Here is a 51062-nt window from a genome sequence, read left to right as displayed (position 1 = left end):
CAGCGTGGGCGTGGCTGACGAAGCCGCTGCCCCGCCCAGTGTGGGCGTGGCTGACGAAGCGTTCATGCGTCTTTTTGCGTTCGTCGTCTATTTGCATTCGTCTTTATGCGTTCGTCGTCTTTATGCGTTCGTCGTCTTTATGCGTTCGTCGTCTTTATGCGTTCGTCGTCTTTATGCGTTCGTTCGTCGTCCGTTCGTCGTCTTTTTGCGTTCGTCGTCTTTTCGCTGACGAAGCCGCTGTCCCGCCCAGCGTGGGCGTGGCTGACGAAGCCGCTCCCCGTCTTTTTGGTTCGTCTTCTTTTTGCGTTCGTCGTCTTTTTGCGTTCGTCGTCTTTTTGCGTTCGTCGTCTGTTTGCGTTCGTCGTCTTTTTGCGTTTGTCGTCTTTTTGCGTTCGTCGTCTTTTTGCGTTCGTCGTCTTTTTGCGTTCGTCGTCTTTTTGCGTTTGTCGTCTTTTTGCGTTCGTCGTCTTTTTGCGTTCGTCGTCTTTTTGCGTTCGTCGTCTTTTTGCGTTCATCGTCTTTTTGCGGTCATCGTCTTTTTGCGTTCGTTGTCTTTTTGCGTTCGTCGTCTTTTTGCGTTCGTCGTCTTTTTGCGTTCGTCGTCTTTTTTGCGTTCGTCGTCTTTATGCGTTCGTCGTCTTTTTGCGTTCGTCGTCTCTTTTTGCGTTCGTCGTCTTTTTGCGTTCGTCGTCTTTTTGCGTTCGTCGTCTTTTTGCGTTCGTCGTCTTTTTGCGTTTCGTCGTCTTTTTGCGTTTTGCGTTCGTCGTCTTTTTGCGTTCGTCGTCTTTTTGCGTTCGTCGTCTTTTTTGCGTCCGTCGTCTTTTTGCGTTCGTCGTCTTTTTGCGTCCGTCGTCTTTTTGCGTTCGTCGTCTTTTTGCGTTCGTCTTTTTGCGTTTGCGTTCGTCGTCTTTTTGCGTTCGTCGTCTTTTTGCGTTCGTCGTCTTTTTCGTTCTGTCGTCTTTTTGCGTTCGTGGTCTTTTTGCGTTCGTCGTCTTTTTGCGTTCGTCGTCTTTTTGCGTTCGTCGTCTTTTTGCGTTCGTCGTCTTTTTGCGTTCGTCGTCTTTTTGCGTTCGTCGTCTTTTTGCGTTTGTCGTTTTGCTTTTTGCTTTTTGCGTCGTCTTTTTGCGTTCGTCGTCTTTTTGCGTTCGTCGTCTTTTGCGTTCGTCGTCTTTTTGCGTCCGTCGTCTTTTTGCGTTCGTCGTCTTTTTGCGTTCGTCGTCTTTTTGCGTCCGTCGTCTTTTTGCGTTCGTCGTCTTTTTGCGTTCGTCGTCTTTTTGCGTTCGTCGTCTTTTTGCGTTCGTCGTCTTTTTGCGTTCTTCGTCTTTTTGCGTTCTTCGTCTTTTTGCGTTCGTCGTCTTTTTGCGCTCGTCGTCTTTGCGTTGCGTTCGTCGTCTTTTTGCGTTCGTCGTCTTTTTGCGTTCGTCGTCTTTTTGCGTTCGTCGTCTTTTTGCGTTCGTCGTCTTTATGCGTTCGTCGTCTTTATGCGTTCGTCGTCTTTATGCGTTCGTCGTCTTTTTGCGTTCGTCTTTTTGCGTTCTTTTTGCGTTCGTCGTCTTTTTGCGTTCGTCGTCTTTTTGCGTTCGTCGTCTTTTTGCGTTCGTCGTCTTTTTGCGTTCGTCGTCTTTTTGCGTTCGTCGTCTTTTTGCGTTCGTCGTCTTTTTGCGTTCGTCGTCTTTTTGCGTCCGTCGTCTTTTTGCGTTTGTCTTTTTTTTGCGTTCGTCGTCTTTTTGCGTTCGTCGTCTTTTTGCGTCCGTCGTCTTTTTGCGTTCGTCGTCTTTTTGCGTTCTTTGTCTGTTTGCGTTCTTTGTCTGTTTGCGTTCATCGTCTCTTTTGCGTTCGTCGTCTTTTTGCGTTCGTCGTCTTTTTGCGTTCGTCGTCTTTTTGCGTCCGTCGTCTTTTTGCGTTCGTCGTCTTTTTGCGTTCGTCGTCTTTTTGCGTTCGTCGTCTTTTTGCGTTCGTCGTCTTTTTGCGTTCTTCGTCTTTTTGCGTTCGTCGTCTTTTTGCGTTCGTCGTCTTTTTGCGTTCGTCGTCTTTTTGCGTTCGTCGTCTTTTTGCGTTCGTCGTCTTTTTGCGTTCGTCGTCTTTTTGCGTTCGTCGTCTTTTTGCGTTCGTCGTCTTTTTGCGTCCGTCGTCTTTTTGCGTTCGTCGTCTTTTTGCGTTCTTCGTCTTTTTGCGTTTGTCGTCTTTTTGCGTTCGTCGTCTTTTTGCGTTCGTCGTCTTTTGCGCGTCGTCGTCGTCTTTTTGCGTTCGTCGTCTTTTTGCGTTCGTCGTCGTTTTGCGTTCGTCGTTTTGCGTTCGTCGTCTTTTTGCGTTCGTCGTCTTTTTGCGTTCGTCGTCTTTTTGCGTTCGTTCGTCTTTTTGCGTTCGTCGTCTTTTTGCGTTCGTCGTCTTTTTGCGTTCGTCGTTTTTTTGCGTTCGTCGTCTTTTTGCGTTCGTCGTCTTTTTGCGTTCGTCGTCTTTTTGCGTTCGTCGTCTTTTTGCGTTCGTCGTCTTTTTGCGTTCGTCGTCTTTTTGCGTTCGTCGTCTTTTTGCGTTCGTCGTCTTTTTGCGTTCGTCGTCTTTTTGCGTTCGTCGTCTTTTTGCGTTCGTCGTCTTTTTGCGTTCGTCGTCTTTTTGCGTTCGTCGTCTTTTTGCGTCCGTCGTCTTTTTGCGTCCGTCGTCTTTTGCGTTCGTCGTCTTTTTTTCGTCATTCATCGTCTTTTTGCTGTTTGTCGTCTTTTTGCGTTCGTCGTCTTTTTGCATTTCGTCGTCTTTTTGCGTTCGTCGTCCTTTTTGCGTCCGTCGTCTTTTTGCGTCGCGTCGTCTTTTTGCGTTCGTTCGTCTTTTTGCGTTCGTCGTCTTTTTGCGTTCGTCGTCTTTTTGCGTTCGTCGTCTTTTTGCTTTCGTCTTTTTTTGTCTCTTTTGCGTTCGTCGCCTTTTTGCGTTCGTCGTCTCTTTGCGTTCGTCGTCTTTTTGCGTCCGTCGTCTTTTTGCGTTCGTCGTCTTTTTGCGTTCGTCGTCTTTTTGCTTTCGTCGTCTTTTTGCGTTCGTCGTCTTTTTGCGTTCGTCGTCTTTTTGCGTTCGTCGTCTTTTTGCGTTCGTCGTCTTTTTGCGTTCGTCGTCTTTTTGCGTTCGTCGTCTTTTTTGCGTTCGTCGTCTTTTTTGCGTTCGTCGTCTTTTTGCGTTCGTCGTCTTTTTGCGTTCGTCGTCTTTTTGCGTTCGTCGTCTTTTTGCGTTCGTCTTCTTTTTTCGTCGTCTTTTTGCGTTCGTCGTCTTTTTGCGTTCGTCGTCTTTTTGCGTTGTTTTCGTCGTCTTTTTGCGTTCGTCGTCTTTTTGCGTTCGTCGTCTTTTTGCGTTCGTCGTCTTTTTGCGTTCGTCGTCTTTTTGCGTTCGTCGTCTTTTTGCGTTCGTCGTCTTTTTGCGTTCGTCGTCTTTTTGCGTTCGTCGTCTTTTTGCGTTCTTCGTCTTTTTGCGTTCGTCGTCTTTTTGCGTTCGTCGTCTTTTTGCGTTCGTCGTCTTTTTTTGCGTTCGTCGTCTTTTTGCGTTCGTCGTCTTTTTGCGTTCGTCGTCTTTTTGCGTTCGTCGTCTTTTTGCGTTCGTTGTCTTTTTGCGTTCGTTCGTCGTCTTTTTGCGTTCGTCGTCTTTTTGCGTTCGTCGTCTTTTTGCGTTCGTCGTCTTTTTGCGTTCGTCGTCTTTTTGCGTTCGTCGTCTTTTTGCGTTCGTCGTCTTTTTGCGTTCGTCGTCTTTTTGCGTTCGTCGTCTTTTTGCGTTCGTCGTCTTTTTGCGTTCGTCGTCTTTTTGCGTTCGTCGTCTTTTTGCGTTCGTCGTCTTTTTGCGTTCGTCGTCTTTTTTCTTTTCGTCGTCTTTTTGCGTTTCGTCGTCTTTTTGCGTGGCTTTTTGAAGCCGTCGTTTTTTGCGTTCGTCGTCGTTTGAAGGAGCCGAGCCGCTTTGTCTTTTTCGTGCGTTTGCGTTTGCTTCGTCGTCTTTTTGCGCCCATCGTCTTTTTGCGTTCGTTGTCTTTTTGTGTCCATCGTCTTTTTGCGTTCGTCGTCTTTTTGCGTTCGTCGTCTTTTTGCGTTCGTCGTCTTTTTGCGTCCGTCGTCTTTTTGCGTTTGTCGTCTTTTTGCGTTCGTCGTCTTTTTGCGTTCGTCGTGTTTTGCGCTCGTCGTCTTTTTGCGTTCGTCGTCTTTTTGCGTTCGTCGTCTTTTTGCGTTCGTCGTCTTTTTGCGTTCGTCGTCTTTTTGCGTTCGTCGTCTTTTTGCGTTCGTCGTCTTTTTTGCGTCCGTTCGTCTTTTTGCGTCCGTCGTCTTTTTGCGTTCGTCGTCTTTTTGCGTTCGTCGTTTTTTTGCGTTCGTCGTCTTTTTGCGTTTTTCGTCTTTTTGCGTTCGTCGTCTTTTTCGTCTGTTTGCGTTCGTCGTCTTTTTGCGTTCGTCGTCTTTTTGCGTTCGTCGTCTTTTTGCGTTCGTCGTCTTTTTGCGTTTGTCGTCTTTTTGCGTTCGTCGTCTTTTTGCGTTCGTCGTCTTTTTGCGTTCGTCGTCTTTTTGCGTTCGTCGTCTTTTTGCGTTCGTCGTCTTTTTGCGTTCGTCGTCTTTTTGCGTTCGTCGTCTTTTTGCGTTCGTCGTCTTTTTTCGTTCGTCTTCGTTTTTGCGTTCGTCGTCTTTTTGCGTTCGTCGTCTTTTTGCGTTCGTCGTCTTTTTGCGTCCGTCGTCTTTTTGCGTCCGTCGTCTTTTTGCGTTCGTCACCTCGTCTTTTTGCGTTCGTCGTCTTTTTGCGTTCGTCGTCTTTTTGCGTTCGTCGTCTTTTTGCGTTCGTCGTCTTTTTGTGGTCTTCGTCTTTTTGCGTCTGTCGTCTTTTTTTGTTCGTCGTCGTTTTAGCGTTCGTCGTCTCTTAGCGCTCGTCGTCTTTTTTCGTCGTCTTTTTGCGTTCGTCGTCTTTTTGCGTTCATCGTCTTTTTGCGTTTGTCTTTTTGCTTTCGTCGTCTTTTTGCGTTCGTCGTCTTTTTGCGTTCGTCGTCTTTTTGCGTTCGTCGTCTTTTTGCGTTCGTCGTCTTTTTGCGTTCGTCGTCTTTTTGCGTTCGTCGTCTTTTTGCGTTCGTCGTCTTTTGCGTTCGTCGGCGTTGTCGTGGCTTTTTTGCCACTGCGTTGCGTCTTTTTGTCGCCGTCGCTCCGCGTTCGTCCAGCATGCTTTTGCGTCGCTTTTTTTGCTGCGTCGTCTTTTTGCGTTCGGCTGTCTTTTGTAGGTTCGTCTTTTTACGTGCGTTGTCCTTTTGCGTTCGTCTTCTTTTTTCGTTCGTCGTCTTTTTGCGTTCGTCGTCTTTTTGCGTTCGTCGTCTTTTTGCGTTCGTCGTCTTTTTGCGTTTGGTCGTCTTTTTGCGCTCGTCGTCTTTTTGCGCTCGTCGTCTTTTTGCGTTCGTCGTCTTTTTGAGCGTTCGTCGTTGCGTTTGTCGTCTTTTTGTGTTCCATGTCTTATTGTGTTCGATGTCTTTTTGTGTTCGCTGTCTTTTTGCGTTCGTCGTCGTTTTTTTGCGTTCGTCGTCTTTTTGCGTTCGTCGTCTTTTTTTGTCTTCCTGGTGCGTTCGTCCTGGTGCGTTCGTCCTTGTGCGTTCGTCCTTGTGCATTCGTCCTTGTGCGTTTGTCCTTGTGCGTTCGTCGTCTTTTTGCGTCCATCGTCTTTTTGCGTTCGTCGTTTTTTTGCGTTCGTCGTCTTTTTGCGTTCGTCGTCTTTTTGCGTTCGTCGTCTTTTTGCGTTTTTTGCGTTCGTCGTCTTTTTGCGTTCGTCGTCTTTTTGCGTTCGTCGTCTTTTTGCGTACGTCGTCTTTTTTTGCGTTCGTCGTCTTTTTGCGTTCGTCGTCTTTTTGCGTTCGTCGTCTTTTTGCGTTCAGTCGTCTTTTTGTTCTTTGTCTGTTTGCATTCGCCGTCTTTTTGCATTCGTCGTCTTTTTGCGTTCATCGTCGTTTTTTCTTTTTGCATCGTTCTTTTTTCGTCTAGTCGTCTTTTTGCGTTCGTCGTCTTTTTGCGTTCGCCGTCTTTTTGCGTTCGTCGGCTTTTTGCGTTTGTCGTCTTTTTGCGTTCGTCGTCTTTTTGCGTTCGTCGTCTTTTTGCGTTCGTCGTCTTTTTGCGTTCGTCGTCTTTTTGCGTTCGTCGTCTTTTTGCGTTCGTCGTCTTTTTGCGTTCGTCGTCTTTTTGCGTTCGTCGTCTTTTTGCGTTCGCGTTCGTCGTCTTTTTGCGTTCGTCGTCTTTTTGCGTTCGTCGTCTTTTTGCGTTCGTCGTCTTTTTGCGTTCGTCGTCTTTTTGCGTTCGTCGTCTTTTTGCGTTCGTCGTCTTTTTTCGTTCGTCGTCTTTTTGCGTTTTTCGTCGTCTTTTTGCGTTCGTCGTCTTTTTGCGTTCGTCGTCTTTCGTCGTCTTTTTGCGTTCGTCGTCTTTTCTTTTTGCGTTCGTCGTCTTTTTGCGTTCGTCGTCTTTTTGCGTTCGTCGTCTTTTTGCGTCCGTCGTCTTTTTGCGTCCGTCGTCTTTTTGCGTCCGTCGTCTTTTTGCGTTCGTCGTCTTTTTGCGTTTGTCGTCTTTTTGCGTGCGTCGTCTTTTTGCGTCGTCGTCGTCTTTTTTTTGCGTTCGTCGTCTTTTCGCGTTCGTCGTCTTTTTGCGTGGTTCGTCGATTTTTGCCGTTCCCCGTCTTTTTGCGTTTTTCGTCGTTTGCGTGGCTCGTCTTTTGCGTCCGTCGTCTTTTGTGTTCGTCGTCGTTTTTGCGTTCCGTCGTCTTTTGCGTTCGTCGTCTTTTGCGCGTCCGCTGTCGTTTTTTGCGTTCGTCGTTTCTTTGCGCGTCGTCGTCTTTTTGCGTTCGTCGTCTTTTTGCGTTCGTCGTCTTTTTGCGTTCGTCGTCTTTTTGCGTTCGTCGTCTTTTTGCGTTCGTCGTCTTTTTGCGTTCGTTTGTCGTCTTTTTGCGTTCGTCGTCTTTTTGCGTTCGTCTTTTTTTTCAGCGTCTTTTTGAGTTTGTCTTTTTTTTTCGTTTCGTCGTCTTTTTTTGCGTTCGTCGTCTTTTTGCGTTCGTCGTCTTTATGCGTTCGTCGTCTTTATGCGTTCGTCGTCTTTTTGCGTTCGTCGTCTTTTTGCGTTCGTCTCTTTTTGCTTTCGTCGTCTTTTTGCGTTCGTCGTCTTTTTGCGTTTCGTCGTCTTTTTGCGTTCGTCGTCTTTTTGCGTCCGTCGTCTTTTTTTCGTCGTCTTTTTGCGTTCGTCGTCTTTTTTTGCGTTCGTCGTCTTTTTGCGTTCGTCGTCTTTTTTTGCGTTTGTCGTCTTTTTGCGTTTCGTCGTCTTTTTGCGTTCGTCGTCTTTTTGCGTTCGTCGTCTTTTTGCGTTCGTCGTCTTTTTGCGTTCGTCGTCTTTTTGCGTTCGTTGTCTTTTTGCGTTCGTCGTCTTTTTGCGTCTTCGTCGTCGTCTTTTTGCGTTCGTCGTCTTTTTGCGTTCGTCGTCTTTTTGCGTTCGTCGTCTTTTTGCGTTCGTCGTCTTCTTTTTGCGTCCGTCGTCTTCTTTTTGCGTCCGTCGTCTTTTTGCGTCCGTCGTCTTTTTCGTCTTTTTTCTTTTTGCGTTTTTTTTTTTTGTGTTTTTGTGGTGTCGCTTTTGAAGCCGTCCCCTTTTGCGTTCGTCGTTTTTGATGAAGCCGCTGCCCTGCCCGTCGTGGGTCGCGTGGCTTGCGTCGCCGCTTTTTGCGTTCGTGTCATTTTTTTGCGTTCATCGTCTTGACGTTTACTCCCACTCCCCATTGTCTCCAGTATAATTGTCGTCTTTTTGCGTTCGTCGTCGTATTCTCTAGCGTTCGTCAGTCGTTTTTGCGTTGACAGTCGTCGTCTTTTGCGTTCGTCGTCTTTTTGCGCTGCGTTTTTTCGTTTGCGTGTCGTCGTCTTTTGCGTTGCGCTGCGTCGTCTTTTTGCGTCGTCGTCGTCTGCGCTCTTGAAGCGTTCGTCGTTTTTTTTTGCGTTCGTCGTCTTTTTGCGTTCGTCGTCTTTTTGCGTTCTTCGTCTTTTTGCGTTCGTCATCTTTTTGCGTTCGTCGTCTTTTTGCGTTCGTCGTCTTTTGCGTCCGTCGTCTTTTTGCGTTCGTCGTCTTTATGCGTTCGTCGTCTTTTTGCGTTTGTCGTCTTTTTGCGTTCGTCGTCTTTTTGCGTTCGTCGTCTTTTTGCGTTCGTCGTCTTTTTGCGTTCGTCGTCTTTTTGCGTTCGTCGTCTTTTTGCGTTCGTCTTCTTTTTGCGTTCGTCGTCTTTTTGCGTTCGTCGTCTTTTTGCGTTTGTCGTCTTTATGCGTTCGTCGTCTTTTTGCGTTCGTCGTCTTTTTGCGTTCGTCGTCTTTATGCTTTCGTCGTCTTTTTGCGTTCGTCGTCTTTTTGCGCTCGTCGTCTTTTTGCATTCGTCGTCTTTTTGCGTTCGTCGTCTTTTTGCGTTCGTCGTCTTTTTTTGCGTTCGTCGTCTTTTTGCGTTCGTCGTCTTTTTGCGTTCGTCGTCGTTTTTTTGCGTTCGTCGTCTTTTTGCGTTCGTCGTCTTTTTGCGTTCGTTTATTGCGTTCGTCGTCTTTTTGCGTTCGTCGTCTTTATGCGTTCGTCGTCTTTATGCGTTCGTCGTCTTTATGCGTTCGTCGTCTTTTTGCGTTCGTCGTCTTTTTGCTTTTTGCGTCGTCTTTTTGCGTCGTCGTCTTTTTGCGTTCGCCGTCTTTTTGCGTTCGTCTGTTTGCGTTCGTCGTCTTTTTGCGTTCGTCGTCTCGTCGTCTGCGTTCGTCGTCTTTTTGCGTTCGTCGTCTTTTTGCGTCCGTCGTCTTTTTGCGTCCGTCGTCTTTTTGCGTCCGTCGTCTTTTTTCGTCTTTTTGCGTTCGTCGTCTTTTTGCGTTTGTCTTCTTTTTGCGTTCGTCGTCTTTTTGCGTTCGTCGTCTTTTTGCGTTCGTCGTCTTTTTGCGTTCGTCGTCTTTTTGCGTTCGTCGTCTTTTTGCGTTCGTTCATCGTCTTTTTGCGTTCTTCGTTCGTCGTCTCTTTGCGTTCGTCGTCTTTTTGCGTCCGTCGTCTTTTTTGCGTCCGTCGTCTTTTTGCGTTCGCGTTCGTCGTCTTTTTGCGTTTTTCGTCTTTTTGCGTTCGTCGTCTTTTTGCGTTCGTCGTTTTTTTGCGTTCGTCGTCTTTTTTGCGTCCGTCGTCTTTTTGCGTTCGTCGTCTTTTTTCGTTCGTCGTCTTTTTGCGTTCGTCGTCTTTTTGCGTTCGTCGTCTTTTTGCGTCTGTTTGCGTTCGTCGTCGTCTGTTTTGCGTTCTTCGTCTTTTTGCGTTCGTCGTCTTTTTGCGTTTCGTCTTTTTGCGTTCGTCGTCTTTTTGCGTTTTTGCGTCGTCTTTTTTGCGTCCGTCGTCTTTTTGCGTCCGTCGTCTTTTTGCGTTCGTCGTCTTTTTGCGTTCGTCGTCTTTTTGCGGTTGTCTTTTTTTTGCGTGCGTCGTCTTTTTGCGTTCGTCGTCTTTTTGCGTTTGTCGTCTTTTTGCGCGTTCGTCGTCTTTTTGCGTTTCGTCGTCTTTTTGCGTTCGTCGTCTTTTTGCGTTCGTCGTCTTTTTGCGTTCGTCGTCTTTTTGCGTTCGTCGTCTTTTTGCGTTCGTCGTCTTTTTGCGTTCGTCGTCGTTTTGCGTTCGTTGTCTTTTTTGCGTTCGTCGTCTTTTTGCATTGGTCGTCTATTTTGCGTTCGCGGGCGTGGGCGTGGCTGACGAAGCCACTGCCCCGCCCATCGTGGGCGTCGCTGAAGGAGCCGCTGTCCCGCCCTGCGTGGGCGTGGGCTGACGAAGCCGCTGCCCCGCCCAGCGTGGGCATAGCTGGCGAAGCGTTCATCGCCTTTTTGCGTTCGTCGTCTCTTTGCGTTCGTCGTCTTTTTGCGTCCATCGTCTTTTTGCGTTTGTCTTTTTGCGTTTTTCGCTGACGAAACAGCTCCCCGCTTCGCCCCGCCCAGCGTGGGCATGGCTGACGAAGCCGCTGCCCCGCCCAGTGTAGGCGCCCATGCGTGGGCATAGCTGATGAAGCGTTCATCGTCTTTTTGCGTTCATCGTCTCTTTGCGTTCGTCATCTTTTTGCGTCCGTCGTCTTTTTGCGTCCGTCTTTTTGCGTTCATGTTCTTTTTGCGTTCGTCGTCTTTTTGCGTTTTTCGTCTTTTTGCGTTCTTCGTCTTTTTGCGTTCTTCGTCTTTTTGCGTTCGTCGTCTTTTTGCGTTCGTCGTCTTTTTGCGTTCGTCGTCTTTTTGCGTTCGTCGTCTTTTGCGTTCGTCGTCTTTTTGCGTTCGTCGTCTTTTTGCGTCCGTCGTCTTTTTGCGTTCGTCGTCTTTTTGCGTTCGTCGTCTTTTTGCGTCCGTCGTCTTTTTGCGTTCGTCGTCTTTTTGCGTTCTTCGTCTGTTTGCGTTCGTTCGTCTTTTTGCGTTCGTCGTCTTTTTGCGTTCGTCGTCTTTTTGCGTTCGTCGTCGTCGTCTTTTTGCGTCCGTCGTCTTTTTGCGTCCGTCGTCTTTTTGCGTTCGTCGTCTTTTTGCGTTCATCGTCTTTTTGCGTTCGTCGTCTTTTTGCGTTCGTCGTCTTTTTGCGTTCGTCGTCTTTTTGCGTTCGTCGTCTTTTTGCGCTCGTCGTCTTTTTGCGTTCTTCTTCTTTTTGCGTTCGTCGTCTTTTTGCGTTCGTTTTTTTTGCGTTCGTCGTCTTTTTGCGTTCGCCGTCTTTTTGCGCTCGTCGTCTTTTTGCGTTCGTCGTCTTTTTTGCGTTCGTCGTCTTTTTGCGTTCGTCGTCTTTTTGCGTTCGTCGTCTTTTTGCGTTCGTCGTCTTTTTGCGTTCGTCGTCTTTTTGCGTTGGTCGTCTTTTTGCGTTCGTCGTCTTTTTGACGAAGCCACTGCACCGCCCAGCGTGGGTGTCGCCGACGCAGCCGCTCCCCACCCAGCGTGGGCATCGCTGACGAAGCCGCTGCCCCGCCCATCGTGGACGTCGCTGACGGAGCTGCTCCCCGCCCAGCGTGGGCGTGGCTGACAAAGCGTTCATCGTCTTTTTTGCGTTCTTCGTCTTTTTGCGTTCGTCGTCTTTTTGCGTCCGTCGTCTTTTTGCGTCCGTCGTCTTTTTGCGTCCGTCGTCTTTTTGCGTTCGTCGTCTTTTTGCGTCGTCTTTTTGCGTTTGTCGTCTTCGTCTTTTGCGTTCGTCGTCTTTTTGCGTTCGTCGTCTTTTTGCGTTCGTCGTCTTTTTGCGTTCGTCGTCTTTTTTCGTTCGTCGTCTTTTTGCGTTCGTCGTCTTTATGCGTTTGTCGTCTTTTTGCGTCCGTCGTCTTTTTGCGTTCGTCGTCTTTTTGCGTTCGTCGTCTTTTTGCGTTCGTTGTCTTTTTGCGTTCGTCGTCTTTTTGCGTTCGTCGTCTTTTTGCGTTCGTCGTCTTTTTTGCGTTCGTCGTCTTTATGCGTTCGTCGTCTTTATGCGTTCGTCGTCTTTATGCGTTCGTCGTCTTTATGCGTTCGTCGTCTTTATGCGTTCGTCGTCTTTTTGCGTTCGTCGTCTTTTTGCGTCCGTCGTCTTTTTGCGTTCGTCGTCTTTTTGCGTTCTTCGTCTGTTTGCGTTCTTCGTCTGTTCTTCGTCTGTTTTTTGCGTCTGTCGTGTTTTTGCGTTCGTCGTTTTTTTTGCGTTTGTCGTCTTTTTGCATCCGTTGTCTCTTTGCGTCCGTTGTCTCTTTGCGTTTGTCTTTTTGCGTTCGTTTTTTTTGTGTTTGCGTGGGCGTCGCTGACGAAACCGCACCCCACCCAGCATGGGCATGGCTGACGGAGCCGCTCCCCGCCCAGCGTGGGCGTGGCTGATGGAGCCGCTGCCCTGCCCCGCGTGGGCGTGACTAACGAAGCCGCTGACGTTTTTTCGTTCAACTTTTTGCGCTCGTCGTCTTTTTGCGCTCGTCGTCTGTTTGCGCTCGGCGTCTTTTTGCGTTTGTCGTCTTTTTGCGTTCGTCGTCTTTTTGCGTTCGTCGTCTTTTTGCGTTCGTCGTCTTTTTGCGTTCGTCGTCGTTTTTCGTTGTCGTCTCTCTTGCGTCCGTCATCTTTTTGCGTCCGTCGTCTTTTTGTGTCTGTCGTCTTTTTGCGTTTGTCTTTTTGCGTTTGTCGCTGACGAAGCCGATCCCCGCCCAGCGTGGGCGTCGCTGACGAATCAGCTGCCCCGCTTCACCCCGCCCAGCGTGGGCGTGGCTGATGAAGCCGCTGCCCCGCCCAGCGTGGGCATGGCTGACGGAGCCACTCCCTGCCCAGCGTGGGCGTGGCTGATGAAGCCGCTGCCCTGCCCCGCGTGGGCGTGGCTAACGAAGCCGCTGACGTTTTTTTGTTCATCTTTTCTTTGCCCTCGTCGTCTTTTTGCGCTCGTCTTTTTTGCGCTCGTCGTCTTTTTGCGCTCGTCGTCTTTTTGCATTCGTCGTCTTTTTGCGTTCGTCGTCTTTTTGCGTTCGTCGTCTTTTTGCGTTCGTCGTCTTTTTGCGTTCGTCGTCTTTTTGCGTTCGTCGTCTTTTTGCGTTCGTCGTCTTTTGCGTTCGTCGTCTTTATGCGTTCGTCGTCTTTATGCGTCCGTCGTCTTTTTGCATTCATCGTCTTTTTGCGGCGTGTCTTTTTACGTGCGTCGTCTTTTTGCGTTCGTCATCTTTATGCGTTTGTCGTCTTTATACGTTCGTCGTCTTTATGCGTCCGTTGTCTTTATGCGTTCGTCGTCTTTATGCGTCCGTTGTCTTTTTGCGTTCATCGTCTTTTTGCGTTTCTCGTCTTTTCCGTTTGTCGTCTTTTTGTGGGCGTGGCTAACGAAGCCGCTGCCCCGCCCAGCGTGGGCGTCGCTGATGGGGCCGCTCCCCACCCAGCGTGGGCATCGCTGACGAAGCCGCTGCCCCGCCCAGCGTGGGTGTTGCTGACGGAGGCGCTCCCCGCCCAGCGTGGGCGTCGCTGGCGAAGCTGCTGCCCCGCCCAGTGTGGGCATCGCTGATGGGGCCGCTCCCCACCCAGCGTGGGCATCGCTGACGAAGCCGCTGCCCCGCCCAGCGTGGGTGTTGCTGACGAAGCATTAATCGTCTTTTTGCGTCCGTCATCTTTTTGCGTCCGTCGTGTTTTTGCGTTCGTCGTTTTTTTTGCGTTTGTCGTCTCTTTGCGTTTGTCGCCTTTTGCGTCCGTTGTCTCTTAGCGTCCGTCGTCTCTTTGCGCTTGTCTTTTTGCGTTTGTTTTTTTGTGTTTGCGTGGGTGTCGCTGGCGAAGCCGCTCCCCGCCCAGCGTGGGCGTGGCTGATGAAGCCGCTGCCCTGCCCCGCGTGGGCGTGGCTAACGAAGCCGCTGTAGATCAGTGCATGTTCCCTTAACCATAGTGACCTCCCCACTACTAACCACTCCCCATTGTCTCCAGTATAATTGTAGTGTCCCCACCTCTAGCTCGCCTCTCTAGCTCCAGTGATGACCACGGACAGCTACAGCTTAGTGTTAAGTCTCAGTTAATAAACAGTTACAGTAAAAAGACTTGTGTGTGCAGTAAGTCATTTTACATGGTGTCACAGCGGTAGACCTGCGTCTCCTGTTTATCGGTTTTTATTTTCTTATTTCTTTCTCCCAGGCCTTCCCTCCGTTCGTTTTTGTCATGTCCCACTCCTGTCGTCGACCTGACACGTTGGTTTTCGACACGGACATTGTCCATCGCTGGACCGTGTTTCAGCGCGATTTCGAACACTACATCGCTATTGCCCATCCTGATGCCACTCCTGCTGTGCAGGCTCACCTGCTCCTCAACCTCGCGGGACCTGCAGCAATGGACCAATATGCATCGTTCCATTTCGCCGCCGGAGAGGACCGTCACGACCCGGTATGTCTCATCGCTAAGTTCACTGCCCTCTGTGATATCCCCACCAACAACATTATAGAACGCTTTAAATTCTTCCAGAGGCAGCAGTTGCCAGGCGAGCATATCGACGCTTATATTGCCGCCTTGCATCACCTGGCTCGGCGCTGCCGCCTTGAGACAATCACCACAGAAGAATTAATTAGGGACGTCCTCGTTCATGGTCTCCGCAACGAAAGACTGCGTGAGCAGCTCCTAGTGAAACCCGATCTGACACTGCGGGATGCAATGTATGCTGCCCGCATGTCCTCAGCCGTTGGTTCCGTGTCCCGCCCGGCTCCCCAGGACATTAACTTTACCGGTCCAGCCGGTCGCCTGACTACACGACGAAACCCCGCGGTTTTCCCCATGAAGGTCGCCACCTCAACTGCCCCGCGCCGTTGCCCTAACTGTCATTTTACAGCGCATCCCTCGAACGTTTGCCCTGCACAGGGCAAGACCTGTCTTTCCTGTGGCAAACTCAACCATTTTTCTGCCGCCTGCCGTTCCCGTGGGAAGCCAGTCCCTGCTCCGAGAAGGAGTCTAAACAACCTCGCCGATCTAAACAACCTTGCACTCCCTGATAGCGCTCTGCTTTCCCAGTACGAGCTGGAGGAGCTCCCAGACTCTGATGCAGTCTCCTCCCATGAAGATCCGACTATTTTTTCACTTTTGGGTGAACCTGCTCTGATTACGGATCCCTCTGTGCATGTTACTGTGAACGGCCATTCCTTTTCTGCCAAGGTCGATACTGGCGCTTTCGCCAATGTTATGTCAATAAGCCTTTTCAAGCAGATCAGATCTGGTGAGAAAGTTCTTCCTGGTGACACCTCCCTCCATGCCTATGGGGGGGGCGTCCTGGTTCCCGTGGGAAAGGCAACTCTTATCTGTACAGTTCTAGAGGCCTCTCGGCCCCTCACTTTCCACCTGCTGGACTCTGACAACGTCACCCTGCTGGGCGCCCGTGCGTGTCAGGACCTGGGGCTAGTCTCATTCCACCACAGCATTCACCTGGTGCAGGCCCCCATGGACCCCCTGACCGAGTACCCCGACCGCTTTGATGACATTCTGGGCAAGCTGCCTTGCGACTATAAAATTGTCGTCGACCCAAGCGTCGACCCGGTGATTCGGCCGGCCCACCGCGTCTCCTTTGCAATGAAGGGCCGCGTGGAGTCCACTTTGCGGGATATGGTGACCATGGGCATCCTCAAGGAGGTGAGCGCTCCCACCAGGTGGGTCTCCACCATGGCCGTCGTGGTCGGCGACGCCGGTTCGCCGCGCTCCTACTTCGTCGACTACGAGGGGGCTATCTACCGTCGCTCCCGCCAGCACCTGCTGCTCGTGAACGAGCCCACTCCACCTCCCGCGGATCCTTCTCACCCCCCCATTTCTTCTCGAACTCCCGTTGCCCCACACGCCCCGACTACACCTCGCATGCCGCGCACCCTGCCCTCTCAACTGTCAGCCCCCCGGTCGCCGCAGCCCCGTTCCTCTGCCTCGCCTGTTAAGCCTGCCTCGCCCGTCAAACCTGCCTCGCCTGCCAAGCCTGGTTCTCCGCCCGGAGCCCCGCGTTCTCCCCTCCTTCCACCGCCCGCCTCTCCTGCCGATTCCCCGGCTGCTATCCCTTCTGTTCCCGACGAAGAGGAGGAGGGCGGTTTACGCACCCGCTCTGGCCGGCTGGTCAAGCCGCCTGTCCGCTACGGGGAGTTCGCATAGTTTATACTGTTGCCGGTGCGATTGGTGTTCGTAGCGTATGAGCCGTGGTCATTCTGTATAGTACCTGTCATGCTTTTGTTTCTAAGAGGAAGGATGTAGATCAGTGCATGTTCCCTTAACCATAGTGACCTCCCCACTACTAACCACTCCCCATTGTCTCCAGTATAATTGTAGTGTCCCCACCTCTAGCTCCCCTCTCTAGCTCCAGTGATGACCACGGACAGCTACAGCTTAGTGTTAAGCCTCAGTTAATAAACAGTTACAGTAAAAAGACTTGTGTGTGCAGTAAGTCATTTTACAGCCGCTGACGTTTTTTCGTTCATCTTTTCTTTGCGCTCGTCGTCTTTTTGCGCTCGGCGTCTTTTTGCATTTGTCATCTTTTTGCGTCCGTCGTCTTTTTGCGTTCGTCGTCTTTTTGTGTTCGTCTTCTTTTTGCGTTCGTTGTCTTTTTGCGTTCGTCGTCTTTTTGCGTCTTTTTGCTCGTTCGTCTTTTGCGTTCGTCGTCTTTTTGCGTTCGTCGTCTTTTTGCGTTTGTCGTCTTTATGCGTTCGTCGTCTTTATGCGTTCGTCGTCTTTATGCGTTCGTCGTCTTTATGCGTTCGTCGTCTTTTTGCGTTCGTCGTCTTTTTGCGTTTGTCGTCTCGCTCCCCCCCCCAGCGTGGGCGTCGCTGACGAAGCATTCATCGTCTTTTTGCGTCCGTCATCTTTTTGCGTCCGTCGTGTTTTTGCGTTCGTCGTTTTTTTTGCGTTTGTCGTCTCTTTTTGCGTTTGTCGTCTTTTTGCGTCCGTTTTCTATTTGCGTCCTTCGTCTCTTTGCGTTTGTCTTTTTGCGTTTGTTTTTTTGTGTTTGTCGCTGACGAAGCCGCTCCCCCCCCCCAGCGTGGGCGTCGCTGACGAAGCAGCTGCCCCGCTTCGCCCCGCCCAGCGTCGGCATGGCTGACGAAGCCGCTGCCCCGCCCAGTGTGTACGTCGCTGACGAAGCCGCTGCCCCGCCCAGCGTGGGTGTCGCTAACGGAGCCGCTCTACGCCCAGCGTGGGCGTGGCTGACGAAGCCGCTGCCCCGCCCAGCGTGTGCGTGTCTGACTAAGCCGCTGCCCGCACAGTGTGGGCGTGTCTGACAAAGCCGCTGCCCATATTATATAAAAACTTGATTTTAAGGCACAAAGAGGAAAGACTAAGAAATATTTGTACAGACTTTTTTAATATACCTGTTATCAGAGTTGTCTTTTCTCTTGTAATTTTAACTGTTTGGACTTGTTCAGGTTTGTGTTTCTGTGGAATCTCCAGAACTGAAGAATAATCATTGATCATTATAGGTTTATTGATCACTTATGCGACTCAGATTTGAGTACAAATTAAGAAAACATGAAACGTACACAGCAGACAATATTGATATAGTTGCAATTTTCTTGTACAGGACATACATATTAAAACATTTTAGATTAATATTTTTTAGGAATTTAAACATCAAATAATCAGAAGAATAATTTTATGATGTAATATCTCAGCCACAATAATAAAAAATCATTATTAATTGTATTAAATTATAAAATATTATTTTGTATTAACCCGTTAATGAAGTTTAACTGATAGCAGTAAGACGAACTGCAAAACATTTTGTTTAGATTAACATCATTTCTATGACAGTACAAACAATACAATCAGCCAATACAATACAATCAGATATATTGCGTACATGCACATTGAACAAAATTATAAATGAAAAAATGGCTAGGATTTTTAGGGATGGACTTAGAAAGATGGAAAGCAGGGATTACTTTCATAATATAGCATGAAAGTCTGTAAGAAATCCCAAGCATGTTGTACCTTTAACAGGAGCAGCCGCTTTTCTCTCCTGAACAACGTCTTGTTGGAATTCTTCAATCACAGTCTTCGTATAAGCTTCTTTCACTTAGAAGAATATTGTTGTTGTTTAAAGATGCAATTCATTCAATAAAAAATATAAATAGTTTTGAAACCATTGAAAACAAGAGTCAAGAGTGCAGAATCAAAGCGTAAATGACATAACAACATCAACTGACATTTTATTTTAGAAAGACATGGTATTTAAATGTCTATGGACCAAGTAGTTAAAGATTTATGTGGAACCGTGAGAACATGTGCCACTGGCAAACTTAATAGTATGTAAAATTGAAGAAATAGGTCTAATTTGGTGATAAATCAGTACAAAATCCAGTAGGGAATTTAAAATGTTCAGTTTAAAATTGAGCATAAAACAATAAGGGCTCTGTAGTGAGAAGATGTTTTAACTGTCCACTTACATCTTATACATCCCTGGGATTCCTGACAAACTTGATGGGTGGCAGGAATGCAAATGTATTATTTTGCTCTGTGAAGTTTAGATGGCTTTATGATTGTAGAGATCCAGATGTTGGGATTGCACAACACTATGTTGGGGAGTTCCCTATCCTGCCTTCTGTCATTATGATCTGGTACAAGCTCTGAGATTTATTGATTTCAGATAGGTTTGTGGGCCATGGATTAAGAGACAAGGGGAAGGCATTTAATTTTTTTAATATTTAGTATTTTGCTTTAGTTCATAATAATTTTGTCAATTATGTATTTTTGTTAATTTTGTGTATTTCTTCAATGATAAATAAAAAACTCATTTATTTAAACCGCATTTCCCCAATAAAACATAAAAAGCGCACCCATATATAAAGAATAACATCACATTGCAACTGAACAGAAAAATACACAAAATGTGGCAAACGACAATTAAAGAAGCAAGATTCTATTTATGATGTGTGGAGTTCATCAGGAGAAGTATAAATTGTTCACACTTCGTTGTGTAAAGTTTCTATGGATGCCTTCCTTTCATCTCATACCTTGCATTGTCATGATCTCTTCTTTTCTTGGTTTATATTCTTCTGCCATTGGCTTCTTAGGAATATCTTGCACTTTAAAGCATATTTTTTTAGCATGAGATTCATTTAAAAAACAATTTAAACATTCATGAAATCAGAATGACATTTAACATACAGGACAAATAGAACTAACACAATACTTCAAACAATATATCGAAGCCAGTTAATAATAAAAGTAATATTATAACTATGCTAGGAAAATTCTGTCAGGCAGGGGTAAATCCTTATGTCACTAATTGAAAATCATCAAAACATGTTTTCCAGTGTTGTTGCCATTGTCTACAGTATCTCAGAGCATATAGTACACAGGATACATAGAAAATGATGGAAATATTTGGGAGGTCAGGCAGCATCAATGGAAAGAGAAACAGAATTAATATTCTAGATAGAAGAAATGTCATCAGAAGTACAGATGAAGGATCTTTGACATGAAATTTCTGCTTCTTTTTGCACACATGCTGCCTGACCTGCCGACTATTTCTAGACTTTACTGTTTTTTATTTCAGAATAGCAACAACGTTTTTTGTTATACGCTAATTCTACTATTAGTTCCTGTAATCATGAATGAAATACAGTAACTACTTGTTATCTACTGATTTCCAATCCAAAAAAAAAGTATACAGGCAGGGTTGGTTATGTACTATTGGGAAAGATAGTGTGTTCCTTCAGAATCCTCCCTAGTGGTGTTCAGTGAATCTTGTTTGCCATGACACAGAGTACATTTTCTGTCTTGTGCAAGCACGTAATGCAATTATAAATATTACTTGCTGTTACAAGACATGTAATATCATGTTGTGGCCCAAATGTTGTTCCTGTGCTGTACTTTTCTATTTTTTATACAATGTCCAAGGGAGATTGAGCACTGGCAAAGGTGTGTAACCAGAATACGGATATGTCCCACCAGAGCTAGTGTTGGGGTCAGGATCAGGGTAAAAAAACACATTGGGGGTCAGGAAATGGGTAGTTGCAGAATAAGGACCAGAGTATGGGCCGGTTTACAGCTGAATCTTACATAACAGTTGTTAACCATTCTTTTATTCTTGGGGTGTGGGGCTGGAGGGAAAATCAACCAACAATGTTTAATTATTTTGCAGTCTTATTGTCATTGATACCATCTATAGTGGTATCTGCATCTTAGTTATCCGCGTGAAGTCAATTCTCCACTCCAATGCAAATAATTAATGTAATAATTATGTTTGAGAAATATTCCTGGCACGATTTCCAATAACTGCATTTCAGAAATAGATCACCAGCTATTAAATTTTGCTGGATGTCCTGAGGAAGTGGAAAGAGTAACATAAATGTCAATCACTATTAACATTCCTTTCCCACTGCTCACTTTCTCTTACACATTCTACAGAACATAGAAATGTATAGCACAAGAACAGGCCCTTTGGCCCACTTGTCTGCATCGAACATGATGCCAATTTTAAATAATGTCATCCATCTGCACAAGATCCATGTCCCACCATTCCCTGCAATCAACATATTTTGTGTTATCTAGAACTATGGAGCATGGTCTAGAACTTGGTGGGGGGTACAGCATGGTCTCAGGCCAAGCGATTGGCCATTTGCAGCTGAAATGTGGAAAAAATGTCTTCACACAAAAGGAATAAGGTTATAGATGTTCAGTTGCTGATATATTCAATGCTTAGGTAGATTTTAGGTATTAGGTGAATTGAAGAAATCAAGTAAAAAGTGGGTTAGGTGTCCAATCAGTTATGATCTTAATGAGCAAGCTCATGGCGAAGTATGAATGATATTGCTTCTGTCACTTTGATTTCTTATGATGTAACAGCTTTTACATCTATAATACTCACTTTAATCATATTTGTCTGAACAATATAATTTCACAGTTAAAAGATGTAATTGCAAAATATGAATCAATAGTGATTTCTCTGAGTTAACATCTTATATTAGAGAGAGATATAAAACACAATTTTTTTTTCAGTAAAATATAATTTTCCAGTACCTGTTTCAATCCAATTTAATTGATGTATTATTGTCAACAGAATAGTACTAATATAATCTATATTATCAATTGACTTGCAACAATAGGAAATCAGAGGAATTCCAAGTCTGAATTTAGTGAATTTCCTGAAAATAAGATAACCTTAGTAACAACAATAAACTAAGGACACATATAGTATAAAACCTTATATACATTTTACCTGTTATTGGTAATATTGCCTTTTTCTTTTGGACAGGAACTGGTTCCACTGCTTCTAATGACCCATTAAATAATTTATTTTTGATTTAGTAATAGGCTATCAAAAATTTAAATTATTCAGTTTTCGAATGAAATTCATGTAAAACGGGTAGAATCTTCCATCACAGTACTCTACAAACAACTTTTCAGGCACATTACTGGAAACCTATGAAATTCTACTCTAAAAACATCATCCATATATTTAATAGTATTATTCACTGTAATTTGGGGTTGGTGGCACTGCTTGTCAAACATCTAGTACAGCCATCTTGTATTATTGGGAAGATTTTTTGCGGCATCATCCACAAACTCATTTCAGAAACTGCTTACCCTCTGAGGCTGAACTAAGTTGGTCGCACACAGTCGACTATGTCAAATTTTGATATGTATAAAGTATATGTTTTAATGTTTAATTAGCTATAATGCAAATGGAAAAAATATTTCAAGGGCAGGGACAGCAAAATAGTTAAAGAACATGAAGAAGAAATTAAAACAACACAACATTTAGGGGATGAACATGGATCAGGACATCTGTATTATGACACACATAAAAAGAAACTCTTTCATCAAAGATAATGATGATTGTACAAGGAATTATTCTACTATAAAGCATGTGCTGTCTTTTGTACCTGTTATTGTAGTAACCGTTTCTATTTGTGTAACTGATCTCACTTCTTCCACAGCAAACTCAGGAACTTATGGACAAAAGAATATCAAAAATGTGGACTTAAAAGAAATGAACATACAAATACACATTACATTAACTAGAAAGATGCTGCAAACACATACAGCATTGTGGTAATCACATCATAATTTCTCATTCTGCATTATGGTCGGTAATAAGAATCTAGGAACATAAGCCATGTTTTGTTCTATATAACCAATCATAATGCAAATATCAAATTTATTTTGTGAGCAAGGACAACAAAATATAGCACAAATACAGAAATAAAATTGGAAAACAGCACAAACTGGAAAAAACAAAACAAATAGGAAGGCATTGCTTATCTGAAAAGTTTAAAACAAAAAATATTTTTCAAGATAATGATGTTTCTCCAAAGAAACAATACATGTATAACATGTATGTCTTCGTTTGTACCTTTCAATGGAGCAGTTGCTTCTCTCCGTGTAACTGGTTTCACTTCTTCAGGAATAAACTCAGGAGGAGCAATTGCTTTTTTCCGTAAAACTGGTTTCACTTCTTCAGGAATAAACTCAGGAGGAGCAATTGCTTTTTTCCCGTATAACTGGTTTTGTTTCTTCAGAAACAAACTCAGGAGGAGCAATTGCTTTTTTCCGTATAACTGGTTTCACTTCTTCAGGAATAAACTCAGGAGGAGCAATTGCTTTTTTCCGTATAACTGGTTTCATTTCTTCAGGAATAAACTCAGGAGGAGCAATTGCTTTTTTCCGTATAACTGGTTTCATTTCTTCAGGAATAAACTCAGGAGGAGCAATTGCTTTTTTCCGTATAACGGGTTTCACTTCTTCAGGAATAAACTCAGGAGGAGCAATTGCTTTTTTCCGTATAACTGGTTTCACTTCTTCAGGAATAAACTCAGGAGGAACAATTGCTTTTTTTCGTGTAACTGGTTCAGCTTCTTCAGGTACATACTCGGGAATCTCAGGCACTTTAAGAATTTTGGACAAAAGAATATGAAAGATGTAGAATGTTTGAATACGGCAATACACATAACATTAAACACAATGGGAGTCACAAATACTTGACACAGTTTACCATTTCATGTTAATCGCATAATAATCGAATCTTCTTAATCATTTGATTTTTTTAAATATAGATATATCTATCTTACAATGTGTAGTAGATTAAAAGAGCACCAAATACCAATCTTAATTAAATGCAAAATTTAGGGATATTTTACATTTCAGCTATCAATCCACGTATCTTTTAAATTCAAATCTCCTCTCCAAGTTTTCCAATTCTTCTGGTTGTACTATCTAATTTTACTATGATCAGTACTCAAATCATCATGTACAGCTATGGGTGTTTTTAGAATCACTTTCCAATAAATCTACCTTGTAAGATCATCATACTTTTAGGATGATATTATGTTTATGATTGGATATCCTATGCATGCTGTGAAAGCATACCTTCTTGCTAACATTTAAAATTTACTTTCAAAATACCTTTACAAATGTTAATTCTGCAGTTATAAAGGTTTCAGGTCTAATATAAAGTGTCACAGAGTGATGGGTACACTCAGATAATTTTCAGGGCATGAAATTTCAGTCTGAATATTTACATTAATGTTCTTTTTCAAAAAAGTAACAGTTTATTAATTTCTACTAGACCAATAATCACATCCATATGTTGTCATATGCATGTGTGCTTTGCTAAATTTTACTAATATGCAACTGAATTATTCTTACATTATAAATATTACCATCTGCCATTGGAGAGAAGTCTATTGACCTGATCATCCTGGCATCTACTGACTTTGTATTTCTTGCTTTGCTACGAGATTGCAGGAGGATGTTATTTCTAGGGGATATTTCCTACCTGAGATTCACTTTTATGTGTCTTGTTTAATTTCCCAGTCATGCTACATTGCATAATGCCTAATAATGCACTAAATGCATTGAAGGAATTAGTTAATGCAAATCCGAAATAATAGGTCCTTCCATACCTGCCATAGAATCTCTGTGTACTTATAATCTGAATTGTTTCTGTAAAGTGCCAAATATCTGTAAAATTACAGTGAAGACAATAAAATATCAACCCAAGTTAACTGATATGTAATGTATGATCCCTTTAAATAGTTAAGGTTGGTTTGGAAAAAGAGAGACCCATCTCCTGCTGTTTCGCACAGGTTGTGTCACTGGAGTTTGTGATATGGCATAAACTGAAGAAATTAGCTCCTAAATAACAGTACAGTTGCCAAACAACATCTTACACTGATTGACATAATGAGATGCCCACTGGGCATAAATTTGCCTTGTAGTTGGTGCTTGTCAATATAATGTTGCACATTAAACTGATACAGATGCACAAACAAAGAACGAAACAACATATTGTAAAACAAAATTAATAAATAGCAGAGCACTGAAAATTTGAGGGCTCTAAAAGAGAACAAATGTTTCTACGGTAATGAGAAGATTGTACGTTCTCCCCGTGATCTGCATGGGTTTTCTCCGAGATCTTCGGTTTCCTCCCACATTCCAAAGACGTACAGGTTTGTAGGTTAATTGGCTTAGCAAATGCCAAAAATTGTCCTTAGGATAGTGTTAATTGCTTTTTTGTACGGCTTTGCAGTGTTAATGTATGGGGATCGCTGGTCGGCGTGGACCCGGTGGGCCGAAGGGCCCGTTTCCATGCTGTATCTCTAAACTAAACTAAAAAACTAAAACACTATGTATTGAAAAATAAATATTAGAAGAATGCATGTGCCTTTTGTACCTTTTATTGGAACAACCTTTTCTTTTTGTGTAACTCGTTTCACTTCTTCAGGAACATATTCTGCAACCTCAGGCACTTCAAGAGATTTAATTTTTGGAGAAACATATTAGACATAAACGTATTTTGACACAGCAATACATATAACATTAACCACAAAATAAACAACAGATACATTACATGATCTGTTATCTTGAGAAAGCAATTCAAGATGCTCCCATCTGTATTATGGTTTAGAAGAATTCAAAATGTATGAAATTCTAATGTGGCAGGGTCTCAACCCTCTGCCTCCACATATACTGCCTGACCCACTGAGTTCCTCCAGCAGTTTGTTTTGCTCCAGATTCCAAATACTTCAATTTCTTGTGTTCTCAAGATTTTCTGTTATCAGTTTTATAGAACAATGCTAATGCCTCCAACCACATCTGTATATTTTAATTATATGTATTATACTACTTTTTATTGATAAATAACTGAAACATAAATATCACAATACTGCATTTCCAGCAGCAATCTGGAAGGAACATAAGAATTATTTGGCTTTGTTAAGGTCCTGTCCCACTTTCCCGAGTTATTCACGAATTCTCCCGAGTTTTCAAACTCGCGGAATGCTCGTAACGGGTCCGTAGGAGTCCGTGGATATATCGTAGCGGCTCGTTATGCCAGCTGTAGGTACTCGCGGCATCAGGTAAGTCAGGACGTTTTTTTGGCCTGATGAAAAATGTCCACGAGTAAAAAAATAGCCCCGATTACCTACGGCTGGCATAACGAGCCACTACAATATATCCATGGATGTATATACGTGAATAACTCAGGCAAGTGGGACAGGCCCTTTACCTTGATAGCTACTATCAATGCTATCCTAATCCTGTCCTCATCTTGCTTTGAAGGTAAAACTATAGTTCTAACAGGTAGATTATGTTATTGTAGACATCCCTAAAGAGGTATATGGTAACTTACTAACATTCAGGTAGTCATAAGGTCATGTGATAGGAGCAGAATTAGGCTATTCGGCCTATTAAATCTACTCCAACATTCAATCATGGTTGATCTATCTCTCCCTCCTAACTCCATTCTCCTATCTTCTCCCTATAACCATTGACACCTGTCCTAATCAAGAATCTACCAATCTCTTTAGGTAGTTAATTATGTCACTGAAAATAAGACATAGCCTCCTGTCAGGTGCCCCTTTCCCCTTCTCCTCCTCCAATTCCTCCCTTCCCCTTTCTACTCTCCCAACAGTTTGCCCTCTGTATGCAATGGGAACAAAAACCTAATATATCATTCCAAGAGCAACCAACATGTGCAAATGTCGGAAGACAGCACACTGCTTCAGTGCTTGATACACAACTCTGTGTACTGCTGTAAATGTAGCCAACTCTAGATAGCAACAATCATTTATAAAATTGCAGTATTAGCAAGAATAAAAAAATCCAAGAATTTATGTACTCATTGGTAGACAAAAATGCTGTAGAAACTCAGTGGGTGAGGCAGCAACTATGGAGCGAAGGAATATGTGACGTTTCGGGTCGAGACCCTTCTTCAGACTCATTCAGTACTCATTGATCCCTTTAAACTGCAATATATGGGTGTGTCAAGACTATGATGGGGTGAGGGTGGGAATGTCTTCCTGCTGTTTGATGTTCACTCAGATGCCTTTAAAAATATATGCTAGCCAATTAAATGAGCTCTAAATTGGCACTGCTGGTGTTACAATCAAATTCACACAGTTTCAACTGCTGCCTATGTTGCATACTTTTGGCTGGCATAATATTGTGTTTGGCATGTTCATGTTACAGATATGGGGTAGATTTTTAAAATATCTGCAGCGCCCAAACAATGGTTACAGCTGAGCTAAATGTTACTCTCTGTTCATAAGCATGATGAAAGTATCACAATCATTTTAATTAGAAAGCAGCATGAAACATATAAAACAACACAGTTACAAGCTCTAAAATTACAACAACCATGAAATAAGATTAGCACATAAAAAGGCAACACATTTTTACAACAAAGACTATCCAAAATAAGATAAATAAATTGTTTATTCAAAGAATGATTCCAATATAAAATGTCTTCTTTTGTACCTTTTATTGGAGCAACCTTTTCTTTTCGTGAAACTGGCTTCACTTCTTCAGGAATAAACTCGGGAACACCAGACACTTGAAGAAAGTTAATTTTTTGACAAAAGAACATCAAAGATGTGCGCATTTAACATTTTAAAACAATATACCTAAAATTAAACATGGAAGCTGTGATTAAGACATGATACTCTTGTACTAATAACACCATAGTTTTGTATTTTGGATAATGGTTGAGTTTAAATTATTGCCACTTGTACCGAGGTACAATGATGAACGTTCTGGTATATATTATTATTGTTTTAGGAAGCATAGATTATTAATGGGAGCTGCAGCCCGTCATGCCATTACACATTGACCGCTGCACATTTCAATGTCCAGTTCTGGGCAGCCCAGAGGGACTTTTACAATGTAAATCTCACCACTACCTGCAGAATGATTTCTACAAGTATCACAGCAATTATAAAATGAAAATAACCCAAACTAACTTATAAGATTTGTTTCAATACAACTGTCAGAGGTGTGGGATGACTTAAGACATTTTGCTGCTTAATACTTAATCAGCCATTCATGTCAAAGTGTGTGCGAATTGCAGCACTGAGCTCCGCATCACAAGTCCTGGTGCTTAATCAACATTCACGAAATTGATTCAATGGGTTGAAGCAAGGCTTACCATAATATTCCGATGGTAATGCTAGTGCAGCCATATATATTTATGAATACATATTATTTAGAGCAATGAGCTCCAAATTAGAATCCTGATGCCCTATCATCGTTTCAAGCTGCGGGGCATTAAAATCTACCTATATTACATTCTTACAGGCAGGCCTCAGTCATTTACAATAACACATTTATTGGTGTAAGTCACATCAAGATATATATATAGATATATATATATATATATAAATATATATGTATATGTAGAACTGATGCTATTTTGATGCACAAGCACCACCCATAACATCCAAACAATGGTCACTATTAAGACCAATTATATACTATGTTTTTTTTACTAAAACGTAGGTATTAAAATTATTTCAGCTACAAAGACAACACAATACAGTAACAAATAGACCAATTACAATTACAGCAAACAATTAGATCACATTTCATGTAATAAGATTAACATGTAGCAGAGCATTGGCAATCCGTAACCTTTGAACAGAAATACTTCACAAGACAATAACAAAATGAATTCACTGTAATCCCAAGAATAATTCAAGGAAAGAACATTTCCTTTCTTTTATACCTTTCACTGGAGTAGTCTTTTCTTTTTGTGTAGATGGTTTTATTTCCTCAGGTACAAACTTGGGAACCACAGGCACTTAAAGAAAAGTTTGGAAAAGAAATTGCCAATGATGTGACAAGATCGGGGACGCACACGACATTAAATACAAAATAAACTATCTACTATTTTGTGCTAAATCACACACTAATGTTGTATTTTGGTTCTAATGTACAAAAATTAATGGCATTAGATAATGGCATTGATGAAATGGCATTAGACAATGAAGTAATTATAATCCACCTTAATTATACACTAATACATAGACTAATTGATTGCTTTGCAACCCATCACTTCAGGTAATTCAAACCTCAGGTATCACTAAATATACGTTTTTTCTATGGACAGTACATGGCCTATACATACATTTGAGGTGCCCTTAGAGTTACTTTCCAACAAATCTGACTTTTCATGTTTTTGGAACAGATCGTACTATTTACTTCAAGATATATTTGACAAGTTGATAGCTTAAAACCATACTGAACATTAATAATTTGTTCAATAAAATTATGATGATTTTACATAATTACTGATTTAGGTTACTATAACATGTTGCAAGGCTGTATGCCCACTAAGCTGACTCATATCTAACTGAACTATAGATACATCGGAAACATCGCAAGTTATAGCCTGGAAGGATCCAGCTGCATAAATATTGATTGCGGTGTTGGGCCAGGCAACCATTGACAATTATGAGAGTGCAGGCGAGATAATTACTTCCATATAAGTACAGAGCTGTATGGCTACAGAGCATAATTATAATTTTAAATGGTTCTGTTGGGAGTTGGGTGTGGGGATGACAAGGGTGCATGGGTAGTGCAGATTACTTCACACATTTAAAATAAAGACTGGTTGGAACACAATGCTCCAAAAATGCAGTGTTGGTTTCCAATCATCAATGAACATCAGTTGTCCCAATGATCTGCTTATGGGCATGTTTTCATGCATTTTCATGGATTTGGCATTCAACAAGACTGAAATTACCTATTTGGCGTACAAATGCCATCTGCATCAGCAAACAACTACAACTACCCAATTTGATGTCAGAGATTTTTGGCTATAATGTAATCATTATAAAACTATCAAAATTATTTCAATAAGGAAGACAGATTGACACAGCACAAGTGGCACATATGCACAAACAAAACACAAAGTAAAAGAACTCTTAACTGAACTACTTTATAAGATAGTGCCATATTGGCAGAAGCATTTATCCAAAGGATAATTAAAACGTGTGCGTTCCTTTGTACCTTTAATTGGAGCAACCTTTTCTTCGTGTGGAATTGGTTTCATTTCTTGAGGAACAAACTCAGGAACCTCAGGCACTTTAAGAATTTAATTTTTGGACAGAAGAATATCAGAGGCACGCACTCAGAACATTTTAAAATAGCAATGCACGTAACATTAAATGCAAGGAAGCAACTAATATGTGATGCGTCCATTATCTTGTAGCAATCGTATAACTATTATGATCTTGGTATATGTAAATTACACCTTATGTAGCCTATTAAATAATTCAAGTAGAAATGCTTGACTGCATATTAATTACAAGGTATTTAGTGATAAACTCAATTCATCCAAATTATTTAGATGAAAATTGCACTATTTTCCTGAGACAGCTTCGTGTGTTGTTATGTCTGGCAGTGTACATGATTTATCTAGAGAACACTCCTCCAAATGAAGTAAAACAGAAAATGCTAAAAAAAAAAACACTTAACCCTAGGCACATCTATGGAAAAAGACACAGTTAATGCTTCAAGTCTGAGACCCTTCACCAAAACTGAGAACGTGATACAGTTTAGTCCAGGTAGTAGAGAAGGCAGGGAAGTGCAAACTGAGGAATAAAGAGTTAACTGCACACTTTCATCCTTTCAGAGAAGTTCCCTTTAAGCCATCCATTCCCCTACTCTTTCTGCTATCTAGATTGGCGTTAATTTCTCAGTTATGATGAACTGTCTCGAACCTGAAACATTAACTGTTTCTCTCTCCATAGATGTGCTAAATCTGTTGAGTTATTCCAGAATTTTCTGTTTACATTCCATTTAGTGGAGTGCGATCTTTACATAAATTATGCGCTGTTGATTTTCTGTTTTTATTTAGATTTCCAGCATCTATAATTTTATGCCTCACCATTACTATTTCTAATACAATATGTCTACTTAATTTAAAGGAAAAGTGAGCTACAAGAGCTACAAAATACAAATCAAGTTCCACGTAAATGTACAAGCATACGAGCATACAGTACAAGTGCACACAAACAAATACATATAAACATACAATAGAAACACACAGACTAAAGCCAATTGATTGTGTGATTACTTCTTCAAGGAACATATTTAAACCTTTGGATGCATATTTCCATACCTCTCATTGGAGGAACTTTTTCTTTTCTTGAAACAGTAAGTGGCTTAACTTCGTCAGAAACATCTTTCTTGAACACTTTAAAAAACAGTTTTATTATTAGATAAAGCACAATGAAACTAATGGACATTATCTGCAAGATGTTTGAAAAGTGAAACTAAACATATAGGACAAACACATTATATAAAATTAGACCACAAGACACAATCAACTGATAGGAAGAATATAAGTGGTAAATGGATTCCTATGGGTTTTGAATTTCATAGTGGCTCTTTCATGAAAGAAAATACTAATACAACATCGTATTTTCAAAAAAGGAGAAATTAGAATTAAATTGCAAATCAAAATGCTTGAGACAGTAAGAGGACAGAGTGCACCTCTATTAAAATATAACCCAACCATATGTATTTTCTTAAACAAATATCTTGTGGTACTGATTATACATGATTAAGGTGATTATGTATGCAAGTCAGTGATTCATTTTTATATATAGTTCCTGAAGTCTGCACTGATTTCAATAGATTAAAAACATTGGAAATAATGTCCTGCAAATTGTATACTTGTCAAGTTTTAAATTATACTCTGCAACGGATGAAACTATGCGCCTGACCCACGGCGTGAGCGACACACACACACACACCACGGCTTTAAAAAGTTTCACCGAGATTCATGGAGAGAAAACAACACATAAAAAAACGAAAGACAGACACAAATTGCTGAAGTACCTCAGTGTGTCAGGCAGGAGTTGTGGAGAATATATATATATACGATTCCCACCATAACACAGGATAACATTTAGTAACTGAACTCTCAGCAATATTTTAAATCTGTGTAACTACAAGTTCCTGTGTGTATATTATGTATATTCTGAGGTAATGAAACGCCTGATTTTTTCTCTCTGTTGAAAGTATGCAAAAGCATTTTGCTTTTCGCTAATATCATAAAAGTCGCACCATACAATTTTTAACGTTAGAAAATAGGAGATCAGATTTTCAAAACAATACAACGGAATACATTTAAAACAAATATATTCCAATGTGGAAGTCCCTGCCACAGAGGGCAGTGGAGGCAAAATCACTGGATGGATTTAAGAGAGAGTTAGATAGAACTCTCGGGGCTAGTGGAGTCAAGGGATATGGGGGGAAGGCAGGCACGGGTTATTGATTGGGGACGATCAGCCATGATCACAATGAATGGCGGTGCTGGCTCGAAGGGCCGAATGGCCTCCTCCTGCACCTATTTTCCATGTTTCTATGTTTCTAAATCGCGATTCAGAATCGTGTGGTCATTAGTCCTAAAATTCAAGCAAAAATATCACATTAATTTTCAGTAAAGCAGATATGATCTATTAGATGACAAAATGCATCACCTGTCAGGCTGAAGTAATCTCTGCACTCCTGTGTGTTGGGACTCTCAGTGCTCATCAGCATGGTATTGGAAAAATACACCATCTCCAGAAATCCCTCCAAATTCGCTGAAAGAGTAAATATAGTCAGTTAGTTTTCGTTAGTTCAGTTTATTCTCACATGTACCGAGGTACAGTGAAAAGCTTTGTTGCATGCTAACCAGTCTGCGGAAAGACAATACATGATTACAATCGAGCCATCCACATTGTACAGATGAATGAAATAGGGAATAACATTTAGTGCAAGCTGAAGTCCAGTAAAGTCTGACAAAAAATAATCCAAAGGTCTCCAATGGGGTAGATAGTAGCTCAGGACCTCTCTCTAGTTGTTGATAAAGTGGTTGAGTTGCTTGATAACAGAGTTTTCAGTTTAGTTTATTGTCATGTGTACCAAGGCACAGTCAAAAGCTTTTGTTGCATGCTAACCAGTCAGCAGAAAGACTATACATGATTACAATCGAGTGTAGAGATACATGATAAGGGAATAATGTTTAGTGTAAGGTGAAGCCAGCAAAGCCCGATCAAGGATAGTCCGAGGGTCATCAAAAAGGTAGATAGTAGTTCAGCACTGCTCTCTGGATGTGCTAGGATGACTCAGTTGCCTGATAACAACTGGGAAGACACTGTCCCTGAATCTGGAGGTGTGCGTTGGATTTGGAGGAAGTGGGAGTAGTCGAAAGAGAAGTTGTTAAGAGTGAGGACCAGCTCCACTAGGCGGAGGAGAGTGTTGGCAGAGGGAAATTGGCTGGTTCTGCAGTATCTACCACTGGTTTTGCGGTGAACTATCATGATTATTTCCTACATGAACAAGTTAAAGTTAGATTCAGAGAGTGATACAGGGTGGACGAAGGCCCTTCGGCCCAACTTGCCCACTCCGGCCAACATGTCCCTGCCACACTAGTCCCACCTGCCCATGTTTGGTCCATATCTCTCCAAACATGTCCTATCCATGTACCTGTCTAACTGTTTTAAGAATAAGGAGTAAGCCATTTAGAACAGAGATGAGGAAACACCTTTTCTCACAGAGAGTGGTGAGTCTGTGGAATTCTCTGCCTCAGGAAGCGGTGGAGGCAGGTTCTCTGGATGCTTTCAAGAGAGAGCTAGATAGGGCACTTAAAAATAGCGGAGTCAGGGGATATGGGTAGAAGGCAGGAACGGGGTACTGATTGGGGATGATCAGCCATGATCACATTGAATGGCGGTGCTGACTCGAAGGGCCGAATGGCCTACTCCTACACCTATTGTCTATTGTCCATTGTTTCTTAAACATTGGAATAGTCCCAGCCTCAACTACCTTCACCGGCAGCTTGATCCTTACACCCACCACTCATTGTGTGAAAAAGCTACTTCTCAGATTCCTAATAAATCTTTTCCCCTTCACCTTAAGTGGCCCCAAGAGTGGAAACTTAATACCATCTTTCTGTGGGAGAGATTGGAATAGACTGAAACAAAATGGTAGAGTAGCTCAGTGAATCAGGCAGCTTCTCTGGAGAAATGGAGTAGGTGACATTTCGGGTTGGAACCCGTCTTCAGGCCCTAAGTAGATGACTTGTTTTGTGAGTCTGATGTCTGCACCTGCCCATTGTAGCCAATTGAGTGTAACTCTGGCCTCGGTACTGGGGTGTTGGTCTGGGAAAGGACATAGAAAGCATCTTATCAGGAAGTATTACAGACTGGTTTGGGAACAGCTATGCCTGCCTCTTTGTAGGGTACGTTGAACAATCCCCCTTCCAGCCGTACACTGGTCCTATCCCCGAACTTTATCTCTGTTATATTGATGACTGCAACGGTGCTACCTCCTGCACCCATGCATAACTCATCAATTTCGTCAACTTCACCACCAATTTCCATCCTGTACTCAAATTCACTTGGACGGTCTCCGGCACCTCCTTCCCCTTTCTCGACCTCACCATCTCCATTACAGGAAATAGACTATCGACTGACATCTATTATAAACCTACTGATTCCCACAACTATCTTGACTACACCTCTTCCCGCCCTGCGTCCTGCAAAGACTCTTATCTCCTACTCCCAATTCCACAGAGTGCAGAAAATCCTCAAGGGCGAAGGTGAACATCCGGAAGTGGTAGTGCATGTCGGCACAAACGATGTCGGAAAGAAGGGGATGAATATTCTGCAGCGTGACTTTAGAGAGCTCGGAAAAATGTTGAAAAGCAGGACCTCCAGGGTTGTTATCTCCAGTTTGCTTCCAGTTCCCCGTGCTGGCGAGAGCAGGAACAGGGAGATACAGGACCTGAACGTGTGGCTGAGGAACTGGTGCACGGCGCAGGGATTTCGATTCTTAGATCACTGGGATCTGTTTTGGGGTAAGGGGGAACTGTACAAAAGGGACGGATTGCATCTTAACAGGTGTGGGACCAGCATTCTGGCAGGCAGGTTTGCCACTGCTACACGGGTGGCTTTAAACTGAATAAGGGGGGTGGGGTGTTGAATGGGACAGTGGAGGATGGAGTTAAAGGGAAAGGGTTTCTTAAATGTGTGAGCGTAGAGACCGAAGGGTGTAAAATGAGGGTAGAAGAAATAGGTAGCAAGGTGAAAAGTAAAAGTGGCAGGCAGACAAAACCAGGGCAAAAATCAAAAAGGGCCACTTTTCAACATAATTGTATAAGGGGTAAGAGTGTTGTAAAAACAAGCCTGAAGGCTTTGTGTCTCAATGCAAGGAGCATTCGTAATAAGGTGGATGAGTTGAATGTGCAGATAGCTATTAATGACTATGATATAGTTGGGATCACGGAGACATGGCTCCAGGGTGACCAAGGCTGGGAGCTGAACATCCAGGGATATTCAATATTCAGGAGGGATAGACAGAAAGGAAAAGGAGGTGGGGTAGCGTTACTGATTAGAGAGGGGATTAATGCAATGGAAAGGAAGGACATTAGTTTGGAGGATGTGGAATCGGTATGGGTAGAGCTGCAAAACATTAAGGGGCAGAAAACACTGGTGGGTGTTGTGTACAGGCCACCTAACAGTAGTAGTGAAGTTGGAGATGGTATCAAACAGGAAATTAGAAATGCGTGCGACAAAGGCAAAACGGTTATAATGGGTGACTTCAATCTACATATAGATTGGGTGAATCAAATTGGCAGGGGTGCTGAGGAAGAGGATTTCTTGGAATGTATGCGGGATAGTTATCTAAATCAACATGTAGAGGAACCAACGAGAGAGCAGGCTATTTTAGACTGGGTATTGAGTAATGAGGAAGGGTTAGTTAGCAATCTTGTTGTACGTGCCCCCTTGGGCAAGAGTGACCATAATATGGTTGAGTTCTTCATTAGGATGGAGAGTGACATTGTTAATTCAGAAACAATGGTTCTGAACTTAAAGAAAGGTAACTTTGAGGGTATGAGACTCGAATTGGCCAAGATTAACTGGCAATTAATTCTAAAAGGGTTGACGGTGGATATGCAATGGAAGACATTTAAAGACTGCATGGATGAACTACAAAAATTGTTCATACCAGTTTGGCAAAAGAATAAATCAGGGAAGGTAGTACATCCATGGATAACAAGGGAAATCAGGGTTAGTATCAAAGCGAAGGATGATGTGTACAAATTAGCCAGAAAAAGCAGCATACCGGAGACTGGGAGAAATTCAAAGACCAGCAGAGGAGGACAAAGGGCTTAATTAGGAAAGGAAAAATAGATTATTAAAGAAAACTGGCAGGGAACATAAAAACTGACTGCAAAAGTTTTTATAGATATGTGAAAAGAAAGAGATTAGTTAAAACAAATGTAGGTCCCTTGCAGTCAGAAACAGGTGAGTTGATCATGGGGAACAAGGATATGGCGGACCAATTGAATAACTACTTTGGTTCCGTCTTCACTAAGGAAGACATAAATAATTTGCCGGAAATAGCAGGGGACCGCGGGTCAAAGGAGTTGGAGGAATTGAGTGAAATCCAGGTTAGCCGGGAAGTGGTGTTGGGTAAATTGAATGGATTAAAGGCCGATAAATCCCCAGGGCCAGATAGGCTGCATCCCAGAGTACTTAAGGAAGTAGCTCCAGAAATAGTGGATGCATTAGTAATAATCTTTCAAAACTCTTTAGATTCTGGAGTAGTTCCTGAAGATTGGCGGGTAGCAAACGTAACCCCACTTTTTAAAAAGGGAGGGAGAGAGAAAATGGGGAATTACAGACCAGTTAGTCTAACATTGGTAGTGGGGAAACTGCTAGAGTCAGTTATTAAAGATGGGATAGCAGCACATTTGGAAAGTGGTGAAATCATTGGACAAAGTCAGCATGGATTTACGAAAGGTAAATCATGTCTGACGAATCTTATAGAATTTTTCGAGGATGTAACTAGTAGCGTGGATAGGGGAGAACCAGTGGATGTGGTGTATCTGGACTTCCAGAAGGCTTTCGACAAGGTCCCACATAAGAGATTAGTATACAAACTTAAAGCACAAGGCATTGGGGGTTCAGTATTGATGTGGATAGAGAACTGGCTGGCAAACAGGAAGCAAAGAGTAGGAGTAAACGGGTCCTTTTCACAATGGCAGGCAGTGACTAGTGGGGTACCCCAAGGCTCAGTACTGGGACCCCAGCTATTTACAATATATATTAATGATCTGGATGAGGGAATTGAAGGCAATATCTCCAAGTTTGCGGATGGCACTAAGCTGGGGGGCAGTGTTAGCTGTGAGGAGGATGCTAGGAGACTGCAGGGTGACTTGGATAGGCTGGGTGAGTGGGCAAATGTTTGGCAGATGCAGTATAATGTGGATAAATGTGAGGTTATCCATTTTGGTGGCAAAAACAGGAAAGCAGACTATTATCTAAATGGTGGCCAATTGGGAAAGGGGGAGATGCAGCGAGACCTGGGTGTCATGGTACACCAGTCATTGAAGGTAGGCATGCAGGTGCAGCAGGCAGTAAAGAAAGCGAATGGTATGTTAGCTTTCATTGCAAAAGGATTTGAGTATAGGAGCAGAGAGGTTCTACTGCAGTTGTACAGGGTCTTGGTGAGACCACACCTGGAGTATTGCGTACAGTTTTGGTCTCCAAATCTGAGGAAGGACATTATTGCCATAGAGGGAGTGCAGAGACGGTTCACCAGACTGATTCCTGGGATGTCAGGACTGTCTTATGAAGAAAGACTGGATAGACTTGGTTTATACTCTCTAGAATTTAGAAGATTGAGAGGGGATCTTATAGAAACTTACAAAATTCTTAAGGGGTTGGACAGGCTAGATGCAGGAAGATTGTTCCCGATGTTGGGGAAGTCCAGGACCAGGGGTCACAGCTTAAGGATAAAGGGGAAATCCTTTAAAACCGAGATGAGAAGAACTTTTTTCACACAGAGAGTGGTGAATCTCTGGAACTCTCTGCCACAGAGGGTAGTTGAGGCCAGTTCATTGGCTATATTTGAGGGAGTTAGATGTGGTCCTTGTGGCTAAGGGGATCAGGGGGTATGGAGAGGAGGCAGGTATGGGATACTGAGTTGGATGATCAGCCATGATCATATTGAATGGCGGTGCAGGCTCGAAGGGCCGAATGGCCTACTCCTGCACCTAATTTCTATGTTTCTATGTTCTATGTTTCTGTCTCCGCCACATCTGCGCCCAAGATGAGGTGTTTCATACAAGGACATCCGAGATGTTCTCATTTTTTAGTGAGCGGATATTCTCCTCACATAATGAGGTCCGCACAAGGGCATCCTCAGTACCCCGCAGCTCCGCTCTTGCTCCCCCTTCCCCCAGTTGCAACAGGGACAGAGTACCCCTAGTCCTTACCATGCACCCCATCAGTCATTACATACAACACATAATACTCCGACATTTTTGCCACCTCCAACGGGATCCCTCCACTAGTCACACCTTGCCATCTCCACCCTTTTCTCCGTCTGCTGAGACCGTTCCCTCCCCAACTCCCTGGTTGACTCATCCCTTCCCACCCAAACCACCCCCTCCCCAGGTACCTTCCCCTGCAGCCGCAGAAGATGCAACACCTGTCCCTACACCTCCTCCCTTGACTCTGTCCAGGGACCCCGACAGTCCTTTCAGGTTAGGCAGAGGTTCACTTGCACCTCCTCCAACCTCATCTACTGTATCCGTTGCATAAGGTGTGGACTCTTATACATTTTAATTCCTGTACCCATTCCCATGCTGACCTTTCTGTCTGAAGCTTCCTCCATTGTCAGAGGTAGGCCAAACGCAAATTGGAGGAACAGCACCTCATATTTTGGCTTGGGCCACTTACACCCCAGTGGTATGAGAATTGATTTCTCTAACTTCAAGTAACCCTTGCAACCCTCTCTCTCCGTCCCTCCCCCAAGTCATTGCACTAGCTTCAACCAGAGACGTCTTGTTGAGTCTCATTGTCTATAACTCCTTTTCACCCAGCCCACAGCAAACAATGGCCTGTTTCTTTAACATTGTTACTTTTTTGCATCTCTTTCATTCATTTGTTCTATATCTCTCTACATCACCATATATATCTCTCGTTCCCCTTTTCCCTGATCTCTGGCTGAGCAAGGGTCTCGGCTCAAACCATCACCTATTCCTTTTCTCCAGAGAAGCTGTGTGTCCCGCTGAGCTACTCCAGCTTTTTATGTCTATCTTCGGTTTAAACCAGCATCTGTAGTTCCTTCCCACACATGATAGTTTACAAGTTTAGCTCTGTTCAATCAAGTGATAACGCAGCATAATATGAAAGTGTAAAGAGAAACAGCTGTTATGCTCTCATGTTGGTTCAAAACATTTGAGAAATCTGGAATGCTAGATGATAAAAACTCAACAGGTCACAGAGAGTCTAGAGAAAAAACAGAGTTACATTCTAAATTAGTTTGCTTCTGGGCATTTTCTGGACAGTCATTCTGCTCTGACGAAATTCGCGGGATTGTACAGACTGATAGACAGAGAATGAGAAGAAAAACATCATATGCTGGAGGCTCTCACCCTGACAAGCCCAGACCCAGAACCGATGACAGAAGAGAACATTCTTATAGGCAACAGCTGAACAGGTCTGTAAATGCAATCCACACTGATAATATATAATAATTTAAAAAATCAATAAATGATTAACAGCCATACCGGGTAACCAGGCCTTAGATCTCGACAAAGATCTCTTATCTTCCTCAAGATTCTGACGGTTCTCCTCTAGCATAAACTTTACCGGAACCCTGGACATACGTAGTCACTCTGAAGGTACACAAAAATGCTGGAGAAACTCAGCGGATGCAGCAGGCAAGCCGAAACCCTTCTTCAGTCTGAAGAAGGGTTTCAGCCCAAAACATTGCCTATTCCTTCGCTCCATAGGTGCTGCTGCACCCGCTGAGTTTCTCCATCACTTTTGTCTACCAACTCAAATAATGGTGATTCTACCGCTTATGATCGCTTGGTATATGAATACATTGGTACGTGCATACCTTAGTATATGAACACCTTGGTACATGAATACCTTGGTATATTCGTACTGTGGTACATGAATACCGTGGTATGTAAATAGCTTGGTACGTGAATAGCGGTACATGATCTACTTGGTACATGAACAACTTGGTACATGAACACCTTGGTACATGAACACCTTGGTACATGACAACCTTGGTACATGACAACCTTGGTACATGAACACCTTGGTACATGAACACCTTGGTACATGAACACCTTGGTACATGAAACATAGAAATTAGGTGCAAGAGTAAGCCATTCGGCCCTTCGAGCCTGCACCGCCATTCAATATGATCATGGCTGATCATCCAACTCAGTATCCCGTACCTGCCTTCTCTCCATACCCTCTGATCCCCTTAGCCACAAGGGCCACATCTAACTCCCTCTTAAATATAGCCAATGAACTGGCCTCGACTACCCTCTGCGGCAGAGAGTTCCAGAGATTCACCACTCTCTGTGTGAAAAAAGTTCTTCTCATCTCGGTTTTAAAGGATTTTCCCCCTTATCCTTAAGCTGTGACCCCTTGTCCTGGACTTCCCCAACATCGGGAGCAATCTTCCTGCATCTAGCCCGTCCAACCCCTTAAGAATGTTGTAAGTTTCTATAAGATCCCCTCTCAATCTCCTAAATTCTAAAGAGTATAAACCAAGTCTATCCAGTCTTTCTTCATAAGACAGTCCTGACATCCCAGGAATCAGTCTGGTGAACCGTCTCCGCACTCCCTCTATGGCAATAATGTCCTTCCTAAGAAGAACCCAATTATATATGGTACAATAAGAATTTGGAAACAAATAAAATTATCTTTAAAATTAAGAAATCTATCACTGTTAATGCCAATAGCGAACAACCCTTTATTTAAACCATCCCTTATTGATAAAACATAACCAATGGGAAAGTCTCGGAATTAGAAGGATCGGGGATATGTACGAAATGGGAAACCTGCTATCATTCCAACAATTACAATTAAAATTTAAATTGAAAAACAACCAATATTTTAAATATCTTCAGATTTGCGATTTCATGAAAAAATACATACAAGGATATCAAAAAATAACTCCTGAATTATTGGAAGGAGCAATGAATATTAAAGCTCTCACAAAAATTAATATCATATTTATATAATAGTATTTTAAATATAGACCTACCATCGACAGAGGTACTTAGAGAAGAGTGGGAACAGGAACTAATGATAACAATTACGAAGGTTACATGGGAAAAGTACTTGATATATATTCACAAATGTTCGATTAATGTAAGACATAATCTAATTCAATTTAAAATTTTACATAGATTATATTATTCAAAAAAAAGATTGAACAAATTTTATCCAAATATATCCCCCATTTGTGATAAATGTTTATCCCAAAACGCAACTATAACACACTCTTTTGTTTCCTGCATAAAACTTTATAGATTTTGGAGTGATATTTTTGAAATATTTACAAAATTATTCAAGATAAGAATGGAACCTAATACTGAAATGATTATATTTGGAGTAATGGAAGATGGGAATAAATTGAACACATCTCAAAATTTATTTTTTAATTATGGTTTAATAATAGCAAAAATATTAATACTTAAATTTTGGAAAAATACATCAATACCGACGCTTAAAATGTGGATTGCAAGTATGTTGGACACCGCACATCTTGAGGAAATGCAATTCCTCCTAATGGATAAATCAGACCAATTCATAACGAGTTGGTCTCCATTTGTCGTCTTTTTGGAATCATATGGTGCAACACAATTGTAAAAGCTAACTGTTTCAGGACTGGACGAGGGTTGGTCAAGATTACAAACAATGATCTCTTTACTTCTTTTCTTAATGTCTTATTCTCTTTTTCCTATTTTCTTTTCTTCAACTTCCTTCATTCATTTGTCTTTTTTCTTGTTCTTCACACACTATATATTAAAAAAAAGAAGAAAAAAAAGAGATAAAGTGTAGAAACAGGCCCTTCGGCTCACCGAGTCCACACCTGCTTCTGTCCTAAAAATGTAGACGAGAGTTCCAAAAGACCATAACCATCTGAAAGAAAAAAAAACCCTCAACATTTTTTAAAAATATATCTTACTAGACTAAGTGAGACCCGTTGGGTCCCGTGTTCACACGGGAGGGCTGGTCCCCCGATGCAATATTCCACTTCTCCACCAATTCCAATATTGGTGGCCAGTGCAGGGGCTTTCTGGAGCACTGGTATGGGTTCTTGGGGTGGCAGCTCAGTCCCTCAAGCCTGATCTGCTGGCAGCTCACTCATGGCTGGTGGGCTGGCAGTTGACTCATGGCTATTCCTTGAAATTCCATTTCAAGTAGGGTGCAAGGCCACCAAATTCAAATCCATTTTCCTACCATTTCAAGCAGGGTGCAAGGCACCAAATTCAAGTGCAGTTTCCTACCACTTCAAGCAGGGTGCAAGGCCACCGAATTCAAGTGCAATTTCCAACCACTTCAACAGGGTGCAAGGCCACCGAATTCAAGTGCAGTTCCATACCACTTCAAGCAGGGTGCAAGGCCACCAAATTCAAGTACAGTTTCATACCACTTCAAGCAGGGTACAAGGCCGCCAAATTCAAGTGCAGTTTCATTCCACTTCAAGCAGGGTGCAAGGCCATCAAATTCAAGTGCAGTTTCATACAATTTCAAGTAGGGTGCAAGGCCACCAAATTCAAATGCAGCTTCATACCATTTCATGCACGGTGCAACACCACCACATTCAAATGCAGTTTCATACCATTTCATGCAGGATGCAAGGCCACCACATTCAAATGCAGTTTCATACCATTTCAAGCAGGGTGAAACCACCATAAAACCACACAAAACACCAAACTCACAGTTCAGTAGACAATCAGTGTGTTCAGTTGATTTACAGCTCAGACAGAGTCGTGACCTCTCCCTCCCCCATCATGCAGAGACTGAGCCACACCCACACTTCTGGGTTTCTTAACCCTTCCCCCTCCCACCGGAAAAGGTGTGGCCTTCATGGCGTGATTGACAGGAGAGAGATTCTCAAAAATTTTTAAACAGTAATAACACTTTTATTTTTCATTGATGGGAAGAATCCTCTGCACCTGCTGAGCGGAGGGGGACTGAGTAAGATGCCCAAAAATCACAGCCATAAGTGGTAGCGTTTTATCTAAAATCAATATACAATGTAAACAGGAAGTTGCCCAAAGCACCCAAACCACCATTTGCAGTAGTGCCTTTTAACTTCAAGCCAAAGCACCCAAACCACCATTTGCAGTAGTGCCTTTTAACTTCAAGTCAAAGCACCCAAACCACCATTTTTAGTAGTGCCTTTTAACTTCAACCCAAAGCACCCAAACCACCATTTGTAGTAGTGCCTTTTCTTCAACCCAAAGCACCCAAACAACCATTTGCAATGCACTTTTACTTCAAACCAACCATATTTTCATTTTCAAACCACATTAAGGGCACTCACAGTTGAGTAGACTTGTATTCAGTGTTGCTCAGAGAGATGTGACCCTCTGGCTTCCTACATCTTGCAGAGACTGAGTGAGGCACACTACTTCCGGGTTTTATAGTCCCTCCTCCCTCCCACCAGCAGGGGCAGCAGAGAGAATGGCAAAATTAAAACAAAAACATTAATGTCTCTCTGATTTTTCATTGATGGGAAAAACCCTCTGGTCCCGGAAGGCAGAGGTCCCAGCATCACACGGGAGGGCTGGTCACCAAAGCAATATTCCACCTCTCCACCAATTCCAATATTGCTCGCCAGTGGGGGGGGGTTCTGTTGCGCTAGTATGGGTGTTGCGGGCCGAAGGTACTGGTTTCCAGAGGGCTAGTATAGACATTGTAGGACAAATGGATTATTGGGCTGGCAGCCAAGGCAAACAATTGGGCAGCAGCCACCCGACAACCAAAATTCATTTTGTGAACACAAACTTATTAAAAAGGCGAGATATACAATTGGGCAGCAGCCACACAATGAGGGGACTCACCATTCGTTCAGTGTTAATCGCAGCTCAGAGAGCCATGACCCTCTTGCTTCCTGGGTCTGGCAGAGACTGAGTGAGGGACTACACTTCCGGGTTTTATAGTCCCTCCCACCTGCCGCCAGAGGGGGCAGCAGAGAGAATGGGGATTTTTAAAAAAAACATTAATATCTCTCTGATTTTTCATCGATGGGAAAAAGCCTCCGGTCCTGGAAGGTGGAGGGGGGGCTCTGAGCGAGGTGGCCAAAAATGACGGCCGTACGTGGCGGCGTTCTTTCGGAAATCACACCACAGCAAGCCAAAAGCGGTCAAGATCAGACTTTTAGTAATATAAATAGATAGAAGATAGATTTTTAATCAGTGTTCCCTCCACTCTGAAAAGACCATTCAATATCTGCAGAATATAGTGAAAACCATTCATCACTTGCGCAGGAGAGAGGTTTCTATTACAGATTTCCAGCATGCACAGGAGTTGGCTTTTGAATTTCATATATGAACAAACCACATTGATGAGACTACCAAGAAGGCATACCATTTCCTGAGGAGACTGAGGAAATTTAGCTACCTCACATCTTGGTTTGAGAACAGCTCTGTCCAAGATCACAAGAAATTGCAGTTGTAGATGTGGCCCAGTCATCACACAGACCAGGCTTCCCTCCATTGACTTATGTTGGCTGCTTATCAGAGGTATTGGGAAAAGCAGCCAACATAAAGCAGCCAAATATAGTTGCAACTCGGTCATTCCTTTGGTGAAATGTAGCGATACCTCAGAAACCCAGCCAACATAATCAAAGATTTGTCCCACCTTGGTCATTCCTTCTTATTCTTGCTCCCATTGGGCAGAAGGTACAACAGCTTGAAAGTGCGCACCACCAGACTCAGGAACAGCTTCTTCCCCTCTGTTATCAAGTTTCTGAACGGTTCTTATATAATGTAGAGTATTGTCTGATTCACCTCTACCCTGTGGTGGACATTAGACTTTGTCTATGGAACTGATACAATACAATGCTGAGAAGTGTATCCTGCACTCTGTATCTTCTCCTTCACGAGTTTAACTTGATTGCATTTATGTACAGTATTGTCTGATATGAATCTGATAGACGTTCATAGTCTCTTGTCCAGAGTAGGGGAATCGAGAACCAGAGGACATAGGTTTAAGGTGAAGGGGGAAAGACTTAATTGGAACCCGAGGAGTAACTTTTTCACACGAAGGGTGGTGGGTGTATGGAACGATCTGCCAGAGGAGGTAATTGAGGCAGGTACCATCACAACTTTTAAGAAACAATGTGACAGGTACATGGATAGGACAGATTTAGATACGGTCCAAATGCAGGCAGGTGGGACATGTTGGTCGGTGCGGGCAAGTTGAGTCGTAGGTCCTGACAGAGGGTGACAGGGTGCTGTGGGTGGGTGCTGGGTGATTGTGGATGACAGGGTGCTAGGTGACAGGGTGCTGGGTGACAGGGTGACAGTGGGTGCTAGGTGACTGTGGATGACAGGGTGCTGGGTGACAGTTGTTGCTGGGTGATGGTGCTGGGTGACAGGGTGCTGTGTGACAGGGTGCCGGGTGACAGGGTGCCGGGTGACGGGGTGCCGGGTGACAGGGTGCTGGGTGATGGTGCCGGGTGACAGGGTGCTGGGTGACAGGGTGCTGGGTGATGGTGCTGGGTGACAGGGTGCCGGGTGACAGGGTGCCGGGTGACAGGGTGCTGGGTGATGGTGCGGGTGACAGGGTGCCGGGTGACAGGGTGCCGGGTGACAGGGTGCCGGGTGACAGGGTGCCGGGTGACAGGGTGCCGGGTGGGTGATGGTGCCGGGTGACAGGGTGCCTGGTGACAGGGTGCTGGGTGACAGGGTGCCGGGTGACAGGGTGCCGGGTGACAGGGTGCCGGGTGACAGGGTGCTGGGTGACAGGGTGCTGGGTGATGGTGCCGGGTGACAGGGTGCCGGGGTGACAGGGTGCCGGGTGCCGGGTGACAGGGTGCTGGGTGACAGGGTGCTGGGTGATGGTGCCGGGTGACAGGGTGCCTGGTGACAGGGTGCCGGGTGACAGGGTGCTGTGGGTTACAGTGGGTGACAGGATGCTGGGTGATAATGGGTGACAGGGTGCTGGGTGACAGAGTGCTGGGTGACAGGGTGCAGTGTGCTGGGTGACAGGGTGTTGCTGGGTGACAGGGTGCTGGGTGACAGGGTGCTGGGTGACAGGGTGACAGGGTGCAGGGTGACCGGGTGCAGGGTGACCGGGTACAGGGTGCAGGATGCTGGGTGTTGCTGGGTTCAGGGTGCAGGGTAACAGGGTGCTGGGTTCAGGGTGACAGGGTGCAGGGTGACAGGGTGCAGGGTGACAGGGTGCTGGGTGACAGGGTGCAGGGTGACAGGGTGCAGGGTAACAGGGTGCAGGGTTCAGGGTGCAGGGTGACAGGGTGCCGGGTGACAGGGTGCCGGGTGAGAGGGTGCCGGGTGACAGGGTGCAGGGTGACAGGGTGCCGGGTGACAGGGTGCCGGGTGACAGGGTGCCGGGTGACAGGGTGCTGGGTGATGGTGCTGGGTGACAGGGTGCCTGGTGACAGGGTGCCGGGTGACAGGGTGCTGGGTGACAGGGTGCCGGGTGACAGGGTGCTGGGTGACAGGGTGCTGGGTGACAGGGTGCTGTGGGTTACAGTGGGTGACAGGGTGCTGGGTGACAGAGTGCAGTGTGCTGGGTGACAGGGTGTTGCTGGGTGACAGGGTATTGCTGGGTGACAGGGTGACCGGGTGCAGGGTGACCGGGTGCAGGGTGACAGGGTGCAGGGTGACCGGGTACAGGGTGACAGGGTGCAGGGTGGTGACCGGGTGCAGGGTGACTGGGTGCAGGGTGACCGGGTGCAGGGTGACAGGGTGCAGGGTGCAGGGTGACCGGGTGCAGGGTGACAGGGTGCAGGGTGCAGGGTGACCGGGTACAGGGTGCAGGGTGTTGCTGGGTGCAGGGTTCAGGGTGCAGGATGCTGGGTGTTGCTGGGTGCAGGGTAACAGGGTGCAGGGTTCAGGGTGACAGGGTGCAGGGTAACAGGGTGCAGGGTTCAGGGTGACAGGGTTCAGGGTGCTGGGTGCAGGGTAACAGGGTGCTGGGTGTTGCCGGGGAGGTGGGCGGTGTCTAGAAGCGGGGGCGGTGCTGGCGCAGTGCGGGGATGATGGCGTACGAGGCCGGGCAGCGGTGGCGGGAGGAGCCGGTGGTGGAGGGAGAGGGGGAGAGTGAGTGAGAGTCGGGGGTGAAGCCGAGCCAGGAGTCCGGGCCCAGCCCGACCAGGACCGCAGCGACGCGCTCGGCAGCCACAGCACGGGGCCGGGGCCTGGGGTCGCGGGCGGGCGGTGGGTCCGGTCCCGGGCAGCGGGGTCTGGTGGTGGCGGCAGCTCCCGGCCATGGGTCCGGGGGTCTCGGTTTGGGGAGGAGGGAGGGGAGGGAGGGGCAAAGGCCGCAGCGTCCTGGGCTGCAAGCCGGGGCCTGGAGTCCGCGGTGTCCCGGGCGGAGGCGCCGCGCCGGGGGTTTGTGCCGGGGTATCCCGGGCTGGAGGTGGTCTGGAGCCGGAGCCGGGCCCGGCCGGTTGGTTGACTGGTTGGGGCAGTGCTCCGGGTGATGGAGCCGGGCCTGGTTTATCACCGGGTTCACCTGCAGCCTGTTGCGGGCACAACTGGCGTGTGAGGCGGGGGTAGATGTGGTGATGTCCCGGCCCTCTGCTGTCGACCCTGACTCTGACCCTAATGCACCGTCTTGTTCATCCCCACCTGCCTGCGTTGTTGTAGTTGAGGGGGAATGGGACAGCTCGGTGATATGTTCAACCCCAAAATCAATTGATTCAGAAGTGTGATATTTATTTTAGTTATCTGGGTGGTTATTAGACCAACAAGCTGGGGGGCTGCATTTAAATGGTGGTGTAGAATTGTATTGTATTCAAGGCTACATAATAAAATGATAAGTAATAACCTAAACGTGCCCTAAACCCGACCTGAATCACTGAAAGGTAAGTAGGCAGAAGAAGCAGGTGTGGCTTAATGGTATTTTATTATCAAATGTATTGAGGCACAGTGGAATTCATTTTAGTTCAACTATCAACATACATAAGCACTTGGATACCTTTTGGATAAGTATCTCAGATACAGTATAAGTGAGTAGTAGTAGCAGTAGCACTCTGAGGCAGGATACAGAGATGCCAGAATATGGTGCCTAGTCCTAGTTGTTACAAATGCAGGGTTCCTTGACCTGACCATGAACCATTAAGGCCCTTAGTCCAAATTTCCTGACAATTTACAAAGATAATCTGCCAGGCAAATAGACAGCCCGGGAGAAAGAGTTGGGTAACTTTAAGAGTCACCTGAGAAAATCGTGCTCACTAGTACACTTTCCACTTTGGAAGATAGACACAAAAGGCTGGAGTAACTCTGGGTCAGACAGTGGGCAGTTACGGTGGCACAGTGGTAGAGTTGCTGCCTTGCAGCAAAATGCAGCGCTAGAGACCCGGGTTCGATCCTGACTACGGGTGCTGTCTGTACGGAGTTTGTACATTCTCCCCATGATCTGCGTGGGTTTTCTCCAAGATCTTTGGTTTCCTCCCACACACCAAAGACATACATGTTTGTAGGTTAATTGGCTTGATAAAAATGTTAAATTGACCAAGTTGGCGATATGCAGAGTACTGCCCTGCCGACTACAAAATTCAGAAGGTTCAGAAGGAGAGCATCTCTGGAGAAAAGGTTTCAGGTCAAGTCCCCTCTTCAGTGAGGGGAAAGAGAAACAAGAGATAGACGGTGATTAGAGAGAGATATAGAACAAATTAATGAAAGAGATGCAAAAATGTAACGATGATAATGGAGAAGGTTAACTAATGCCTAGGTGAAAGCAAGATACATTGAATGAGACTCAACAAGATGGCTTTGATGCTAGTACAACAACTTGGGTGCGGGAGGGATGTCAGAGAGACGGAGAGAGGGTTGTAAGGGTAATTTGAATTTGGAGAAATCAATATTCATGCTGCTGAGTTATAAGCTGCCTAAGCGGAATATTTTGGAAACTCTCTGGGCTAAATAATGGTGTCTTTGGGAAGTTCAGCCAAAGACAGGATCACAGCAGGCATTAGGGTTGTAAACACAGGAGGAGGGGAAGAAGAATGGGAAATTAATATTAATAGGGATACTTGAGGCAGATACAATGGGTACTGGGCGATATATTGTCTCAGAAACTGGGGCAAGTGACTGTGGAGAATATTAAAGGGAGAAGGTTGTGATGGTGGTGGCAAAAGGGGTGAAGTCTCTCCAGGTGGAAGTTGGGGAACCAGGAAAAGGGTTGAAAAAGTAAGCTCTTGTATCCAGTGTCTCAGGATTACTCCCAGTGCCATGTGTACCAAGTACAAAAATAGGAGGATGGTGTAAATTAATACCTGGACAAGTAGTACAGGTGGGTAGTCTTGAGTTTTGAGGCATTGGGGCTAGTACTAGAGCAAATAATACCTGTATAAATGGTGTTGCACCTCATTTGGGCTGGGACCAGTCTCCTTGCTGGGTGTGGGGAGGGGAATTTCACACACCAAGAACCATTGGTTATCAGGAAAGTTAAAACCAACTCGGCAGGGAGACTGGAACCTTGAAAGAAAGTGGGAATTAGTAGTTAGCAAGCAAATGAATTGACAGTGGTAGCAAAAGCCAGCAGTAAATTGAGGCCAAAGTAGCAATAATAGTGAAATGTGCTACAGCTAAACGTTTGCTGCGCTCACAACAAGGAAGATCAATTAATGGCAGTAAATGGGAATGATCCCAATGCCATTGTGGAAATATGGGACAAAAGCTGGGAGCTGAATGATCAATGGTATTTGACAATTAGGAAAGATGGGCAAGAGGAAAATGGTAGCATAGTTGATAAAGCGGTAGATCTGTGCAAATTGTTCAGATATTTAAAGTCATACAGCGTGGAAACAGGCCATTTGGCCCAACTTGCCTATGCCAAACAACATGTACACCAGTCCTGTTTGGCCCTTATCCCTCTAAACGTATCTTATCCATGTACCTGCACCAATTTCACATAAATGTTATGATAGTAGCTGCCTCAACTATCTCCTCCGGCAGCTCGTTCCATATACTCTGGAATAAAAAAAGTCACCCCTCAGGTTTCTATTAAATCTTTACCCCCCCCAAACCTATGTCTGCTGGTTTTTGATTTGCCCTACTCTGGGCAAAAGACTGTTCTATACCAATGGTTCTTGATTTGCAGATTTAAATCAATTTGGGCAAGCTAAGAAATATAGTTTAGAAAACATTGACAGGAGTTATTTATGGGCAATCAAATAGTAGCTGTGATATTGGGTGGGACAAATCATAAATTGGAATTGTGCAAGATGGATAATGCAGTAATCATCGAGGACTAATCTACATGTAGACTGCAAATCAAATTAGCACTAACGAGGTGACAACCACATTGGTGAAATGTAGTGCCTGGATTAATATGTTGAGGAACCAACTGGCGAGAAGACTTTTGGATCTTATTTTGGGCAATGGTTAAAGATTATGTCATCAAGGGGCTGTTGAGGAAAGTGGTTACCATAAGTTAGAAGTTTGTATTGAGTTTGAAATTGATTAGTTCTGAATTGGTTGTTTTATTGAGACATTGAAAGATTTGACAAGCGCAGGTAATTCACACTTCAGAAACAATGCATACATTGTAAAATCAAAATCCTTTTTAAGGTGCAAACACCAACAAAAATAGTTTCATTTATGACTCACAAGTCATTAAAGTCAAAGACAGAAACTTATAAAGTTGCCGGAAGCAACTATAAGGCTGTGGATATGAGAGCATTTAAAAACTGCAAAACAGGATCTTTTGATTCTTCTGCCTTCGCTACTTGTTGGACCAGTCTGTCAGGTCCATGCAGTCAAATACCCAGATCCCATGCACTCACTCACCCAAAATCTCTTTATTTATATAATTTGCCTTTTGGCTGGGGGACATGATCTCAGTTCCCCACATTAAACTCCACTTGACCATTTTGTGTCCACTCACTAAAATCTATTTGTATCCTGTTGCAGAATCTAAGTGGCCTTATCACAACTTGCCCTCCCACCTATTTTGGTATAATCAGCAAATCTGGAAATCTTGCTTTGTGTTCCTTCCTCCAGATCAATAATGTAAATTGTGAACAATTGCAGGTCAACAAATGACAGTGGGAGAGCACCCTTTGGCACAACTTGTTCTTGGCCAACCAAAATACCCCATCTATGCTAGTCCACTTTGCCTGCATTGGGCCCATATCCCTTCAAACCTTTCCCATCCATATACTTGTCCAAACTCAGCAGGTGAGGCGGCATCTATAGAGCGAAGGAAATAGGCAACGTTTCGGTCCGAAACCCTTCTTCAGTCTGATTAGAGACTGCCTCACCCGCTGAGTTTCTCCAGCATTTTTGTCTACCTTCGATTTTCCAGCATCTGTAGTTCCTTCTTAAATATATTCTTGTCCAAATGTCTTTTAAATACTGATATCTGCATTACTCCACTAGTTATCTACTGCCTGTCTTAACAAGATATTTCAATTCTATTTTTTGAGATAACCAGTTTTCAATCCATTCCAATGCACTTCCTCTGATTGGAGGTTTTAATTTGTGCACCTTGTCAAATGTCTTAACTCTCTATCATTGATAAAACCACGTTGACTAGGTTTAACTATTTTTAAGCTTTCCTAAATGAAACGCCACTTCCTCTTTAATTTTTGACTAGCATCTTATCAGTATTAGCTATTAAACTAACTAGCTTGCAGTTCCCTTATCTTCTGCCTTTCTTCTTTTTTGAGAAAGGGGATAGCACTGTCTGTTTTACAATCTTCTGGCACCCTCCTGGAATTATGATCTTCTTCGCAAAAGATGAACGCAAAAAGACGTTGAACGCAAAAAGACGTTGAACGCAAAAAGACGTTGAACGCAAAGACGTTGAACGCAAAAAGACGTTGAACGCAAAAAGCAAAAAGACGTTGAACGCAAAAAGAGAAACGCCAAAAGACGACGAATGCAAAAAGACGACGAACGCAAAAAGACGGCGAACGCAAAAAGACGACGGACGCAAAAAGACGACGGACGCAAAAAGACGACGGGCGCAAAAAGACGACGGACGCAAAAAGACGAACGCAAAAAGACGACGGACGCAAAAAGACGACGGACGCAAAAAGACGACGCAAAAAGACGACGGGCGCAAAAAGACGACGGACGCAAAAAGACGACGGACGCAAAAAGACGACGGACGCAAAAAGACGACGGACGCAAAAAATGACGCAAAAAGACGACGGGCGCACAAAGACGACGGGCGTCTTTTTGCGTTCGTCGTCTTTTTGCGTTCGCCGTCTTTTTGCGTTCGCCGTCTTTTTGCATTTGTCGTCTTTTTACGTCGTCGTCTTTTTGCGTTCGTCGTCTTTTTGTGTTTGTCTTTTTGCGTTCGTCGTCTTTTTGCGTTTGTCGTCTTTTTGCGTTTGTCGTCTTTTTGCGTTCGCCGTCTTTTTGCGTTCACCGTCTTTTTGAGTTTGT

General features: G+C 44.2%; 2 long non-coding RNA genes across 2 annotated transcripts; both read right to left on the bottom strand.

Moving 5' to 3' along the window:
* Nucleotides 1-16530: 16530 nt before the first annotated feature.
* Nucleotides 16531-18595, bottom strand: LOC129715362 (uncharacterized). Its single transcript, XR_008726489.1, has 3 exons — nucleotides 18376-18595; nucleotides 17354-17437; nucleotides 16531-16815 (listed from the first exon to the last, which is right to left on the bottom strand). It is a non-coding gene; the product is annotated as an uncharacterized LOC129715362 (long non-coding RNA).
* Nucleotides 18596-21144: 2549 nt separating this feature from the next.
* LOC129715361 (uncharacterized) lies at nucleotides 21145-25121 on the bottom strand. Its single transcript, XR_008726488.1, has 3 exons — nucleotides 24042-25121; nucleotides 21723-22254; nucleotides 21145-21318 (listed from the first exon to the last, which is right to left on the bottom strand). It is a non-coding gene; the product is annotated as an uncharacterized LOC129715361 (long non-coding RNA).
* Nucleotides 25122-51062: the final 25941 nt, after the last annotated feature.

This window comes from Leucoraja erinacea, unplaced genomic scaffold (genome assembly GCF_028641065.1).
Source record: "Leucoraja erinacea ecotype New England unplaced genomic scaffold, Leri_hhj_1 Leri_1139S, whole genome shotgun sequence".
In the NCBI taxonomy this organism is placed as follows: domain Eukaryota; kingdom Metazoa; phylum Chordata; class Chondrichthyes; order Rajiformes; family Rajidae; genus Leucoraja; species Leucoraja erinaceus.
Note: the sequence above shows the minus strand (reverse complement) of the source record. Positions and strands in the feature narration are given on the sequence as shown.